General features: G+C 41.5%; 1 protein-coding gene and 2 long non-coding RNA genes across 4 annotated transcripts; 2 read left to right on the top strand and 1 right to left on the bottom strand.

The window, feature by feature from the left end:
• The first annotated feature begins 35,639 nt into the window (after nt 1–35,639).
• Nucleotides 35,640–39,994, top strand: LOC109203856 (uncharacterized). Its single transcript, XR_002063514.2, has 5 exons — nt 35,640–35,682; nt 36,903–37,026; nt 37,116–37,232; nt 37,613–37,855; nt 38,997–39,994. It is a non-coding gene; the product is annotated as an uncharacterized LOC109203856 (long non-coding RNA).
• An 11,140-nt stretch (nt 39,995–51,134) lies between these two features.
• LOC109203769 (uncharacterized) lies at nt 51,135–53,562 on the bottom strand. Its single transcript, XM_019363471.2, has 3 exons — nt 53,341–53,562; nt 52,807–53,089; nt 51,135–52,571 (listed from the first exon to the last, which is right to left on the bottom strand). Exons 1-3 carry the CDS (start codon nt 53,532–53,534, stop codon nt 51,858–51,860), a joined length of 1,191 nt encoding a protein of 396 aa, XP_019219016.1. The 5' UTR covers nt 53,535–53,562; the 3' UTR covers nt 51,135–51,857.
• Nucleotides 53,563–54,301: 739 nt separating this feature from the next.
• On the top strand, nt 54,302–71,811 carry LOC109203770 (uncharacterized). 2 transcript variants are annotated; one of them, XR_003221813.1, is made up of 4 exons: nt 54,302–54,344; nt 66,894–67,118; nt 69,222–69,362; nt 71,255–71,811. It is a non-coding gene; the product is annotated as an uncharacterized LOC109203770 (long non-coding RNA). The 2 variants fall into 2 exon arrangements; XR_002063475.2 differs by lacking the exon at nt 71,255–71,811 and having other exon boundaries at nt 69,222–69,996.
• The last annotated feature ends 278 nt before the right edge of the window (nt 71,812–72,089 follow it).

The following is a 72,089-nucleotide window of genomic DNA, read 5'->3' as shown; positions in this document are numbered from 1 at the left end:
TGGTTTGATGATTGTGGATTCCTGCATAAGGAATGAAGGATGATAGGTTGTGTTGTGCGGCTCTTCCCACTTCTCAGTAAATGCTGTTGCTTTAAAGCCTTTCTTCGTATGTTCTTGTCAGACTCCACAATAAGACTTTTGCAGCTGATCAAACACACAAACCCACACATGTGCAATAAGACTGCTATATGTGCAATTCTTCTTCTGACAAAGTTGTATTTTTGTATTTTCCTACTCAGTTGTATATAGTATTTGTATTTGTATTTTATTCTATTGCATATAGCATTTTATTTTATTTCATTGTATTTTATTGCATTCCAGTGTTTTCTAATTTCTGCTACATAACTTTGCACTTTTGCTGTAACAAAACAAATTTCCCACCTGTGGGACTAATAAAGGTCATCTTATCTTATCTTATCTTATCTTATCTTATCTTATCTTTAAATCAGATCACAGAATTTAAACAAATAAAGTTGAATTTTTCTTTGATGAATCCACAATAGATAAATAAATAAAATAAAATAAAAGCCAGAGTATCAACACTCACTAAGAGAAACCAGAATGAAAGTTAGTCCAGCATTCCTGCGTGTAGCAGACAACATTGACCTAAGAAATGCTTTGCAGTGGAGGTTGGTAGCCGAATGCTATCCTTTTGGATTTCTTTTTCTATAAAGCTGGGCCATATGGAATTTCTCTCTGACAGAAAGCATACAAAAGGCATCTTCATTTGGTCTTTACTGCATTTTAATGAGAAGATTCGGGGGGACATTAAGGTGAAGTGAGATGATGAGGATCAAACAAAAGCAACCAAATATGGTTCATATACAGCGACCGTTCAAAATCCCAACTCTCTGCCACACAAAGAGGACACACGACCTCCCCGTACCCTTAATAACGGCTTTTAACAGTCAGTCTCAGTCACTACTGTCTGATCCACACACAGTCATTTTGTTCTGTAAGTAGGACTTAAATATGACAGAAACCCCTCAGGCGTTTCTCCAAGCAGGCGCTGAAGGGGAAAGACGTGTCAAATATAGACAACAAGGTCAAATATCTGCAAGCTCCTTGAGTCCGACGAAAATTAAGAAGCACAAATCATACACACTGAAGATCTGAGGGCAGGCTAATAGAGTGCAGAAAAGAGCCAAGGTATGGAATTTAAAATAAAATAAACTTAAACTTCTAAATATATTTGACAGCTTCTACCTTTTTGGACCCCCGCTGATAAACAACCATACAGACCTCTTAAAACAACAGAGCAAAAACACAGTGAATCCAGTGAAGTGAAGACAAGAAACCTTTTGGAAGTCCAAGCGTGCACGGAGATTTCAGTCAAACTCCAACTTAACTCGATCTTAACTCTTTAACTACAAAAAGACCTTTTTAGTGAGACTAGAGGCTTTGCTAATATGTTGCTGCAGCTACAAACTATTAAATGTTTTGGGGGAAAAAAACATCTCGTCTCCTCTATTTCACTGTGTGTGTGTGTGTGTGTGTGTGTGTGTGTGTGTGTGTGTGTGTCAAGATGTTGCAATGATGCTGGGCTGCCAGGACAACAATGCTAATCTTAATGAGCTTCTTGTAAGTGTGCGGCGGGCGAGGCTGAAATTACAGACTGGTTGCTTCAGGCTCTGATCATATCACAGCACGCTCTGCAATCTGTGAAATGTTTATGAATGGCTCAGAGAGTTTGTGCTTTCAAAGTTTAAAAAGCTGCAAACTCAAATAAGAAAACATACTAAGTAGCCAAAACTCGACACACATGTGACAAACATACGTCAGATATCATAAATATTCTGTATAAATGGACAGCAGAAGTTTCAGAGTTTTAACAGGATGGCCCAAAGTCATTACCAACCATTTGAGATATGAATGTCTTATTAGGAGCAACTGAGAGACATTTTGTGCAATTAAGATAACTGTTCAAATAATGTGTTAACATCTGAATAGCCCTGTGCCAATTTGCTGCAAACCTCAAATAACCTCGAGTCAAAATAATATTTGCCATCTGGGAGAGCTTGGCTGTTGTTCTCGACCTTGTCAGTGGGTGAGTGCATCATTATGGCGAGAAGAGTGAAAAAACCTTACAAGTGTGTCGATGAGAATAAAATAGTAGCCATGAGCACTCGTGGGCAATCGCGTTAGATGAAGGTCTTTCTTTCTGCACGATTTTTCAAACCGGTGCAGCTCTGAAAGCGTCACCTGTAACAGTCAGGTTGCATTTTTGCAGTGTTCAATATCAAGTCTAACAATAACTAATAATACTTCAGGATGAGTCAGACATCAGCGCTGTTCATTCAGTGCACGCTCAGAGAGAAAAGCAGTGAGTCAAAGAAGCCAAAGGGCAGCTGAGGAACAAATACGTGTCACAGAAAAGCTTCTCCTTGAGTGAAATATCACTTAGAGATTATTGACCTGGAGACTAAAAGATGTAAAGCGCTTGCTACATGCAGCCAAAACTAATGTGACAGCAAAGACCTTAAGCACCATCCCCATTAATACTTAACAGCATCTGCGGGTTAAGCACATGTCCTCTAACTCTCCCAGCTGAGCTCAATAATGTATACAGAGCTGCAGAGGCATTTACATAAAACCCATGTAGGATCAGGTAAAATAGCTGGTAGGCAGTCGAGGCTCTTTCCCTCGCTCATGAATATTAATCACCGCGTGATTGCCAGAGCTCTGCTTTTCTAATAGGGATAGACATTTTTGTTGTTTTTTGTTAGAGGACTGAGAGATCAAAATAGCACATGCTGCAGACTTTCTGGTGACCTTGCTGAGTTGAGATGCGGAGAGCAGGGGGCACTGCGCCATGCACATGAAAAACCTTCTTGTGTTTTCAGCCGATGCAAGACTGAGCAGCCCGGCTGGAAGGAGAGGGTGAGCGACTATATTATATTCATAAAATATTCCTGAGAGATGAAGGCAAACTCTATCTGATGAATATTCAGTGTGCAGTTATGGGAAGATCTTTGGTCAGAATCTGCCAGACAAGCCATGCATTCTGTATATCCGAGTGATGAATTGTTATGAAACAGGAGTCAATTAAGTTGACTCTGAAAGGCGAGAAGCCAAAGTCAGGAGGGAATTTCATGCCTCGCACTTTAATAAAAATGGCAGAAAACTCTCCGACCACAGTTCCTCACTTGAGTCACCTCTGCCAACATGCTCCACGTCACTGAACACACATCCAACTCTGCAGGACTAACGAAAGCTTTTCTGCAGGATTTGTGAATTCAATTGACAACATATACATGTCGATATTTTTGAATATTTAGTGTCATTTGCAATTCCTGTATTTTATATATTATTACAAACAATGTGCAGCGGAGCTGGGGACACACAGAGCTAAGGATCAGATATCTATGCAGACCCTGGATACGTATCAGTGAAAACACGGCGATCCATCAGCTGATCTTTTCACTTCGCCGCTGTGTTGTTCTGTTTCCTTTCTTACATGACAGCAGCAGACAGATAATGTAGCATGGAGGAGTCTGAACATGTTTCACTTGGTACATCAACAGCTTTGTTTTACATGCTTGCAAAGTCTTCTACTTAACTGCTAACTGGTGTCGAGGAGTGAAGAGCTCAGAGGAGACACTGCTGTGGTTTCTCCCTCTCTCCCTGTTTTACCATCAACTTGATTAATATTTCACTTCAGCTGCGTCTCGTCAGCTGCAGACTCATCTGTCTGAGGAAGAGGAGGAAAGAGTAAAAGACAGTAGTGACCTAATGTCTGCCACTTTGAGCTGACCATTGCAAATAAATTCATTTTCTAACTATTCTAAAACATTTAACTATTTGTAAATGCTTTAGAAATCAAATTAAAAGGAATTTACAAAACCAACTAATGTATGTATTTAGATTCATTTTAAATAGAGAAACTGGATTCATGAACTAAATCAAAATAATGGATTTTAAATGTTATATATGTCATTTGATCTCCTTTTTCATTTAACCTTTCTTGTCAGCCTCATCCGTCTGATCTTTTACTGGTGACAAAAAGTAAAATAAAAATCAGCCATGGGATCGAGAAAGCTTTCTGATTGGTGCTGAAAACGCCTCGTGTACAAACCCGCTTTCTTTCCCAGCAACGTTGTTTGTGCCCAAGAGACAAATTAAGGAAATACTGAAGTTTATGTGTTTGTGTCTTTCACTCTATGAAACTGTAAGTTAGTTTGATTTTTCATATCATTTTTCATATCATGTACATTATTTTAACCATGCTTATCTTAATGAAATGATGTATATTTACAAGTTAACATGAGTTATGAGTTATTCACTGTCGCTCTCTTGTTTAATTTCACATTTCTTAGGAAGCTTTTATTACAGTCATGGTGGCGTCACGAGCCGTCACCGACTCCACTGATGTGTTTCATTTACAGTATTTTCTTTGCGTCTTTTTCTGTTGCCTTCAAAAATCTTAAGCTCATCCATATATATGACAGTGTCATAGTTTCCAAAAGTTGAATCTGTTCATCTGGACGTAGCGTTTTGTGGGAGAAACGTTTCATCACTCATCCAAGTGACTTCTTCAGTCTCAGCTGACTGCAGGTTTCCCCAAACCTTATAAACAGTACATTTGCATAATGACTGAAACCAGCCCACTGAAGGAACAATGGGCTGTGAGGTCAGTTCCTTAATCATAATTATGCAAATTCCCATGACCATTGATCAACAATCACTGACCAAAACCCACTGATCAAAGAACACTGATCAATGGCCATGAGTACCATTCACAGAGAGTTGGGGAATGGCTGCAATCACAGCATTGTAAGATGGTGACAGATGTACCCTTAGGCCCCCTCCTCGATTCAGAGATGGTCTTTCCCTTTTCACGTAAATGGCCTCCTTGACTCCGCGCTCAAACCAGCGTTCCTCCCTGTCCAGGATGTGTACATCCTCATCGTAGAAAGAGTGTCCACTGGCCTGTAGGTGTAAATAGACTGCAGAGTCCTGGCCTGATGAGGTTGCTCTTCTGTGTTGTGCCATCCGCTTCGCTAGAGGTTGTTTGGTTTCCCCGATGTATAAATCCTGGCAATCCTCCTGGCACTTAACAGCGTACACTATGTTACTCTGTTTGTGTCGGGGGACCCGATCCTTGGGGTGGACCAGTTTTTGGCGCAGCGTGTTTTGGGGTTTAAAAGCCACAGAGACCCGGTGTTTAGAAAAAATGCGTCTCAACTGTTCCGATACTCCTGACACATATGGGATCACTACAGGTTTTCGCCTGGGCAGCGGTTGTCCTTCTCTCCTGGATCGGCTGGAGCTTTCTTTAGGTGCCTAAGGGTACATCTTTCGCCATCTTACAATGCTGTGATTGCAGCCATTCCCCAACTCTCTGTGAATGGTACTCATGGCCATTGATCAGTGTTCTTTGATCAGTGGGTTTTGGTCAGTGATTGTTGATCAATGGTCATGGGAATTTGCATAATTATGATTAAGGAACTGACCTCACAGCCCATTGTTCCTTCAGTGGGCTGATTTCAGTCATTATGCAAATGTACTGTTTATAAGGTTTGGGGAAACCTGCAGTCAGCTGAGACTGAAGAAGTCACTTGGATGAGTGACGAAACGTTTCTCCCACAAAACGCTACGTCCAGATGAACAGATTCAACTTTTGGAGATTTACTTTCCTGGATGATTGAGAATGCATCAAGAAGTGTCATAGTTGTCACCCTGCATACAATTAATTGACATCACAAAAAGCAAAAATGTTAAGCTAGTTTTTGAGAGCGACATGTATTGTTGGTCACTGTTTGGACGGCACACTGATGTTTCAGGCCAGATGTTCTTCAGCATGCTGAATTTAATGTGATTTAATCTAAAAAGTAACACCTACTCTCTGCTGAGGTTCTTTGCACCCAAGACGCCCAATGAAACTTTTCATTCTCTCTTTTTAGTGCAGTGGTGTTTCCTAACCAGTGAAAGATCCATGGTTTGGGTCAATGCGGACACACGGATCTCTCTGGGGAGCTACTTCCTGTGGCAACCCCTCGTGAATAAGGGAGAACTTGAAAGTAGCTTTCTTTTATGAAAAGAATTCACGTTTTCTTTAACAGATATTTTTCAGTTCACATTCAAAATACAAAGATACTTTTGTATGTACTTTGTGAACAAACTCATATCACAGTAAAACAGCGTGTAATAGATGTGAATCATAGAACCGAGTTCCTTTATTTTCCTCAGTTTCGAGGTCTCTGTGATGCCTCATCTTTGATTACTAGACAATGTAGTAGCGTGATAATGTTATTTGGAGCACTATTATTCACCAGCTCATGTTCCTGTTCAGCATTTCATTGGATTTAAGTCTAAGAGGACCAAATGTTGGGTCCTGAAATGTAAATGGTTAATTCTATTAAATGTTAGCATATAATGTAAGTATTAGTTACACATACATAATAACTTACAACATACAGATCTGTGATACAGTGAATGAAGTATTATAGGCAGTAATTAAAAACAGCTAAAGAAGATGAACAAACAAACAGCTGTGATGGGATCATAAATATTTTTAGCATACTAATTTCCATCGGGATCATCTTTCAATTTTATCGCTCCATTTCATTTCCTACCTTTGCCCCCCCACCCCCACCCCACCCCCGGCAGGATGTAGTGTCATTTGTATTGGAGTGTTTCTTTACCTGTGGCAATCTGTTTCACGGTGCTGAGATTACAGGCAAGCCTAATTAAAGCTGTTGTTGTATTTTTAGAATTAGCAGGGTATTAATTGGTGCAGAACAAGCCGAAAGAATGCGAGGCAGGCAGACACGTACGTGAGAGAGTAAACATCTTTTATCACACTACACTTTTATCTGTGGACTCAGGAGTGCCAGCTACATTCACAGGGCATGTTAATCCATCACACTTCAAAGTCCCTCACGGGATGGGTAAACAAACACAGTGAAATGGGAACGGCGATGCCTACTTGTACAAGTGCATTTCAGTGTTGAATAATTCATAATGGGTTAAAAGCTGGCTTAAACCAAGCGCTTCTCCAAATGTGGCCAAAAACAAAAAAACAGGTTTTTCCTTTTTAAAAATGTATTGTTGCTATTCAGTCGTCACCAGGCCAACAAGGACGAGGGCTAAGCTTCACGCTGTCATTCTACACTGTGTGCACAATTATTGGGCAAGTTGTATTTTTGAGGAGTAATTTCATTATTGAACAACTACAGCACTCTCAGTCAACCCAAAATGTTTATAAACCTGAATGTTTAAGAAAGTAAACATAAATAAACATTTCTGACATGTCAAAAAAATAATCAGTGAGCAACATAGCCACGCTTCTTTTCAATAACTGCCACCATTCATGGAGTCTGTCAGTTTCTTCTGTTGATGATCAACTTTCCTGCAGCAGCAGCCTCCCAGACACTGTTCAGACAGGTTTCCCTACACTGTGAATCTGTCGTTTAAGCAGGGCCCAAAGGTTCTCAGTAGGGTTTAGGTCAGGAAGGAGGCCATGTCATTATTTTTTCATCCTTAAGGCCTTTACTGGTTAGCCATGCAGTGGAGTACTTCGCTGCATGCGATGGAGCATTGCCCTGCATAAAAATCATGGTCTTCTTGAAAGATGCAGACTTTTTCCTGAACCAGTGCTTGAAGAAAGGGTCTTCTAAAAACTGGCAGTAGGTTTCAGAGTTGATTTTTTTAGGCCATCTTTGACCCGAAAAGGTCCAACCAGCTCATCTTTCGTAACACCAGCTCATACCAGTACCCCTCATCCACCTTGCTGGCATCTGAGTCAAAGTGGGGCCCTGTGTCCATTACTGATCCAGCCACAGGCCCATCAGGAGTCACTCTCTTCTCATCAGTCCAAAAAATCTGTCTTCAGATATTTCTTGGCCCAGTCTTAACGTTTCAACTTGTGTGTTTTGTTAACTGGTGGTCGGGTTTCAGCCTTCCTGACCTTGGCCTTGTCTCTGAGGACTGAACACTTTGTACTTCTGGACACTCTGGGTAGGTTGCAGTTCAGGAATATGGCAGCACTGGAGGAGAACGGGTTCCTGGTAGCTCCACGTTTGATTCTTCTCAAATCTTTGGCAGTTAATTTGTGTCTTTTTTCTCAATACCTGCAACAAAACGTTTGATGGTTCTGTGGTCACGCCCCAACATCTTAGCAATTTCAATAGTGCTGCATCCCTCTGAAAGACCTTTTTTGACTTTTCAGAGTCCTTTAAATCTCTTTTTTGGCCCATTCTGCCTGAGGAAGAGAAGCTGCACACCTTTATATAGAGTGTTGATCTCCTCAGGTCACACCCTCACTCATTATGCAAATACACATCACCTGATATGCTTAAATCCAATAAGCACTCAAGTTGATGCAGCATAAAAATTATGATATGGCCAAAATACTCACTTGCCTAATAATTGTGCACACAGTGTAGATGGCAGCTGATAGGTTTGTAGCTTGAACCTATTCGCTGGAACGTTGAAGGCACTGTGATTACACAGCAAGCAAGACACGAGTAGGCAACATTCTTTATGTTTCACGTGCACGGGAGAGAACTGGACAGGCGCCATTCCTTCGCTTGACCCCAGCTGCTCTCGTCCGCTCTCCCGTAACACTGCTCTTTTATTGTGGTTACATGAATATGCATAGGTTCATTAACATATGACATCTTATATAGGTATGCATGTGAACAAAGAATACCCTGTGTGTGTGTGTGTGTGTGTATCTGTGTGTGTATGGGGTCAAGATGTAACCCCAGGAAGACTCCCCAAAGCTGGTGCCAGGAGTCTAGCGGTACATCTGAACAAAAGGCTCTTAGACTCAAACAGATATACGTATGTTTGCTATACCATATATCAGCAAGAGAAGATACGACCTCTCCTAGGAGGTGTGTGATCTATGCCAGAACACTCTGAAGAGGAGTGAACGCACTCCCCTCTTCATGCTACACAGAGTTGTTACAGACCTCCTAGGATGAGACATTCTTTCAATCTACAAATGATTATATACTTCTAAGCATATATGAGTAAATATTTCTAAGCATAAATGACAATCACAATACAAATCTAACAGCAGCCTTTAAATAAATACATTAAATTAATAATTTAACACATTTAGCATTACAGGTTGCATTCTATTAACAATCAGTGGAGATCAGCTGAGAAGTATTTTAGTTGATGAACAGCAAAGTGCTGAGGTCACTGTGCCTTGCTATCAGCCGAAACATGCCACAGGATCTAAGGACAATGGACCAATATTGAGCCTGATTTTTACTGACAGCGGGCTCGATTGAATCTCTTATCAATATCTGTATCAGGCTAAATCATTGCTCTGACTCAGTCAACCCATTCTGTATTAATATGTGCTTTGGCTCAGCAGCCCCATCAATAGAAAGGATGTGCGCACTTATTACATGCGTTATCTGCTCTGTGTCCTCTGAATGAGATACCACTGGGGAAGAGTGAAGAGAAATAGAGTTTATTGGCTTTAGCAAGGTCAGAGTGGGAGAGCGGGGGGAGAAAGTGCTGGCCCAGCACAATGGGCTTTTATTTTGTTGTGTCAGTCAGTACAGGCGATTAAGCTGTCAGCCAACCGGGGCGCTATTGATTTGGTTATGTACCGGGGGAGGTAACACCCCCTGTTGTTTTAATTTATTACCTACCAGCAATTTGATTTGATAGTGAAGAGGTGTAGCAGTTTAAGGACTACGCAGAGCAGCGATCACTATAGTCTATACAAATAAGATTATTGTGGGATCGTTAGGGTCCTCCGAGGTCTATTGTCCTCCTACCAGCTTTCCTTCTGACTCACTGCCGTGCAGCCTTTGGGCACACTCTGTGTTTTATTGCAACTGTTTCCTTGGAGGTAATTTGATATGACACTAGTTGAAGATAATATATCATTTTGACTGCCACGATGGGGCCATGTGCACAAGATCTCAATTCATATTGACAGATGGGGGAAATTGAGAACAATTGAAGCAAGCAACAGGAGTCTGGAGCAGTCTGTAAAAGTGTAATTGGGTGGGCCTCTCCACGAGCGAGAGGGGGAATTACAGGGTCATGGACTTTAACAACCCTCGACGCAGACACTTGGAGGAAATGACTATGAATTTTACACAGCGGTTTCATACAGCATCAGTGAGCAGAGCTGTCCCTGTGCATTCAAGGGAACTGAAGCTTTCAGATAGAGAGCCATGCAAGCTACAGCTTAAATTCACTTAGGACACCAAAAAAGCGTGACAGGACAAAAGTGCTTACAATACATTTGTGCACACTTTTAACACAATTTTACAGCTGTCATAAGTCAGGCAGTAGTGTTATGCAGTATGCACCTGCTGCTTTTGTCTCCAAACCCTTGTCTACGTCAGTACATCTACACGTCTGAGACAGGCATTGCCCCTTAAAATGTAAAGTTTTCAAGATTCAAGATTCAAGAGCTTTATTGTCAATACAACCGTATACAGTATACCAAAATGTTGTTTCACCCCAAGCCCCCCATGGTGCATTTATAAGTATATAAAAGATATATCTCCAAGAGATATGAAACTAGGATTTACAAATAAATAATGTGCTAAATTTCACTAAAATTAAGGGATAAAAAGGTACTAATTACTAACTACACAATACTAACTGTACAGAGACAGAGACAATACAAAATGGATTGTGCAGCAGTTATTGAATACCAGGTTCAACTTATTGTCAGGATATTGTAGATGAGACATGACGAAGACATGTGCAAGATGCAAAATGTGCAAATATTGCATAATTTAGATGTGAGTTCAGTAACTATGTGACTGAGTGTGCAGATAGGCAGATTGTTCCCAGGTCAGTTTGTAGTGGATTTGTGTAAGTTTTTGTTGGTTTTGATACTTTTGGTGAGTACTGTAACGTGTTTGTGTTTATCAGTCCTTTGGTGGTAGTGAGCTGAGGGCTCTGACTGATTGGGGGAAGTTTTATTACGTTTTCACCACTTGCATCATTTACAGAAGTCATTTGGCCATAAAATTAAAGCACCTCCATAATACTAATCAACAAACTAGTTTTCAGGTTACCTGGACAGCGTTCTGCTATGCTTGTTGAATTTTAACTGACTTACACTCCAAGATTCTCCAAAAGTCATCAGCATCACAAAGCACAACAAACAGAAGCTCTCATTAGCATTAGTTAGCATCAAAGGAAGTTAGAGGATCACTGAAATCAACCATAATGGTGTAAAATTCCTGCTTTCATCATCACCGTCCTTGACTTGCTTACTTGGATATGATGAAGCTTTTAAGAGATGACATGCGAGCCCTGACAGTCTATAGACAGTGTTATGCCACTGTGGTTATTAAGGCAGTAAATCGTCTCGTGCTCCTTGTCCTTTCATTTCGGAGAGGGCCAATTGATCGACATAATTTTACGAGGAGGATCACATATGAATATGCCATTAAATGTCCGTTTATTGCCTTTTTATGATGCCATTGGAATTACATTTTTAGAGTTTTGAGGGTGAAATATTAAAAAGGACAGAGCCAAGTCAAGTCCTCAGACAGGAGGCTTTAGCAGGTTAACCATCTGGAATGAAGTGTCGCTCTTTGTCTGCCCTGGCTATAACTCTTTAAACTTCACATATTCTCTGCTACCATAAAGGAGATGTTTAAATTGCATGCCTTACTTAAAATAGAACTGTCAGTGTAAATTGTTCTCCACCGCTGAGCGGCTCCTTTGCTTATCCATTCATTAAAAGAGATGGTGGATGTGACCAATTTGCTCAAAGTTGGCTCTCAGTTGTTCATTTAGTGCGCTCAGTATTTTTCACCAAAAGATGCCCTGTTGGCTTTGTCCTGACGGAGTGGGAGGAGAGGAGCCACCAAAAGGCCACAGTTCCAATTACACACTGCTTAAATGTCAAGCTACTTTGCATTACCCAAAGTGCAATGGCATTCAGTGGGTATCAGCCCCACTCCATCCACATCTGTCACATTATTTCGCTCCACGAGTGAAAAGAAAATGATCATGGAGTCCTTTCCTTCGATCTATAACCTATCATCTCTGAGTGCTCTACTTCACATCTCAATGAGGTTTGGGCACCAACCAAAGCAGCCTACCACAGAGCCAAATTAAATAACAATTAGGTGGCTTGTGTTGCTTTTACGAGGATGAATGGTTTGCGAGTGTCCTTTCAGCAGCTTTGAGTTAAGATTCACGATCCCTCGTTCAATGCTGTCGGTTCACTGGCTGCATTGCTACCCGGGGCCCCTCGGCTTTTCCCATTAGAGGCTCTGCAGGCTTGACAATTTAGCTGCTTTGTCGATCATTAAGAGGGGAGACACAGAGCTTCCCCCCTCTAATTAAACCTTGATTAGAAAAGTGCTCTACTGCAGAGATGACAGGGCAGGCTCGAAACAGGGGACAGAAAGGTTGATGCAGTCATGTAGTATGCAGGTGGTGTTTCCATTATGGGCGCAGACCATAAAAACACAGCGGCTCAGTTTAAATGAAGTACCCCACAGTAATAGCAAGAGTCATAAAATCAGAATAAAGGGAGAATGCATCTTGCCAGGCCCCAAGCTACACTGGACCACACACACTTTAGATTACTTAGCATGTTGTAAAGATCTACTAGCCAATGCAGTCATTGCTAAAGGCATTGTTTAGGTGAGTTAATAGCATGATGGTAGCATGTGCAATAACAAAGATGGCAAAAGTTGTCCAGCAAACTACACAGCTTGCTCCAAAGTGAGTTGGCTGCTAGATTCCAAAGCTACTTCTTCTTCTTCTTCCTCACTCTCCTGCTTAGATTTCATTTACCTGATTGGTTGAAGTTAGCTTGTTGTAGGCAGATGGTTCATCCAATTTAATCACCTGCCATTTTTTAAAAGGCTGCCCTTTTTTCTAAACACTTTCAAAGGACAACTCCCCAGATGGCTCTGTGTACCAAACCATCTGGTGCATCAGGTAGTATGAGTATTACTAGTACAGGTACTGGTGTCAGTCTCATTAAGGAAAAAAAAAGTCTGCCTTCTTAATTAAGGCAATAACATTTGCATGTACTGTGAAACAATGTCATCACAGTGTTGTTTTCCAAATGCAGATTCACATGGTTCTCTGATTGCTAAGATTGTTTGCAAAAACATAAAAACATCTTGTGGGGATACATACATACCCAATTCAGATAAAGAAAAATAACATGTGTTAAGCATGTCATTGACTCTTTGGTTTTATTGATTTTGAAGTTTGACACAATGCCTTCCATTCACGTTATCTGGCTCAAGACAACAAATAAAGAAGGACGGTACCTGGGCACAGAGTTAACATTTGACAGTAAACTGTGTACTTACCTCCCTGCCACAGATCTTGATTCACTTCAGGTCTTTGGCCTTCGAGCACGATGAGGATTCACTCTATTCAGTGTCTTGCAAAAGTATTCGGCCCCCTTGAACTTTTCCACATTTTGTCACATTACAGCCACAAACATGAATCAATTTTATTGGAATTCCAGGTGAAAGACCAACACAAAGTGGTGTACACGTGAGAAGAGGAACGAAAATCATACATGATTCCAAACATTTTTTACAAATAAATAACTGAAAGTGGGGTGTGCGTAATTATTCAGCCCCCTGAGTCAATACTTTGTAGAACCACCTTTTGCTGCAGTTACAGCTGCCAGTCTTTTAGGGTATGTCTCTACCAGCTTTGCACATCTACAGACTGAAATCTTTGCCCATTCTTCTTTGCAAAACAGCTCCAGCTCAGTCAGATTAGATGGACAGCGTTTGTGAACAGCAGTTTTCAGATCTTGCCACAGATTCTGGATTGGATTTAGATCTGGACTTTGACTGGGCCATTCTAACACATGGATATGTTTTGTTTTAAACCATTCCATTGTTGCCCTGGTTTTATGTTTAGGGTCGTTGTCCTGCTGGAAGGTGAACCTCCGCCCCAGTCTCAAGTCTTTTGCAGACTCCAAGAGGTTTTCTTCCAAGATTGCCCTGTATTTGGCTCCATCCATCTTCCCATCAACTCTGACCAGCTTCCCTGTCCCTGCTGAAGAGAAGCACCCCCAGAGCATGATGCTGGCACCACCATATTTGACAGTGGGGATGGTGTGTTCAGAGTGATGTGCAGTGTTAGTTTTCCGCCACACATAGCATTTTGTATTTTGGCCAAAAAGTTCCATTTTGGTCTCATCTGACCAGAGCACCTTCTTCCACATGTTTGCTGTGTCCCCCACATGGCTTGTGGCAAACTGCAAACGGGACTTCTTATGGTTTCCTGTTAACAATGGCTTTCTTCTTGCCACTCTTCCATAAAGGCCAACTTTGTGCAGTGCACGACTAATAGTTGTCCTATGGACAGATTCCCCCACCTGAGCTGTAGATCTCTGCAGCTCGTCCAGAGTCACCATGGGCCTCTTGGCTGCATTTCTGATCAGCGCTCTCCTTGTTCGGCCTGTGAGTTTAGGTGGACGGCCTTGTCTTGGTAGGTTTACAGTTGTGCCATACTCCTTCCATTTCTGAATGATGGCTTGAACAGTGCTCCGTGGGATGTTCAAGGCTTGGGAAATCTTTTTGTAGCCTAAGCCTGCTTTAAATTTCTCAATAACTTTATCCCTGACCTGTCTGGTGTGTTCTTTGGACTTCATGGTGTTGTTGCTCCCAATATTGGGAGCAACATATGCAGACTAAATAGAGTGCATTCATATGCACTCTATTTAGTCATTAGCACTCATCAGGCACTCATTAGCACTCATCAGGCAATGTCTATGGGCAACTGACTGCACTCAGACCAAAGGGGGCTGAATAATTACGCACACCCCACTTTGCAGTTATTTATTTGTAAAAAATGTTTGGAATCATGTATGATTTTCGTTCCACTTCTCATGTGTACACCACTTTGTATTGGTCTTTCACCTGGAATTCCAATAAAATTGATTCATGTTTGTGGCTGTAATGTGACAAAATGTGGAAAATTTCAAGGGGGCCGAATACTTTTGCAAGCCACTGTATAACTGTGCAGTAAAAGTGTTTCCAGAGTAGCAAGAGAACTCTGGATTAGTGGGGTCAAGGGGAGAAATGATCTATTGTATCTATTATAGCTGTAAGCTACAGCTCTGCTTACAAGAGTTACATCCACAGGAGAGCCTTTACATTCAGGACTGAAAAAGAAAAATACTTTCAAAAATCCAAAGACAGAAGTTTTCTTGTGGTGGATAGCTGCAGTAATGTGGAAAGCACAACATATGCATGTATTTTAGGTAGCACAGCATGGTGGTGCAGTGGTTAGCACTGTTGCCTCAAAGCAAGACGATCCTTGGTTTATACTGTACACTCTCCAGCTTTGTCACTGACTAAAGACATGCAGTTAGTGAAGTTAAGTTAATTGGTGATTCTAAATTGGCTGTAAGGGCTGTTGTTCCTTTCCCTGTGTTATCCCTAGGATCAGCTAATGACCTGTCCAGGGTATACCAACTTTTTGCCCAGTGACAACTGAGGTAGCGCCCACCTCTAACAACCAACCCACTGGAACCATGAATTAAATTGGCTGTTAAGAAAGTAGATGGATGTAAAAAAAAAAAAAAAAAAAAGAAAGAAAGAAAGAAAGAAAGAAAGAAAAGAAATTAAAGTACCATATTTTTCAGACCATAAGGTGCACCGGATTAAAAGCTGCATTAAGCAAAACAAGACAGTCAGATAAGTCAAACTTTCCTCAACTCATTCTTCTTGCTTCCTCCACTTCTGTACCATTGATTCATTAATGCTGAATTCTCTGGCAGCTGCTCTATTCCCATGTTGTTGCAGTATATTAATGACTAACCTGGTATTGTGGATGGATTATCTCAGTTGTTCTCCTGACTGAAGTTTGGTCCGTTTACAGCATCCTGCCATGCGATTGCATTTGTCTCTAACCATCGGGAACCCTCACGTTAACTTTTATCGAGTGGAAAAAAGTTAGCGTTCATCCTCCAGCTTCACTGTGTTTATGCTATGCTAACATAGCTGTGTCGCTAGTGATCACGTAGCACATTGTCGCTACCCGATCCGTACCGGAAACCCGATCCGTACCCCGCATGCGCAAATCTTACGTCACTTCCTCTCTTTGCCAACATTGCGACATTCAATATATTTGAATGACACGGTTAGCGCCCAGTTAGCTCCTAGCATTTCTCAATAGCTCTGCCAACTTTTCGACTACCGGGACATTTAAACAATGGATAATCCATATACAAACAAATTCATGCTTTTCTCCTCAACAGAGAGCGTTCCCTGATTGAACAACAGCGCCGTAAAATAAGAAGAATGGCGCCTAATTACAGAGTTAATAATACAGACTTTGTAATGTGTCACGTGAAGATTCATCAGCCAGATGAAGTGTTTACTGACAATTGACAGTGATAGCGGACATCATCATCACTATTCCAATCAATCCTCTCCACACAGACAAGCATAAACACTCTCGACTATCACTAAATCAAATGTAACACACGTTTGTAATGACGCTAATTCAGTTTACAATAGGGTTCATTCGCTCGGTCAGCAGGTGGCAGTATCCTCGTACACAGGGGAGTAAACTGCCATTAAACGAACAGAAGAAGAAGAAAACCCCTGCACATGCGCAGACCCGATTTGTACGGTCCGACTTTGCACATGCGCAGTAAGGATCGGGGAGTTCTGATCCGTAACTATCTTTTTATTTTTCGTTTTTGTCTACATTATATTGAAATGTTTCATTATTGGAAACATTTTAAGAGATACTTATTATTCTTAACATCTTAACAGATACTCTGACCCGTAACTATCGTAAAACGCTTCGACCAGAAGTAGACACCTTTCGCGCATGTGGGGTACCGATCGGGTTTCCGGTACGGATCGGGTAGTGACACACATCATTATATAGCAGCTAGCCCAACTTCAGTAACCCTACAAACGTCACTGCTGTTTAGTTTTCTGTCTTCATTTATGTTGGAAGTGATAGCAGAGCTGTACGTTTGAATGTTTCAGAAATCTCTCAGTCAGAACATGCTATATCATGTTTAGGTGGAAGCTAGCGAGCTAACTTCCTGCTAACTTCTAACTCTGTTAAATGTAATAAATCCTGTTTTCATGGATGCCTGGATGTTAAACTTAATTGTTACACCTGGTAAAGCATCAACGCTGATCATTTTATTAAAGATGAAAGAATTTAGACAGTTTTTAACGCTCAGTGATGCTGCAGTGTTCGTTTGACTTTGGGACCTGAAGTTGACGGAGTTTAGGACCCAGATTACTCCGCGAGGCTCCTGACTACGGTAGCTGTAATGCTCCAACAATCCATCAAGCGGTGCGGCTTCGTAGCTTACCAAAGTCGTACTAAAACATTAAGACAGATTTTTGAGCGCCGTGTGCCACATAAAATCGGTTCAAGGTCAGTAAGCACAACCAGAATTCATACATAAGGCGCGCTGTCGATTTTTGAGAAAATTAAAGGATTTTAAGTGCGGAAAATACGGTATGCATTGTGAAACGGTCGACCCTTCACTCTCAGCACCCAGCAAGACACTGAATGAAAAAGACACTTGAGCTCTGAATAGATCCTCTGAATCTGTACTCTGCTGTGAGGAAAGGGAACTTTTCTCATTGTCATTCCTACAACACTTTACACTCCGTTTCAATCATCTCCAAACACAAAGCCTTTCCAAAATGTGCAGCAGGGCGGAGACATCATGCTTAGAGAGGAGGTTCCCTCCTCTGTGACAGCAAGCTCCCCCCTGCTGGAGGATCCTTGAGAGGGCATTTGTAAGAGCAAAAAACAGTCCTGCATTTGTTCTGTTCTTCTACCTGTACTACAGCTGATCTGAATTCACCGTGGATTCCCGCAGGAGTCTCATCATCTACATTACTGGCAGCAGCTGACCTCTTCAAAACCTTTTTTCATCATAGACAGACAACCTGATGTGATGTCTGATTTTGTCTTTAATCTAAACATCTGTTAGTACAGATGCTCTGCCTTCCTTCTTTGTGAAGTGCTCCATGTGAAATAATATAAATATGATAAATACAAAGCTACTGGATTTATTCATTAGTTCTTTTATCTCATAGCGTGTCTTTTGTCCTGTCTCTCCCCTGCTCTCTTCTCCTTCCCCTGACCCTCCACTGATGGCGGCCCCTCCCTGAGCCTGGTTCTGAGGTCTTGAGGTTTCTTCCTGTTTAAAGAGCGTTTTTCCTTCACATTATCTTTAAATGTGTATTCATATGAGGTCATGTCATTGTTGGAGTTCGAGGGTTATTACTGTACAATATAACACATCTTGAGGTCGCTGTTGTTGTGAATTGCAATAAAAAAATCATTTAGAATATAAATAAAGTTAAATTGAAAAATATAATGAAAAATATAATTATATAAAAATATAATGACAAAAAATGTGAAAATTTAACACATTCCAGCCAGCAATTATTAAAACGCTTAATTGGCAAAACAATTAAGTAGTATAAGTTATTAAGTAGTATGTGACATCACATATTTGTCAATATCTTTCTAAACAAAGGTTTAGGTACAACGTCGCTCTGGGGAAATAAAAGAGCAAAGCACTATCAAGTCACCCTGAAATGCACACGTTAGCATTGGCTTTCACATAGGCCAGGGTTAACTGACAGTCAGTGGACCATGTGGCTGCAGCATTACCATAGTTTTGCATTCTCTAATGTCATTTTCTACAAGGTTAGCTTCATGTAATCATTGCCCCGGGACGGCAGCAAGCTATGAGAGATAGAGAGAGAGAGCTGAGTAGAGGAGCACTGGGCCGCTTGTTCGACTTAATGAGACTAATCTGAACAGATGGAGGAGAGACTCCCTGGTTGCTCTGACACCATGTCCCCGAGACTGCTTTAGCTGGCAACTCATCATTTTGACTCTGAAACTTGGAGCCCCCCCACCCCCACCCCCATCCACAAAAATGTATTTACTTTTTAAAAAATTTTAAACTCATACAGGTGGTCTCAGTTTTGTTTGTAGTTTCTTCCTTGCTTATAAAGACTCTTTGGTCATCAATTTGTATTTTTCTTTGACAACAAATACTTTATTTATTTGGATTGGTATGTTGTGCAATTACAAGAAAAAGGGCCCAAATATAGAGCACAAAGACAGAGTTAATTTAAATAAAAACAAGAGGCAAACGCAAAAGTCCAAACATACAAAAAGTCCATGAGGATGACATCACTAGGCCGGGAGCACACAGGGTACAGGCAGCTGACACAGTACGACTCAACAATAACCAAAGGCAACTAAAGGCTTAAGTAGACAGAAGATAATCAGAGAAAGTGGAAACACATAGGTAGCAAGGCCCAGCTGAAACTAATCCAGACAATACCTAAGAAAGTCAAACCTACACCAAGAAACACTTGACTAACAAAATGAAACAGAAACGAACTGACTAAACACAGAAGACATTCATGTTTATCCTAATAAGGAAACGGACAATCAATTAAAATGCAAAGAATCAAATAAGAAACTCCAAAACTGCTAAATCTATCATTCTAAAACTGATCTTGGATTGCTAGCATAAAAACAATCATGAAAATCAGCCAGTTTAAAAGCTAATTCAGTGTTGGGGCTGGGCAGGGCAGTGTCTGGGGAAACCTGGGCTAAGCTGGCCGTGAGGTAGAGCACCTTGGGCACAGGAGCAGGTTGAGCCCTAGAAACCTTCTTCCGAGGAGGGGGGGGGGGTTGGCATTGGCTGACCCGAGCAAAGAGGCAGCCCTTGTACTCAGCATGAGAATAACTCAGACCTGGGCAGCAGAATCTCTGATACGTGTGGAGGTGGTGACGAGGCAGCATGGCTGGAAGATTTTACTCAGTGTTCTGAGACGAGTGCAGTACTTCTTGGAGCACGTGGAGTGAAGACAACAACATGAAAAGAAGCTGTTGCTGGTTGTATCATGTCTTCCTTTGTACTTGCACTGATTATTTTCCAGTTTGAGTGTACAATCACACTTTTCCTTGATTTTCCTCAATAACCACCTAGCATTATCTAGCACAGTGTTGCGGTGGTTAGCACTGTTGCCTCACAGCAAGAAGGTCTTGGCTTTAAATCCACCATCTGGCCCAGGCCTTCCTGTTCCCTGTTGTCCCCATGTTTGCATGGATTCTCTCTGGATACTCCAGCTTTCTCCAGAGTCTAATGACCCACAATTAGTGGGGTTAGGTTAACTGTTGATTCTAAATTGCCCATAAGTGCGAATGGTTTTCTGTCTCTGTGTTAGCCTGAGTGTCTGTACCCTGCTTCTTGCCCTATGGGAGCTGGGATAGCATCCAGCTACCCTGTATTCGATAAGCAAAGGAAAATGATTGGATGCAACCATTTAGCTTTATAAATTGTTCATTTGTATCTTTCTTAGTAAAATTCCTGTTATAAGCACAACCTTTTGTACATATGCATTAGTTGAACAATAATGATGAAGCATCTTTTTATCAGGTTTAGGATGGGAGCTTTCTTTCATGCTTGGGAGAGGACCAGAAGCTTCTTTCGTTCACGATCTGCAAGCTTCCCAGTCTATATTCATCCCATTTGTTATCATGACCATGCTGTTGTCTGCTTCAGTGTGTTCTTGCTGTGAGTCATCTTTCACCACTGCTGTTGCAAACTCGGGGCTATTCTTTCTCCGTGTGTATTTGTATCAGTGAGGGTGCAGCAAATCTGCTTCATATTCAGTGCCACGAGTTGTCAGCCTGTTACATCCCAGTGGGGTCAATTTCCCCCGTTTGCTCTTTTTTCGAGCTATCAGATGGTCTCTCTGCCTTAGTTGTCAGCTGAACTTTAAAATGCATCACCAGACAAATAAGGATGAGACATTCACCAGTAGAGCTGATAATCTGATGCAACTCTCTGCTGAGCAGTTGCATAAGGTACCGAAAACATAAAACAAATGGAAAAAATGGAACATGGCATTCTTGCACGGTGCTGCTGTGTGATCAGCGGGGCTGTCGGTGTACCGAATGCTGGAAGTAGTACAGCATAGAAGCTCGCAGAGGAGCGTAGCTCTGTAATGTCTGCTGTAAAACACACCAGTGCTCCAACACATGCTCAACAAATCCCACAGGCTTTCAGCGCTAATGGAAACTACTCCAGCAGTGAAGTTATTTTTCATTACATTACCATCAATGAACCTTGATCGCTGGACACTGAGTGTTGTGATCATTTCAAAAGTATATAGCAAAGGAGTATATATACAGTCCCCACAGTCTCAAATGTTAACAACTGCTGTTTATACTACTGCGATTTCCTTCCATCATGGCCCCCCGGGAGGATCGAATTCTCCCTCAGCCAAGTGGAGTGAGACTTAGAGAGGGAAGGAGAGAGCAAATATGAAAGTGAAAGAAGGAGACAAAGCAGGTAGAAAGTGCACAAAGAAATGGAAATCCCTTCCCTCTGGGGCAGACTCTCTGGTGCCTTTACCCAGTTTTTATCTGATGAGTCTTTGGAGAATTATTCTCTTTGCATGAAACACAGAAGAGGGAGACATCCTCTCTAACAATCGACCCTGTATGACAGACGCGCCGGGTGCTGACAGGCATTACTGTCAAAATGAGGTAAGAACAAGGTGGGATGGCTCTCTTCACGGGCGCTGATGGCAGGGCTTAAACCGTGCTCCCAAACCCTTGTGGGCTATAGCTGCACACTGCCCATAATTGAGTTGAAAGCTTTATTGAATATTTCATTTGTGCTGTGGGAATTGGATTCTTCAGAGCACAGCAGAAGTTAAGTGGGAATGGGATATTTTTATTATAGCTAATGATACTTGCTTCATGCTTACCCTTCATCTGGTCCTATTTCACAAATATATTTGTACTAAAAACAAGAAAACCCTCATTAGGCTTAATTTGTGCAATTCTGTAAACAAACTTCAAGTAAAGTCAATTTTAAAAAGGCTAATTTGTGAATCAAATTCTATTTTGCATGCAAGCACTCTGAAGTGAGCTAATTACCATCGATTTTATTCCTAGGTCAGAGCATTACTGGGGGCAACAGGACCGCTCATTAACTACCACGGTTAAAGGGAGTTCCTGGACCTGGCAGTGAGCTCAGGGCCAGCCATCTGTAAGCATGAGCTCAGTGGGCTGACAGTATTGCCTGCAACCCAGAGAGACTGAGCTCTATTCGCTGCTAATCAGAAACATTTCTCCAAACCCCAAGATGAGAGGAGGTCTGGTCTACAGTGACTCTCAAAGCTCCACTCTTTATTCTTCATTCCCTTGCTCACATTGGCTCTCCCTCCCATTCTCTCTCACTGGAGCAAACCCAGTGGGACTGGAGGATCCAGCCGGGGACGACGGCTAACTGGCTTTGCTATTACAGCTCCTGTCACAGGGGAGCTGGTGCGCTGCTTAGCCCAGCTGGAGCTCTCTGATCCCCTGCCTTTCAGTGGATGGATTCCTACCAATGGTCCCTGGGGGTTTCACTCAAAGGAGGAATAAAACTCAATGATACCATCTCCTGGTCTCCTAGTCTAGGGCTTTATTTGCCATTAATAATTTTTTTTAAAAAGCATCATTTTCTAAGTGATACTCATTAGGAAGAATGAATGAATCTGGAGAAATATGTGGATTAATTACTTCATTTTGAAATGATGATTGAGACGATGTGTCCCCAGCAACAGGAGAGAAGCTACAGGGATGAATGCAGCGTGGTTTATGTGAGTTCTGAATGTTTGATTGCATACTGGCACAGAAACAGCTGCACACTTCTCAAACGAGACAGTCTAATAAGTCTGCCTGGTCCAACCAATTTATGACTTCTGGTGTATAATAATGAATACATTAATGAAATCTCCGTGTGTATGTGGACCGCTATTGCATCAGTCCACTGTGTCGTGTTGTGATACTGGTAATGTCATTTTAAAATACTTTGCATCGTGTTTATTGCTTTTGGTGGCTGCAGCTCACGAGGTAGAGCACGTCACGTACTAATCAGTCTCTGGCTGCTCCACTCTGCATGCCAGTGTATCTGTGGGCCTGATACTGGGCCCCCAGGTGTTGTCTGATGCATCTGTTGGAGTGTGATCATTAGAAAGTACATAGGTGTGGAAAGAAGAGCTTGGATGAACAAGGCTCCATAGAAACCAGTCTAATCTTTCCCACTTCACATCTGCTACATGTTGAAATGAAATGTCAAAATGCAGCTATGAATATGACTGAATCATAGCTTAAGTCCATCCATCCAGTTTCTTATCTGCTGATCCAGCTCAGGGCCACAGAGCAGCGATGCCTGCATTTTGACAGCTGGGACTTCAGAAGATCTGAAGTATGTAAGGATATATTATAATGGTGTTCGAGGCTTAGAATATGCTGTTCATGGGTTTTGTAGAAAATGTCTGTTGCCCACAGGTTGCTATGAGTCAGAACTTTTTCCTTTTAACATTAAAAACACCTGCAGGTCCAGGAGGAGGATTGTGTGTCGCACAGTAACCTGACACATGGATTGGTCAGGACACCTCAGTGTCCCCATCAGTGTCTGAAAAGACTTCACCAGAAATATTCAGAAATGTGTGACTTGTTATTATGTCACAATGACATCATTACAGCGTTACAAAGACGAGCAGGTAGCAACACTAGAAGCTGAGGATGGATGGAGACATCACGGTGTGTTTACGATACATTCTAACATTAAACAGCAACATGTGGGTTTTTGGCAGGTTGCATATTACCAATATAAAAAATGTTTTCATTTTATTTGACTTGTCTGATTAATAGAAAAAGTTGCAGTGCAGGGTGCTAACAAGAGCGACAAACCTGCAACTTATTCCGTAACAACCATCCATAATGTGGACTTGAAAGGAAACATTACCTCCCAGCAGCTGATAGAACACAACTGGATGATTTTGACTTTTTTATGTAATTTTTGCTGAAGTGATTTAGGACAAAACCCACACAGTGCTTTTTAAAGATTTCTGATTTGAGTTTGATCAAACAGATGAAACATCCAGGGCACCAATGCTGGTTTAAGTTTCTTTATAACACAGACATTAAACTGATGGAGTTTTGCTATTGAAACTATGGCATATCCCATGACGTTTGGAATCAAACTTGTAAAAAGATTCACAGATTTGCATCAGATTATGACCCTGAGGCTGCTTTTGTTGCCCTTCCTAACAGAGCTTGGCGATGAATGAGTCATGTGATTATCCCCTGCACTCGAGCAGTCCAAAGGAACCCCTGACAGAGAGCTGCATTTGGTAACAAGTGGCCTTGTAGAAATCACCTGGCGTGAAATTCAATGTTTTAACTTTGAAAAACGTCAAAGTATTTTTTCTTTTTCTTGTTATTTTTCAACATGTTCTCGGAAACTCGGTTTATTTGGCTCCTCTACTGAGCTGATATACAACACACAGAGCCTTAATTAGTCACTCTAATTTGGTGATTAATATAATAATATCTTTTCATGGAGAGCTTTCATTATTTTGGATTCATGTTGTTCTTTCATCAGTCTAATTATGTAGGATCAGAGCACTCCTGTGAGTTAAAAAAAGAAAAAACTCAACAGCAATAGGTTACGACTAATTACCCAGCGAGGTCTTAATCTACAGCGTATTTGAAACAATTATCCAATGTTGTCAGTGGATTGCAAATATTGCACGACTGCTGATGATAATGAATGATGTACAACTGACAAGCAAAATCTGCTAAGCCGTACCTAATTTTTAGTCTCCATGTAGGCTGACTGCTGACAGCTTATGGTTGGGTGTGAATATCCTACCTTGGTGGAAGCTGTAATCGCTGGAACTATAGAAAGGAAAACCTGCAGATTAAGGGATCTGTTGTACTCGGCTAACAACAGTCGTCTGTCGACTGCCTTGTTTTTAACCTTCGATATAAATCCAGTTTTTGAAAAAATGTTTCTTAGAAAATGTCTTGGACTCAAGGAATGAGTCGAGTTTGAAAGCTTTCATTCAGATTGAAGTGTGCTTAAAACTCCACAGCATAGTTAGTGACTGATGCGTCACAGGAGGAGCAGACAAACTAATGCATGAGATCACAGGTAAGAATTAAAAGCTTTCTTCCCAGATTGCTGTGCACTAGTACTTCACAGAAGAATACAATCTGGCTTTTCGATGATCTCTGTCTCTTCTGACAGTGGCGGCCTTCTGCAAGCTCAGGTTAGAATATATTCTCTCCTTGCGTCAGGTACAGGCGACTTGGCCCTCCAGCCCTCAGTGGCTCTACAGAGCACTGAGGAGCTGTAGTCCAAGATGGTAGAGCTGGAATCTATCTGACACCAAACACAGCACGGAGACTACGTGGAGATCCAATAGCAGTGATCTGCTTCATGTTAGCATCGTCTGAACTTTAGTTTCTGTCAACTAGGGGATGTGACAATCCAACACCTTCAGATATCTGCTGATACTTGGAGATAAATTATCTGAATTGCAGGAGCAGGACCATGGCTCCAAACGCTCTGCTTCCAGTTCTTATCTATTTATGACCCCCCAGTTCTTGTTTTTGTGCCCCACCCTCTCCCCCCTTTTTCAATTCTTTCACTTCTCATTACTACTTGGGGATCTGCCAGGCCCGGCAGCCGCTTAAAAATGCTGTCAAACCTAAAATGAGCTCGTGGGCCCAGCTAGTGAGTGAGTACTTAACCAATACCAGTGATAACAAGCTAAAACTGTTACTGTCAGAAAGAGACAGAGACATTCTTTCATGCAAAGAACCACCAGACACAAAAGGTATTTAGTGGTGAAATAATAAACTACAACATCTTTTTATTTGAACCAGTTCACTTCAGCTCAGCGTGTGTGAGAGTCATTAGGCTATTGCACACACGCTGACAGACACAGCTGAAATGAAATATTCAACAACACTTTCTGTGACCTTGGGTGCAATAAAAGCTTCTCAGAAATTGCTAAATCAAACCAGCGTCCTTCTAATGTCTGCCTCAGATAATGTCTCTCTGACATAACAAGTCAAAGCAATCAAGTGTGCGAAGGAAAGAGAGAGAAGCCAACGCATCATCTCATCCGAGCGTTTCAGTCCTGTCAGCGTGACCACGGTTTACACCCAGGTACAGTCAGGACGGCTACAGCTAAAGACGCCGGCCTCGAGGCAGACCGAAGAAACGGTGGATGGACAAAATCAAGGAAGACATTAAGACCGTCAACGCATCACCTGAGGACGCCTTGGACAGACTCAAATGGAGAACCCTTTGCCGAAGAACGGACCCTGCACCAGCGGGAACAACGCCAGGATGAAGACAGTCAGGACACGGAGAGAGTGAAGGATTCATCTCACTTGAAGTTTGACTATAAACTGCTGTTGCTTCGTCGATGGTTCCCCCCATATAATTATAACTATATATAACTGTAACGTATAACTAGGCTTATATCTGATCCCTGCTGATGGTGTATGGTGTTGTTCTCAAACACTAAACGAGTCACCACACTGTTACATCTGGAAGCCCGAGTAAACAGTCATTGAGGGAAAGCCTGATTATACAATATAAACTGATTACATTACAATATTAATATCACACTATTTATGGTTCTCTGCTTAAAACAAAGCAGTTTAATTGCCTGGAGGCTTCAGCACAAGACAAACGCTTACATTTTTGTATTTAATCTTTGAGCAACAGCTCAGTCCTGATAGGACGAGATGGTCACATCTTACAAGTATCTGGGGATCATTATAGATCAGAATTTGTCATTTAAGCCTCACATTCAAAGTCTTGTGTCGAAGTTAGAACTAAAATTAAGTTACTTTTTTAGAAATCGATCCTGTTTCTTCCTCCAAATGAGAAAACACTTGATTCATGCAACTTTTTTACCTTTATTGGATTACGGTCACCTGCTTTCTATGAACGCACCTGCCCACTACCTAAAGAGGTTGGATACTGTCCACCATTGTGCTTTACGTTTTATTACTGGCTATGGAAATCGTGTACATCATTGTTCTTTGTATGCTGCTGCTAAATGTCCATCTCTGTATATTCGCAGACTTTCCCATTGGTTGGTCTTTATCCATAAATCTCTGATGGCTATTGTGAGGCTTCGCTCTCACAACATCATACAATTGATTGTCCCAAAAATCAGAACAGAGTTGGGGAAAAAGGCTTTTTCACTCGCTGGGCCCACGTCCTCATTTTAGGTTTGACAGCGTTTTAGTAGGTAAAGGTGAATGCTTGGACATGAAATGAGCTGCGGTTTGGGGAAGGCCTCGAAGGGGACTGGCGACGGCTCCCGGGCCTGGCAGATCCTCATGTACTGAATAGAAATGAAGAAGTTAAAAAACTGAAAACAAGGAGGGAGGGAGGGGCACGTAAACGAGAATGAACAGCTTGCAGAACTGGGGGGAAGCTATGTAGATGACAGCCGGAAGGAGCGTGTTTGGAGGCGTGGCCCTGCTCCTGAAATTACGATACATAATCTCCAATAAGTACACTGCCCCTGCTTCCTGGAATAATCTGCAGAAGGAACTGAAATGATCAGAACTGGTTACCTCGGGCGAGTTTAAGTCCATCTTAAAGGAACGAGAGAATAACTCTTTTACTCAGTGTGATTGTTTTTAATGTCACTCTTAATTGATCAGTTATTGTATATTCTTCACATGTTCGTACTGGATATTGTATTTGTTTTAAATGTTATGTACTTGTGTGTATTTTGACTTTTGTTGCCATGATGCCAGGTCTCTCTTGGAAATGAGATTTTTTACCTGGATAAATAAAGGACTCATAATAAAATGAGCCCTCACATTACATAACATGTAAAGAGGAACATACAAAGCATTTTTCACTGCCTTCAGCCAAGCGTAACACAGTCACACGTCTGGTTTATGATGACTACGACATGGAACATGAAACGTATTATTGAAAGGGAATAATAATACTGCGGGTTACATGAATGTGCTGGTGATATAGAGGACTCAGTGATGCCATATGGTGCCTGTGACTGCTGCCAGTGGGCTCAGATGAAGTACGGGAGGCAGAGTAATTGTTTCCATAATGCCGTAAGACAGGAAAGGAATGTTCAACATGCTGTTGAGGAGAAAACGTAGACGGACCACAGCCTCTGAGCTTAGCTGGTGCACAGTAAGAATCAGGGTTGATTTTCTGGTTGGGTGCCAGTGTAACCAGAAGCAAACTACATGTGCACCTGTGCTCCCTCGGCATATAAAGATATTCCACTTTGTGACAATACTAGCTACAACAGAGGTATTTACTATTTCTATAACAGGATATGATATTATAGCACATTACATGCTCTACAGTCATTCGGATCATTTTCCTAACCACACTTCTGTATGTCATTATCTTTATATGGTACAGCTTCTTTATATTTCAGCTTGGTTTGATGTAAAGAAGTTAAATGGTTTCCTATGAAGTACCAATCAAGGCACATCCTTTAGTTTATGGCAAGCGAGATCCACCTAGCCAGACACACAGAGTGATGTCAGCAGCCAGACTATCAGCATCTATTCGTTCCACAATAAGTCAGCCCAGATAACCAGATGACCATCGCACCGAGGCCCCAGACCATCTCTGACCTGGCTTCCATTAACCCAGGCTTACTGAGACTGAGAGAAAGTGAGATCACAATCATTACCCTCCATCAGTGCTATCTTCATTTCCTATCACTCATGTCTGCCCAGGCTGGGAAATATCACTTGCTCTCTCTCGCTCTCTCTCTGGCTGTCTCTCTCACCTCCATACGCCTCTGCAAAATAAGACCAGGTGGTTGGGTGAAGGCCACTACACCAGGGAGCGCCCCACTGCCACCACCAGCCGCCTCCACCTTCCCCATCTTCCACAGACACTGCCTTTCTCTGTGTCAGCAGTGAGTTGTTCTCCACCAAATCTTCATTTAAGCAGGTTTCAATTTTTCAGTGTGTGTTAGTATTGACGGTAAGTGTGTGTGTGCACTTAAACATCTTTGTGAGCACCAAAAATCTGACTGTTACTACACTTGTGGGGCCTAAATTCACAAGTTTGAAGGCATCTTTGAGACTCAAAATGTGGTTTTAGTGTCAGGGTTACAGTTAGGTGATGGTTAGGCATTCATTTATGATGGTGACGGTAAGAGGTTAGGAAAAGCTTTATGCCAATTGGATGTCCTCACTAAGACATAAAAGGTGTGTAGTCTAACATGTTTGTATTGGCTGGACTATTATTACAAAAGAAGCTTGTTTATCTTTGTACACACAAGTAATTATGCAAGACTGAATATGTTCGTCCCACACTGTCACGCAGTAAAGGCCAGACATCTGAAACAGGAAGGTATAAAAGTCCTCTGCACATGTGAGCTCTCAGATCTTTAGACAGCATGAATGCAAAACATGCAAATCGTTATTATTTTTACACCTAGCTTTGGAAAGAAATGTTTGCTTTTGCCTGACTTGGTCTTCGTTTTGCCGTCACTGGAAGCACAGACCACCAGATTAATTACAAAGTTGTTTATTTCCACACATTTTAAGTGCCATGAGCTGGAGAGTTAAACAGAGTGACAGAATGCTAACATATTAGCTCTTTTATAAGCTCAGCCAACCCACACAACTGAGGGCAAGCTATTACGTGTTTATGTACTTTGAACGGATGCTGCTCTTATTCTGCTCCTCAGTGACCCCACTTAACTAGTGAAAGGTCAACGCTTAATGAACAGGCAGATGGCAGCACTTGTTGACTTAGCATATAAGTTGTCTGGCATTTGACCCCACGCTGCAAGTGAGAGGAGTGCAAATGAAGGTCACTTATCATCAGTGGCGTCCTCTCTTCTTGAAACACTTAAGCTTGACCGAATGGAAGCGCACGTTTCAGAAGAGAGCCGCATAGTCGGATAAACTCAGCATATGCACAACCTCAATAAATTCTATATCAGCAAAGTTGTGCAGACATAAGAAACCCACACAGTTCCACTCAGGTTAATTAATAATGATCCCTGTGCTGTGTGATGCAGAAGCAGAAAAATGTGGTGGTCCTAATGTGCAAAACTGCACTCAGAACACAAATCAATGAAATAAAGAGTGATAAACTCTGCAGTAATGTATTCTACAAAAAACTAATGTTTTAGAGAGTTTATTATTGACTCACAGCTTTTATACATACTAGCATAGAAAATACAGTGGCTGCAAAAGTATTCGGCCCCCTTGAACTTTTCCACATTTTGTCACATTACAGCCACAAACATGAATCAATGTTATTGGAATTCCAGGTGAAAGACCGATACAAAGTGGTGTACACGTGAGAAGAGGAACGAAAATCATACATGATTCCAAACATTTTTTACAAATAAATAACTGCAAAGTGGGGTGTGCATAATTATTCAGCCCCCTGAGTCAATACTTTGTAGAACCACCTTTTGCTGCAGTTACAGCTGCCAGTCTTTTAGGGTATGTCTCTACCAGCTTTGCACATCTACAGACTGAAATCTTTGCCCATTCTTCTTTGTAAAACAGCTCCAGCTCAGTCAGATTAGATGGACAGCGTTTGTGAACAGCAGTTTTCAGATCTTGCCACAGATTCTGGATTGGATTTAGATCTGGACTTTGACTGGGCCATTCTAACACATGGATATGTTTTGTTTTAAACCATTCCATTGTTGCCCTGGCTTTATGTTTAGGGTCGTTGTCCTGCTGGAAGGTGAACCTCCGCCCCAGTCTCAAGTCTTTTGCAGACTCCAAGAGGTTTTCTTCCAAGATTGCCCTGTATTTGGCTCCATCCATCTTCCCATCAACTCTGACCAGCTTCCCTGTCCCTGCTGAAGAGAAGCACCCCCAGAGCATGATGCTGCCACCACCATATGTGACAGTGGGGATGGTGTGTTCAGAGTGATGTGCAGTGTTAGTTTTCCGCCACACATAGCGTTTTGCATTTAGACCAAAAAGTTCCATTTTGGTCTCATCTGACCAGAGCACCTTCTTCCACATGTTTGCTGTGTCCCCCACATGGCTTGTGGCAAACTGCAAACGGGACTTCTTATGGTTTTCTGTTAACAATGGCTTTCTTCTTGCCACTCTTCCATAAAGGCCAACTTTGTGCAGTGCACGACTAATAGTTGTCCTATGGACAGATTCCCCCACCTGAGCTGTAGATCTCTGCAGCTCGTCCAGAGTCACCATGGGCCTCTTGGCTGCATTTCTGATCAGCCTTGTTCGGCCTGTGAGTTTAGGTGGACAGCCTTGTCTTGGTAGGTTTACAGTTGTGCCATACTCCTTCCGTTTCTGAATGATGGCTTGAACAGTGCTCCGTGGGATGTCCAAGGCTTGGGAAATCTTTTTGTAGCCTAAGCCTGCTTTACATTTCTCAATAACTTTATCTCTGACTTGTCTGGTGTGTTCTTTGGACTTCATGGTGTTGTTGCTCCTAATATTCTCTTAGACAACCTCTGAGGCCATCACAGAGCAGCTGTATTTGTACTGACATTAGATTACACACAGGTGCACTCTATTTAGTCATTAGCACTCATCAGGCAACGTCTATGGGCAACTGACTGCACTCAGACCAAAGGGGGCTGAATAATTACGCACACCCCACTTTGCAGTTATTTATTTGTAAAAAATGTTTGGAATCATGTATGATTTTCGTTCCACTTCTCACGTGTACACCACTTTGTATTGGTCTTTCACCTGGAATTCCAATAACATTGATTCATGTTTGTGGCTGTAATGTGACAAAATGTGGAAAAGTTCAAGGGGGCCGAATACTTTTGCAAGCCACTGTAAGTATCAGGAAAACAAAACATGCTCAGAGGTAATCCTCCTGGGAATATCCGAGGTACTCAGGAGCCGGTTCATTTCAATAATGAGCTGAGCTTATCAGATACGATAGATGTGTGTATTTTATTTGTTACAATTTTAATGAGCTACCCAACAAACAGGGAACGAAGGGAACTTCCCGAGCTCCCCTCTGTCTGACATTATTTTCAATAATAAGGGAAAAATTGGCAAATCATCACATTTTAGAGAGTTTTTTTAATAGTTGTTGACGAGCTTTGTGTTAGTAAAAGGATCAGCTAAACAGCTGTAAGCATGCAGCTGGATGTTTTGGGACACTCGGCATTGATGTCTGTTTACTTCTACTTCATAAATGCTCTCAGCCAGGTTCACACTAATTGCTATGATGGACAGCACATTGTTCACTCAGTGGTGCTGGTTTCAGTCACTGTGCAAATGTCCTGTTTATATGGTTGGAAACCTGCAGTCAGCTGAGACTGAAGAAGTCACCTGGATGAGCGACGAAACGTTTCTCACACTGAAAACATCCAGATGAACACAATCAGCTTTTGGGGATTAAAAAAACTATATAACATCTCTGAGCAGTGTCATCAAATATTAAACAGACTAAACTAACTCAGATTTAATATGTAAAGAAAAGAAGCATCTATCTTTGTGCTTGGAGACGGCGCACGCTGTTTGTCCGATAAGGCAGTCGGCAACTTTCTGTTTTTCAGGATGTAAAAACAGATGAACTAGAGCACCACAAGGCATCGCTTTATCCTTAATCGTGAAAACAATATATTCCAAATGTAAACAAAAATCATATAGTATGACTTCCAATCAGTTAAAGTCTATATTTTTTAATGTTTCATAAGTATCACGTTTAAACTGACTAATAGTTTTTCTTTTTCTTTTTTAAAAACCATCCAAAGCCGGGGAGGTTAAAAAAAAGAAAACCTTTTTAAAAGTTGAGACGGGGCATTTATTTTGCTTCACCCCTTCTTTAAATGTTCATTAAGATAGTTTCTCTCGCCCCCTTATTTGTCCATGATTTCCAAAAAAGAATTTCAACTTTTGACTGGTTGGACCAACCACAGGTTAGTGTTAACTAACTGTAACTGAGTCAGGCCATTTGTAGATGTTGTTTCTACATCGTTGTCTTTGCACAGTCGTTAACACTTAATTTGTCATCTTCTAAATGCAGCCCCGGGGTCCACTGTCCCACTGCTGGTCCTTTCCTGGGGAGAGCTGTGTCAGCTAAGGGTGCCAAATAAAACATGTGACTCATCAGTAATACTGTCACCTGGATCTGGTTGGCCTTTTCGTGTTTATGTCCAATGACATGCTTGTTAGCATAACTAGTGGTTCTAAACTGGCTTATGTGTGGTTGTCTCTGCATTAGCTCTGTGATGGACTGACGACCTATTCTAACAGCTAGAATAGACTCCAGGTTGGACAGGCACATAGGAAAGCGACAGGTCTGAGGTCCCAAGTTAAAAAAAAGAAAGAAACCGCAGATAAGTTAATGTGATTTAGCTATGCCAGCTACTGTGTAGGTGGATGCAGCGAGTCATGACTCATTGGTGTAGCTGCTGTAACCTGTGTCCATATGCTAGAAGTAGGAGAGCTGCTACCTGTATCTATGGACTCAATGTATTTGTGCCCCACAATTAGCTTCATAGCAAGAAGAAATAGCTCTCCATTAATCAAACACAACACGAGGTCCCTCCTGTCACTCAGTTACTGACCATCGTGTGTTTGCTTATCACATAAAACATGATAAGTGTGGATCAGCCTGTAAATACTGAAAAAACAAACCCAAAGACTGTAACACACTCACAAACCACCATGTAATGAAATACAGGGTATAATTTATGACATTTATCTGAGCAGAGTGAATAATTAGAGACGACATTCGTCAAACAGGATTGCTGAGTGCTGTTTGTTCTGCTACATGTCAGTGAAGCAGAAATGGAAAACCAAAGTGTAGCTACGAGAGCCAAATGTGTGCAGAGAGAGGGAGTGATGAAGAGTGCAAGATCGTTATTATAACAGCAAAAGGTCTGCGACGTTGAAGCAAGTCCTCCAGAACAGAGAGCCTAATTTGTCTGCAGTCTACACCTGATGTTGTTGGTATACAGCGCACACGCAGTCCCCTGTGTGCGCGCACACACACCAGAATGCACTGATTGCAGTACCACATCATTACAGCCGCAGCAATGACAAGACAGCAGTTATTGGCTGATGGAGACATTTTTCATCCACTAATTTATAGTTGGTTTGATTTGGAATCAGACAAATTAAAGAATGAAACATTTCCCCGTCCAACTGGCTAATTGGACCGACTGTTAATGGCTGCTGAAAGAAACGTCAAGTTTAATTTCTCACTTATTGACATGCAGTTGATGTAGATGACATTAATCTAATGATTATTCATGAGACTTTCCTATTATCGTCTCTCTCTCTCACACACACACTTCTATCACCAGCCATATCATTAAGCTGAAGCACAACCATTAACCAGCATGGTTGCCATGGAAAATTCTCCTGATGATTTACTACCTACTGTTCAAATGGAAGGGCACTTGTGTAACGCTGGCTGCCGACTACATTTTGCAAAGAAATGCGTGTTGTGTTTAGAGGATAGCAGCATTAAAATACACTTATTGTGTGCACCAATTTTTGTATGTTCCCAGCAACCAGCGCTCTCTGTGATGGGAAAAAAGCTTTATTGTTCTCAAATTAACTACAAATTACATTCCAGAAAAAGCTCTTAAATAAAGTCATGGCACGCTGTTAACATGCAGTGTGATTTTACTGCATGTCATTATTGCAAGAATTCCCCAGGAAGTGGGTAGCAGACATTAACTTCAGATATCTCTAAACTTGTACCTTAAGTGCTGCCAAACTATGTTTGCTGAATTACGTTTAGAGCTAATGTGGCTGTGAAAACGAGAAAATGTTCAAATAAAAACAAATTTAATTTATTCTTATAGGCTTTTACTATCTTTGACAAAAAAAGCCTTGAATCTGTGCAGGAGTCTTATAGCATATGTAAAAATCAACATAGTGCTGTCCTGTAAGAGTCTGAGAGGTTTCTGTAGTCAAAGCTGCATTCTGACGTCGAGCTTTCAGGCTCCGTGAGAAAAGTTCACACACTGATCGTTAACAACACTCACGGCTATACCAGTGCTTTGCTATCACTTTACTCCTCAAGCATTTTAACTTTGTAAATGAACAGCTCTGCCTCTACATGTGACGATTTCTGTGTTCGCATATCACCAGCATCCATCCATGCTACAGCCTGCAAAGGACTGTGTTGTGTTGACTTTCAGAGATGTGACGAGAGCCTGCTGGCTGCTTATCAGGCTAAGGTATTTCAGCATGGAAACTATGGGTCTCTGAAGGTGTGATGGATTAGATCTGGTGAAAAAAATGACTTGCTGGACAAAACACTGAAGTGAGAGTTACAAAGTAACACTTGAAGAGCAAAGGAAACATCCAGACATGGAGACAGTCTGTTATGTTTGTGCTTACATTGTAGAAAACAAGACATTTTCAAATAAGTCAATATTTTTTTTCCAAAAAGTTCTTGGGTTAAATGAGAGTTTGCCAGATTTGGCTTTAACTCATTTTGAAAAAAGAGATTAGGAGATATAGTAAATGAAGCGGGCGGGAATATTTTGTCTCATGATACTTCGCTTACGATGTTTTGCTAGTGAAGAAGAGCCGATGGTTCTGACAACACTGGAGACAAAAGCAGTGAAGCAAAGCTGACCCTTTAGGTTTTTCCTCCGCAGCCTCCAGCGTTTTTAAGAGCAGACAGACGTTCAGCACATGCACGCTCACAGCAGCTGAGCATAGTATGATTTTATTTGTCTAATTATGAAACCCAGATCCAAACAGGAGCTTTTATAACATCTCTTTTATATTACAAGGGGCAAGTGAACAGATAATAATAATAATAATGGGTTTTTGTGCTGCATCGCTGCAGATGCAGTAAAGGCTTGTTGTTTTTTTGCACAGGGTGACTTGGAACAGATGGACCGACGACGCGACCTGAAGGAGTGATAGGTCTGTTAGTTTTCATTCCACCTTTTAATACTTTAATTAGAGAGGATTTAGTGGGCAGTAAGTGACCTGAGCAGGTAATCAAACACTGAACAGGGTAATAATAGTCGCACACATCAGACAGAAGCACTAAATGCTCGGCTTTTATTGGAATTACAGATACTTGTTTAGCTTGCTACAGCATTATACAGTATATGTGTGCTTATATAGTCTTATTAGATCACCATGGAGTGTAAGGTTTTCTGCTACAGCTGTATGTGCAGGCTCTTTAATCAAAAGTATATTTGTAATGCCAAAATATAATTATTGTTCTTATTAATGAATTTTCAAAATTAGTTTTACAAAACAACAAAAAAATATATCACAGCATGTATATTTATATATATATATATATATATTTGGTTAAGATGACAAATTTCAGTTATTTACTTGAATTTCTGAACAGAAAAATCAGTTTTAGCGGTTGAATCTTGCTCTTGATGAATTTCTGACTTCTCAGTGAACTCCAGTGTGCCAGCTCTAATCTGTGTATAAAAACATGAATTCAGACTATTAATTACCTCATAAATAAATTGGGATATGGACGATACTTTGATTTTTATTGCACAAAAGGATGAGAGCGCACAGCAAAGTGCATCTAGGACAGAAAGAGTTGCATTATGCTGTTAATACAACTTTGGCTATTTGCAAGCACCTGCACAGACAGCATGCTAATGCTAAGCTAACCAGCCAGCATGCTAATGCTAAGCTAACCAAAAAGCCATGCCGACCACAGCCCAGCAGCCAGACCCTGAACACCTCCTCGATGAAGGTGTTCGTTCCTTCTACACAGACATGATGTGTTGGATGCCTCCAGGATGAGCTGGAGGTCATGGCTGGGGAGCTCTGGGCATGTCTGCTTAGGCTGCTGGTCCTGCAACTCAAACCTGGACAAGTGTTAAAAAAAGAAAAGAAAAGTAAATAAATCTTTATTTAAAGATCATTTCAAATGAAATGAACAAGACAATAATATATGTGTTTTCACAGGTCATAATGTGAGTAATATACTCATCTTCTCATTTATTCAGATTATTTACAGCTTAAATGTTTTGGATCAGCTGCAGTTTTTAGAACAAAGTATGACTGAAACAGGAAGATTTGAGGTCCTTGAGGAAACTGAAAGGATCAGAGTGACTTTTAAACAGTAATAATCTCCATGTGTCTTTATTTCTATGTGTTCTCAGCACAGAGTGGTATGAAATCAGAACCGGCAGTGACTTTTTACTGCAGGAATGTAGAGGTTCCCAGAAAGAAGAATTAAAAACTGATGGCTGGTGGGCAGAGATGCAAGAGGGAAGAAATGAGCAAGTGAGTATCAGTATTGTCAGTATCGTACTTTTTGTCAGCAGGAGTATACTGTCTGCCAACCACGCTCTCACTTTCCCCCTGGTTTACAGATTGTGTCCTTTTGTATCAGTCTATCTGTAAATCCCTCCATCCATCCTTGAGATCCAGCGGGCTGAGCCAGCCTATTGAGGCAGAGAGAAAGGCAGGGGAAGACTTTCAATCAGCAGGTGGAAAATACACAGCTCAGCAAAAGTCTGTCCAAATGTGAATATATAGGATTCTGGTAATATGAGAGAGCCTGCTCCAATATTCTCTTTGGCTGTTTTGTTCTTCCTTACTATAATGTGACCCCTGAAAGAGGTCAGAGGTCACACTTTTCATTATCGCATAGACCAGAAACACTATAGCTCAGTCTTCCTTTTTGGAAACAGTTCATGGGTTAAATATAATTTGTCTATGTGATATAGAGGAAATTCATCACAGGGAATATTTAATAGGAAGTCTTTCCTGCTGAGCTCATTTAGCAAACATCACATTTCTTATTAGGATCCAGATGCTCAGCTGTTAAAGCTTTTTCAGAATCACTCTCAACACTCTTTCCCTCCAGCACTATCAAAATAAATGCATGCACTGTCCGTGTGAAGCGCCTCGTCTACTGTGCGCTCGGGTGATGTTTAATGAAACAAACAACAACACGCCCACCCGCAATGGATACCATCTTCCTGCGCAGCAGTTGTCCTGAGATGACTGGTGCCAGACTGGGGCGAGGAAAGAAAGAACAAAAGAAAGAAAGGAGAGATGCCACCGAGTGCCAAGGGAACAGTCCAGCATCGGCTCGCCAGATCAATAGGTACTGTGAACCCTGAAGTAAAATATCCTGCTGTGAGCCAATAAACCAGACACTCACTCGTATTAGGGGACACATCCACTTATTACTGGTACACTTGATACTTTCTGAAAGGTCCCTCTTCTTAATTAATTCAGGCTGGCATGCTGCTGTCAACAATCCTCTTTATTTTCAGCCTTTTAAAAGAATACAAGCATTTAAATCCTTACAATAAAAATATTATATTTTCTATTATCATAAACAGAGGGCTTCCCTCTGTGCTTACCAGAGGTATGTGACTTTTTAGTGCCTGTTCAGAGTCGTCTTAGCTGACGCTGATGCCAAAGAGAGTCAGGTCTTTGCCTGTCAGGTTGTTATGCTAACAGCATGAAATGAAACGGTTAGGCTCCTTCATGTGGTTTCCTTCATTGGTGCAGACTGCCTCCATTAAGTCCACACTTTCATCACTGTTAAACAATTTGATTTCCAGATTACCTGGTTTGGCTACGAGTCCTGATTAGTCAGAGTTTAGCAGCTGTAAGTGAATAAACTAGTTTGCATTTGTAACCCCGCGTGTGTCATATTTAAGGCGCTGTTAGGGCGTTTTTGAGAGCTCTGCATCATCAGTGTGATCGATAATAATTTTCACAAAAATTCCAGATGTTGCAAAAATGATAAAAAGAGAAAACTCATATATTTTAAAGTGTATATTTATTTCTTACTCTTCTTATATTTATTGTTTGTCTTTTGCACTGAATGGAGCCTCGTCTTTAATTGACAGAAGAGTCCATAAACCCTCCAGTTTGTTTGTTTTTGGTAATTATTTAATGGCTCAGGCTTTATAGGGTAAGGTATATGGAATAAGGAAAGGTAAAGGCATTATTGTACAACCATATGTTATATGGTTATATGTGCATATATGAATTTTGAAAAGCAAACTGTGAGAATGACATCAACAAGAAATGATTATTTAAATCTTTATTTGTATCCAAAATCATCAGTTTAGTTTATGGGGAGGGGAGTCAAGGATTCGTTTTTCCTACAGTTCAGAGGAATTGTCAGACCCCCCCCTCCCAAAATAAAAGTCTAGATAATTTAGTTACTCTGTATGAAGTTGGTAATTGTGGGATTTGGCCGTCTCTGTTGTGGTTGTCTTTTATCACAGGCAACATCAGAGGAGGAAATAGGAGGCCCAGAGCAGATGACGCCTGCTGCATGCCTCCAGATGATTAAGAACACACCAAGAGGACGAGGTGGGGGAGGTGCACAACTGATGGTGCAACACTGCCCCCATGTGAGAGAATCCAGAGGCAGTACAGCAGCTCATCCCAAGCAATGCTGAGTTTGTCAGAGCACCGTTACATGCATCTTTCAAACCTACTGCAGAGAGTCATTCAATTTTATGAGCAAGGGTTTACGTGGCTTTCAGCCTGGATCCTCTTCGAGCTTAAATCCCCATGTCTCCAACCTTTGACACTTCCCCTCCTTGTTTACGGCCAGAAAAACTGTGCCAGTGATTTTCTTGTCAGTCAGCAAAATAAAAGCAGTAGAAATACCAGCAGTGTGTGAGGGCAAGAGTCGGAGAGGACAGACAACACTCACAGGTTATTATACAAGGTCTGCAAACATCTTTTCCACCTTAAGAGTTACCTGTGGAGGAAAGGATGAGGTGGATGTTTTTTTTGGATGGCAGAGACGGGCAGAAAAGTGGCTGTGAAGACTGTTAATGTTATTCAGATCCTCCTGACCTTTCCGGTGGCATGTTTGCTGGCTTCTTTGAAAAGGGCAACCATAAAAAATAAGAGCAAGACTTTTCACACAGGCTGAATGCAGAAGGCAAAACACCTCTGAAATGCTGACAGTGTTTGCAACGCATGTAGACTGATTTAAACACTGATACTCACTACTCCAGTTGGAGAGTCAAAGTAAGAGCAAACCACAAAGGGATGCAATATTTTAGCGATCAGTACCAAGGATATGTGACCCAAATATCTACAGAAAGGATGACAATTACCACAAGATCTCCATAACTGAGGCTCTAGAACCTCCCAAATAAAGGCTCACAGCTCGGTCTACTACGAGAAGCATGGCCACTTCTAAGACCTGAGTGTGCTCACAGATGGAGGGGAAGCTCTCCATCCCTTCATGCTTTTGGATGCAAAAATCGAGAGGTGCACCACCGAACGTGGGGACGACAACAGAGAGCATAAATGGGCCATAACAAATGTAAACAGGGCCATGCATGTATTTTAAAAGAAAGAAGGAGTGCTCATAGTCAGAGCAGTTTCTGTAAGCATCCACTGTGCTGTCCTGTGGTTTGTTAAATCAGCGGTCCCCAACCCCCGGGCCAGGAACCAGTACCGGTCCGTGAGTTGTTTGGTACCGGGCCGCAAGAATTTATGGTTTTCAGGGTTTTTATCATCAACTCTGTTTCCCTGGGTCTTTTCCTGTGAGTTATGAACAAATCTTCTTTTTATTGTCAGACATAAACCGGTGCAAAAAAGGTTGGGGGCCGCTCACACCTCAGTCATCTCTACATGTGTTTCTGTAATTATTAACAAACACAAACACATAGTTGAGTGTAAGGATCGCATCACACGCACCCATGAAGCTCATTTTTAGCACAGCTACGCTGCGGATTCAAATGACACACACTAATAAGCACAGCTTCCCGTACTACCGAGCAAATTTCATTCTGACAGGGTAGTGGGAGAAATAAAAGCGAGCTCCTCTTTTCCCTTGTTCAGCACAACGGCAGCTTTGTTCTTAAAATAGTCGGCCTTGTGATTTAAATTCAGTCTGGAGTATTGAGAGCAATGAGACAAGATCAAAGAGGTCTCTTTAGACTCACTTACTGCAAAAAAGAGACGAGGCAAGAGAAAATACAAGTCTCGCTGGATCACACGGGGAAATTGTTCTCTGCACATTTCCAGCAAATCATATTAGATAGAGTCACTGTGGCAACTAGAGAAGATAATCTTTAATGTGCTCTTTAATGAGAGGGAAAATGTTTGTCTCTTGTGATTGAAGCCCTCGCTGTGCAAATTATATCCAAATCAGTTCACCAGCATGGGCCCTTCAATGATGAAAAGTAGCTGAGGGATAGCATTCAATTAGTGCATTAGATTGAGACAATCAGAACATGTAATGGGCTTTAAGGCTTTGGCTATGAGCTCGTCAGCCAGTGAATGTGACTCTTTCCAAAAAAGATCATCACAAGCGAGCTAAAACACGATATTCCTTTGGACTCCCTTTGCTGGACGTTCGGCTGCTTTTATGTGCACAGTGTTGCGTTCCACCTGCAAGCAGCAGGTACGCTGTGGGGTGTAGACAGATTTGTCAGGTTTACTCTGGAGGACGGGCCTACTGGTGCATTGGCTGGTCAGGAAACGTAGAGGAATTGTTTTCTCCCATTTGAAAAGACAACAAAACTGACATTAAACTTATCCTGGCAAAAAGACAACATTAATTAGCTAATAATTAGGTGTTTTGTAGACGTTATCGTGTAAGATTGACATGTTTGCACATAATCCCTGACTTTTTACTACTGTGTTTTTAGTGTATGTCACATTATTTGTTAAAGTCACATGCCTTCTGTCTTCAAATTTAATACTAATCTATAACAGATAGATAGAAACTCTAATAACTCTAATAATAACTCCTGGAGCACAGGTCTTTGATGAGCTGTACTGCCCAATAAACCATATTATTATTAGTCCTCCCCCGGCTGGGTACCGCAGATAGCCGCCCCTCCCTGAGCCTGGTTCTGCTGGAGGTTTCTTCCTGTGAAAAGGGAGTTTTTTCTACTGCTGCTCATAAGGTGGTCGTTTGATTGCTAGTCAGATAATTCTATTAAAAAGTCACAATATTACAAACTGTAACTGAAAAGTCCAGTTAAGTGCATCGATTTAGCCAAAGAGAGGCCTAGCAGACAGCTGCTGGATACAACTCACTCATTTAGCACACCTGTCAATCAAAGTGAGCCTTTTAACCTTAAAAAAATCTGAACAGGTTAGTTTGAAAAACCATAAAGTTTGTATTTATGGCAATGTTAGCTTTATCTGTGTAGGTTCCTCTATCTGTTACGTAACAATGTTTCTTGTGACGTTCAGTGACTGTTGTGTGTAAAGTGGAGCTAACTGAGGCTTCTGTTTGTAGAACTACAAGGTTATTAAGGTTTTTAAGTAAACCTTAGCAGCAGTTTCTGACTTTGCAGATGTCCATGTGGAAGATATATTGAATACAGTAAACTGACATTTAATTTAGGAATGTTAATGACTAGCTGCTAGCTGCCTTGCTAACCAGCAACTAGCATACTAGCATAGCATGCTCAAAGACAGATGACACCGTGGCACTTTGATGCAGAATATAAGTGGTTATATGTTTGCTTTATTAGAGTATACAAACTAGTACATTGGCTGTGCTTCGATGTGAGTGGTCTACCATTTGGCAGGTTGGTGGTTCGATTCCCCAGCTGCACCAGTCTGAATGTTAAAGTATCTTTAGGAATTATGCTGAACCCCAGCTTTGGTCAGTGCTGGGCTTAGGCATAGAAAACAGTGAATGTGTGTGTCATTGGGACAGGAGTCAGTCTGATTTTTTTGAATAATGTTTAAACTACAAGTAAATTACCTGCCAAAAGTATTCCCTGATTTCATAAACTTGATACTCATAACCTGACATTCACATTAAATAAGAGGACAGCAGATAGACACTGGACTCTGGGTGTTGAATATAGCTCGATCAACAATAAGACCTAATCCATGCTTATAACATGTCTTCAACTATTTCAGGATCTGGCAGAAAATGTCAACAGCTGCATGCACACAGACACACACTCATGTTTACAGTACGACCAAAGCTGCAGCAGTTATGGAGAATATTCACACACCCAATTAAGGCTCTTCTGTGTGCTCTTTCTGTTTTCTTCTCTAGCATGCAAATGATACTAATGTAGCAAATTATACATTGAAACAAACACGCACACATAAAAGACTTTATCTGACTATTAGAGTTCAAATCGATTGTGTCATGAAGAAACATTTTTCATTCTGTGGTTCAGTCGTTGTGCTTTATTACATCCACTTTAAATGATGGTGAAGAAATATTGTTAAAAAGCTTAACAAAAGAGAAATGAAACCTCAGACAAATTCAGCATTTGTGTTGTTAGTCATCTTTCTGTGTCACATAATGCGACTGCAGCTCCCACCCAGAGACTTCATATCGTGCGACCCTAGGACTGCAGAGCTTCCCCTGTGAGAAATCAGCCTGGTCTCCAGCACGGCAGCTTGAGCCGACCCATCGGCTCGAGTTGGTTCATTATTCAGGTCCCCCTGGCCACGAGAGTCAAAGCCAACAGTCTGATCACATTATCAATCAGAAGGATGTCGCTGAATTTGATTTTCTCGATGACAGGTGAGAGCAATGCAAATGCCTCGTGATATCAGTACCTCCCCTGCGACAGCTGAGATCATTAACTGCAAACTGTCATCTAAGTGTGGAAAATGGATAGCCTGCACCTCACCCCCTTTTCCTCTTTGCCCATCTGTGTAAATAGTAAAGCATTCATAGCCTGAAGGCAGGGACTAGGACAAATGGGTAAAATGTAGATTAAATCTTTTTTATAATAAGTGCATACAGTGTTATATGTGCTGTTGTAATGTCAGGAAAACGATCCTCTCTCTGCTGGAGAGTCGAAATGAGAAATGTAACAAAAACTAAAAATCAAAAACTGTCTGTGATTCAGATTTGGCCTGCCTTCTTTAAAGGTCATAGTTGTGTTCTGATCACATTTGTGCCTCTGCAATGTGCGCTGGATGTCCTCCAGCATGTCAAAATAAAGACACTTATACTAATTTTAATTTTGGGGAAATGCAAAAGGAGACCTAAATTATCGCTGCACTTTGTGCCAACATACCATGGCCATGGCATGCAACACAGCTCAGGTCATCCTGCTGAACGTGCTCTCTCTAAATGTCTCAGCATAATCCCATTAACATGGGAAAAAACAAACGTGTGTGACCTGACGCGCAGCCTTTGGGCTGTATGTGCTCCATCTGAAAACTGCTGTCTGATCTGTGTGCACTCAAAATAAACTTGGGCCAGTTTGAAAGACATGTTTGCACCCTGTGCAAGTTTGAGGTCTGTGATGAAATCACACTGGGAGAGAGCCGGACGTCCACAAAGGAAAGTGACAGCAATCTGTGGATTCACAGGGTGATGGCTTTAAGGGTAACTCAGTTCAGTTTAAATCACACGTGGTTTTTACTTCCTGCACTTTTCAATGGTACCTCGTATCCACACACTACCTGCTTCTTTTCCGCACGTTTAATTTAAAGTTCGGCACTATCGTAACACCAACTCCTGCAATTTGGGCTGAATTTAATTTTCATTCTTTAATGACACTGAATGAGACTTTAACACACTTCAGTTTTGTAAAAGTTACAAGTTTTGAAGTGCTAACTCTGGGCAAGTTTTCAGATAATCAGCTCAGTTTATCCATGTCTTTTATATGTATTTATATTACTTGCCACGAGAGTGCTTGCACTGTGTGATATTATGTAGAAACCCAGAATAATACATTAAAAATTCATAGTGTCCTTTTAACCCCTGCTGTGACAATGGAGCCCAGAGCAGCCTCGAAAAGCTCGTTTGTAGCTTGAATTCAGTGCTCCACAAGCAAAAGGAAAAAAACATCACAATTTGTCTCATAAAGGCTGAGCATATCAGTGCTTAAATGAATCTCATCATGCCAGCAGCTTTAGCCATCACTATTAATAATATCCACTTTTCATAATGCTGCTGATTTCTTTTATTTACGCTCAGTCGTCTCTGCTGGCTGCCAGTGGAAAGCGGGCCTACATAATCACTGCTAATAAATTAAGCCCAATAGAACTGTCACATCTCATTTGGACTCATTTGCACATGATTGTGTTTGTTTATGTTCAGTCTGGTTGAGAAAAAGCAGAAGCTTTGACTGGCAAATGGGTGGAATTAATGAATTTCACTGCCGTTCCTCTCCACTCTCCCTTCCTCACCGCGCTGCCGGGGAAATCAAAACTGAAGCACTTTCTTTCTGTTTCCTCTGGCAGCAACTCAACGTGGCGGAGTGATCCTGAGTTGAACGCAGCTGTCAGACATCAGCACACTCTTCTTTGATAGTAGCGTATGCGTGTGTGCTATTGGGTCTATCTTCCTGGATTATTAGTGTGCTAAAAGCAATCAGCTGCCAAGGGAAGATGATTAGGCTAAAGATGATGAGACGCACTGAGTTGAGCTGTGAATGACAGATCAGCAGTCTCCAACCGTGACAAAAACATAAAGCGAGCATCAGAAGAGTTTGACCTGTACCTGCCACACACACTGTTCAATAGTTGTATCTTCTACCAGAAAAGTAGGTTAACTGTATGTGCGCTCCCATGATTGTCTGTTTTTCAGAAACTTGCTGGTCTGGCTCTATTTTATCGGCCGGCGTCCATCTGTCTGCTTTCTGATGCTGTCTGAAAAAGAAACAGACTCACACGAAGAGCTTCCAGGTTGGACTCGTCGTTAATCATCGGTACGCCATAAGGACAACTAAATCTGCAAAATGATTTATCTCTGTACTCGTTACAGTAAAATGTAACATTTTTTTTTCAATTATGTAAAAAGATTCATTAAGAATGAAGAAAACAGCTACATGCTGAATCTCTAACAGCAAATGACTCTATTGTTCCATTAATTACTCACAACTTGTGTTAATTTCATTGTGTAATTTCATGCTGATTTGTGGTAGCTGGAGTAAAAACAACCTTTAACACAGTGAAGCAGAAGCTTGCTACGGCTGGGTATGAGGTATAAAGACATACTTTTAAACAAGCTGTAGAATGAGCTGCACCATGCTGACACGTATTGAACCAAATAATAAACCGACCACCATCAGTCTCGTGTTAACCAAGAGACGACCTCCACGGCTCCAAAATTAAGCCGCCCTGGACGGGCCGCACGCTGCAGCTCCTCGAGTGCAGAGGTCGCTAACTTCAATGAGCTGCGGGCCACTGTCGTCTCATGTGAGTAGCACGAAAACAAACAAACGAGAAAACACAAATATTTCTGAAAATGTTGTGTTTTGGTTGTTTTTTAAAATTGAGATATTGTATAACAAGACAAAACTGCAGATTCTTTTTTCTCACTCTTAACTAACTGAAGCCTTTCATTGAACTGCTATAAACACATTGGTCCTGTCTGTCTGTGCACACATGGCAGCACTTCTGCCGTCATTGTGTTCGTATCTAACAAACTAAAACTGCAGACATAAGTGTCCACATGAGTTTGTACTCTCTGCTCATATCGTCTTCATGTTAAATCATTTTTTGCTTTTTAAAGAACTTCTTTTAACATTGCACTCAACAACAAACAAATCCTCCCTCACAAAAAAAAATAACTCCAAGAGCCAAATTGCGTTATATATTTCTTCATGTCAATATAAGTAGGGGTCACGTGGGCCGCAGCTGTTTGAGACCCAGGTCACATGTTAAAATATCCAACTTTACAATGTTAAAAAACATGTTTAGAAAGCTTTTGGCCTCTGTGTACAGTTTTTCTGTTGTAAGGACTCAGAGTGGGGTGATTTCTACCTGATACTGGTGTCGGGGGTGTGGCCACTTTGACTGACAGGCATCCAAACAGAGGACTCCAGAAAGGCTTGTCTGTTAGGCTTCATCCACTACTTTGAGTTAAATTGCAGCTCTTCAGTGTGTGTGTGCTTTAGGAGGCTTTGTGGAATATTGTAATGGATTATCTGATGAATAGGCTTGCTGCGGGGTTCAGATCATCACTGAGGTTTTTTGTGTTTTGATGTTTTAATGAATGAGTTTTTCAGTATTTTGTTAGTCTGTTACATGACAACAGTTAGCTAATATGTCTGTCTTTGTGTTTTACCCATGATGTTTATGAATGCAGCTTGCTAACCAAGTAAGCTAGCATTAACCGAGTAAATCTCATTCATTTTCCAAAAGTCCATCCTCAGAGTTGTATTATTACTGTGACTGTATACTAAATGTATACTAAACTGCAAACTAAGTAAAAAGCTAATTACACTACTCTATTGCAAATGTATTTCACTTCAGTACAACTACAAAGAGTAATACTGAATGATTGTCATCACTGATGAATTGTTTACTCCAAACTTTCACATCATTGAAACGTATTGAAATATAATTTCATCCTTTGGGCTTAAAAAGTGTGTAAAGCATAGAAAATACTGAATGCTTTGAACAAAGCCTGTGCAGCCCTGCCTGACACAAAAACCTGACATGACATATGACCGCGCTGCCTACAGAGCGGCTTCACCTGTACAAACAATAATCTAATGCAATACAAGGTGAGGTGTGATTCCTGCCTATTCAACATGACTTCCTTTGATAGCCGATGCCAACATCCTTCCCCTTTGCTATATGTCTCGCTCTGTTGCTACACTGTATGATACAGCTCAGCAGACACAGAGAGGATGAGATTAGAGTGTCCACAAGAGAGAGGAAGCAGAATTTTCCCTTAAAGGAAGGGAGGTGGCGTTAATGAAGAGAGGGCCTACAGCAGATTTTAATTAGGATGTTGAAACCTCTTTAACCAGTAAAGCTCTCCAAACATTGTTGTATCCATTACCGACTTGTTTCGCTCCTCTGCCTTGCTTCCTGCCAGTCTGCTATGCTAAAGTCCAACATTTAAGTTTATAAATCAATCACTTACCTAATTTTTTGAATACAATGTAGCATTGGGTCTGAAACTAGAAAGAAAAGAACTAGAACGTGGCTGGATACTTTCTCTTTCTGGAGTTGCCCCTGAAGAGAACGTTGAACAGCTACAAGGATACTCAAAAACTCCTGGATGGAAATGGTCACTCCTAATATAACCCACAGTCAGAGACGCCCCAGGGATGGGAGCCTTAACCCTGCTGTGCAAATCACTGGAGTTATGGTTCCCATTTTTAAAAAAGCAATTGAAACATGTGCTTGAAAACTATTATTTGGCAAGTTGCTAGAAAGGATGCTCATCATCCATCCCCTTATTCATGTCAAGCAATGTCCAGATTACACAACAATCCAAGCGCTGTAAAAACTGGAGCATCAGTCAGTGAGGACATTTCTACAAGCTCTCTGAGACATACAAGAGTGTAAAGGCTTCAAAAGATGTTCCCTTGTTTCTGATTCCGTTTGATGGATGGATGAATGGATTGATGGATGAATGGATGTATGGATGAATGAACGAAAGGATGGATGAATGAATGGATGGATGAGTGAAAGGATGGATGGATGGATGGATGAATGGATGGATGAAAGGATGGATGGATGGATGGATGAATGGATGAAAGGATGGATGGATGAATGGATGTATGGATGAATGAACGAAAGGATGGATGGATGAATGGATGGATGGATGGATGAATGAATGAAAGGATGGATGATGAATGAATGAATGGAGGGATGGATGGATAAATGGATGAATGAACGAAAGGATGGATGGATGGATGAATGAATGGATGGATGAATGGATGAATGAACGAAAGGATGGATGGATAAATGGATGAATGAACAAAAGGATGGATGGATGAATGAATGGATGTATGGATGAATGAACGAAAGGATGGATGGATGAATGAATGGATGGATGAATGAACGAAAGGATGGATGGATGGATGGATGAATGAATGGATGAATGAACGAAAGGATGGATGGATGAATGAAAGGATGGATGGATGGATGGATTTCCCAGCTCAGTTCTCAGATTTGCCCGATGATGTGATGCATGAGGCAGGAAGGAAACCATTTTCAGTAGGCAGAGGTAGGTCATCCTCTTCTAATTAAGAGCGTAAATTCTTCAGTTTACCAGTCAGTCCACATTTCAGCTGTTATATTCAATCATTAATTGTAGGAAGAATGACACATAAGTGGTACAGGCTGATCTGTACAGTGTCAGTAATGAATTTTGGCATCTAGCAGGAGAAATAATTTGAAATATATTGGTGCCCCTTGTTGAAAGAAGCCAAAATTGAAGGTTAAGGCATATGAGCAGGCCCAACTGATGGAAGACCCCAAACCCTTCACACTCTGAACACTTTGGTGAGATAACATATCTCGCCTGGATTGGGAAGGACTTGGGATTTCCCTTGATCCGCTATCCATGACCAAACCTGAGTAAAGCAGCAGAAAATGACTTGACAGATGGGTGCAGGAGATAACAGGATCAAATATGGTGATGCAGGAGGAGGCAGGGATAAGCTACACACTCAAATGCACTAATGCTGTCTTTTCTTTCTAAAGCATCCAGGAGTCCATTAAAACATTAGCCAGGATTAAGTTGCGACTGCAGATACCAACACTGTCCACGCTCATACCGCTCCACTCTGAGGTAGATTAAATGAAAAATATGTGTGGATAGCGCCAACATTGATTTTTCTCAAAACCAGAGTATTTGTCTGTTGGTGTGATTTTACACTACAGCTCAGAGTAACTGAAAGACTTGAAAGATTTAGCAGAAAAAGTGAAAATAAGAACCTGACAAATGTTGTGATCTAATATTTTATCTGTTCAGGTAATATTTTTCTACTTAAGTTCATTAAATATTTGATCACTGAAGGAGGATCTCATGCTGCTAACTCTTCATGAACTGTGTACTTCTGTTTTTCCTCTCACCAGCAGCAGCGTTTGTCATGGGTGGACTCCACCATATGAGACCCCAGTCATCCTGTAATGATAGGATGACTGAACTAAACATCAGCCAACCCAACCAGACACTACAATAATAAATGGGGTGAAAGTAAACTTAAATACACGGACAGAGTGACTGTTAAAAACCTTCTTTATGGAGCTTTTGTGAAATAAATACGCCAAACAGGCTGCCAAAGCACCACTGACGCATGGGCTTCACTACACCTCTGAAGCTGTGCTGTGGTGCCCGGTCTCAAGATATTAGCAACAGGCCCCTTAAGTCCTGTAATCTGTGAGGCCTCCGTGAATTGGTCTTGTTTGTCCAGCACATCCCACAGACACTTGGATTAAGATCTGAGGAAACTGGAGGCCAAGTTAACACCCAAAGTCATTGTTGTTCTCCTCAAACCATTCCTGAACCTTTTTATGGCAGAGGCCATTATCCTGCTCAAAGAGGCCACACCCAACGGGAAAAACTTTTCTGTTAAAATAAGTAAAGTTAAGTTAAATTTTTATTTATATAACTCTTTTACAGACAAGGATCACAAAGTGCTTCACAAAACAACAGAGCATAAAAAAGAGTCAACTAAGTGTAGAAAGATGAATTTATTTTATTTTTTTAAAGAGTCCACAGATCTCAAACTGAGATGGACAGAGTTCGATCCTCTGGAAGCCTCACTGCAGCGTTCTGAACAGCCTGTAGATGTTCCAGGGAGTTTTTGCTTACACAATAAGAGATAAAACCAATAGTGAACCAGAGATTTGACATGAATAATAATTCCTGACAGTTTATTTAACAAATGATGCAAGGGGGCCAAGAGCTGTCATTACACTGGCACACAAGGACTTCAGTTTTATCTTCATTAGGTTGGAGAAAGTTTTCATCCATCTAATTTTTAATGGAGTCTAAACATCTATTCAAGGATCTGCAACTTGGACGCATCTTGGGGCTTACAGGAGATATTTAATTGAATATCATCTGCATAGCAGTGGTAGCAAATGCCTTTAAGGGGAAGGGTGTACATGGTCTGCAACAATGATTAAGTGGGTGGTATGTGTCAAAGTAGCATCCACATGGATGGATGTCCCAGCAGAACATTGCCCAAAGCATCACACTGCCTCTGCTGGCTTACCTTCTTCTCATAGTGCATCCGGGTGTTAGATGTTTCCCAGGTAAGCGACTGGGCATCCACATGATACAGAAGAAAATGTGTTTCATCCGATCAGTTCACCTTCTTCCATCTGTGGTGCTCACATGAGGGGACAGGGGTTCAGCATAGGAAGCCTGATTGGTCTGCAGCTATGTATCTCACATGCACCAAACTGTGATGGACTATTTATACCAGAACCAGCCTTCAGTCCCCATGTGCATCAGTGAGCCTTGGCTGCCCATGACCATGTCACTGGATCATCACTGTCACTTCTTTGGATCACTTTTTATAGACGCTGACCACTGCAGACTGAGAACACCCCAAAACAGCTGTGATTTTGGAGATGCTCTGACCCAGTCGTGCAGCTCCTTGTTAAACTTGCTCAAATCCTTACGCTTGCACATTTTTCCTGCTTCTAACACCTCAACTTTGACGACACAATGCTCCCTAATAGTTCCCACATATTACAGTTTTTCTCGATTGGTTTGGCTCATTTCTTGAAACCGAGATGACATTCTCAAAACCATAAGGTCATTTGGCCAAACAGTCTTACAGTGCTGCCCAACATTATAGCTCACTAGCAAAATCAAATATCTTTCCCCAAACTCTTCGTCCATGCTTCAAAAGCAGATTCCTTTCCCATATAAAAGGTCAGTACAGTCAAAATAGCACAGATCCTTCTCAATTGCCTTGGCACATGTGCATTCATTTAGTGCTTTTGTCAGAATAACCTGGATGGTTTAGCACAACACCATGGATCCCCTGCAAAAGCTCATATCTCTCCCAAAAGAGTTTATCCATGTGTCAAAACTAAATATCCTTCCCATATAAATAGTCAATGCCCCCAAAATGCATTATACCTTTGGCATTGTTTAAGCACTGCAAGTCAAAATGCTTAGACGTTTTGTCACTGAGGCACAGGTCTAGCAACAGAATACCACTATGAATAAAACCAAAAGATTTTACAGTAAAATCAGCCTCCAATAAACCACTCATACTCAAGGAAACTGTAAACATTTTTATTCGTACAAAGAAATGTTAACATTAGAGAACATACTGTGAAAAGAAAACATATACAGGATTCTGTAAATGTGAACAGTTATAAACACAAACAAAAAACAAAAAAAACAAAAAAAACTCTAGCCTACCATACTGTAAATAAAGTTTCAGAACTATAGTACAGTAATATTGTCAGTGGTCGCCATTGTCACCCTCTCTTTCCTGGCCACCATCCTCATCCTCCTGGCCATCGACGCGCTGCTCTCTGTCAGGCCATAAATTCTCATCCACATCGCAACGGATATTTTCTCGTGCGATGCAGCGAGGGAAGAAACGGCGTGAATGTCTCAACCATCCCCTAGATTGATCCCCTGTGATGTCCTCACATGCAGCATCCATTGCATGCAGCAGGGCCCTCTGGTCTTGAGCCTGATGCTCATACACCCTCCACCTCCAAGCTGAAAAAAACTCCTCAATTGGATTTAGGAAAGGAGAGTAAGGTGGAAGAAACTCCATTAGCATCCGGGGATGGGTGGTGAACCAGGTTCTGATGCGTGGGCCGCGGTGGAAGTTCACATTATCCCACACAATGACATAATGTGGTAGCTGAGGTCCTTCTACACCTCTCTCATTTTCTGGGATCAGATCAGTATAAAGGTGGTCCAAAAAATTGAGGAGCTTTTGTGTATTGTAGGGCCCTAAACTGGGAATGTGTGTGGCCACACCTCTTTCTGATATAGCGGCACACATTGTTATATTTGCTCCTCGCTGGCCTGGGACATCCACAGTGGCTCGGTGGCCAATGATGTTACGGCCACGCCTTCGACCTTTGGCCAGGTTGAAGCCAGCTTCATCAACGAACACTAGGATGTGAGGGGTTTCGTTGCCTTCTAATGCCATTATTCTCTACAATAGAATAGAAATAAATCTAATCAGTCAAGTAGAGACAGATACTGCAGGGAGGATCTAAAGTACTGTACAAACAGGGAGTGGAAAACTGAAGACAATTTCTAGGCAAAATGCTCTAGTCACACAAAGCTGGATTCTGAAGGTGAAAAGGATAACGCAAAACAAAAAAACAGTAGTAACCATGTCTTACTGTAATAGTGTTACAATGATAGACAACCAGTAGTTGACTTACATGCACATACTGGTACCGCAGCCCTTTCACTCTGTCAGAGTTTCTCTCAAATGGTACCCTGTAAATCTGTTTCATGGTCATCTGATGTTTCTTCAATACCCGGTCTATTGTGGAGATGCTGATAGAGTTTATATTTTGGAACATTACATTGTCTAGCAGGATTGCATTACGAATCTGTCTCAGTGTGATGGCATTATTTGCAATGACCATGTTGCATATTTCTCGTTCTTGTTGTTCATTTAGAAGTTTTCTTCTGCCACCCACTTGAGGCTGTCGTCCAATCCTAGACATACAAGTCAAAGGTCAACACTGTAAATTTGTTACAAAATGAGTTACCAGTGTAATTGTACTGCTGTCTTATGGTACTAGAAGTGTGATGCACTGCACAGTGACTGGAATACTATTCACAGTATTTTCTCCATTTTTTTGTCTTTGTCATTTTTATAGTATCATATAACATCACATGACGATATTACAGTACTCTAGGCCTACACACACACCAACACTGAATAGTTCACTAGCATAGTTCTGTACCTGTTTTCCCTGCGAAAGGTTTGGATGATGGAGGAGACTGTAGACCGAGGCACATTAGGCTGCACTCGGCGACCTGCCTCTGCCATTGTGAGGCGATGGTTTATAACGTGGTCAATAAGGGTGGCCCGGATTTCATCTGGGACATCATGGTGCCTCCGTGCTCCTCGGCCTCTTCCCCCTATTCCTCCACGCATTCTCACTCCTCTTCCTCTTCTTCTTCCTCCTCTTCCTTGAGCAGGAAGTTGCTGTTGTACTTGGCAAGGTGCTTCCGTGTTCACACTGCAAATGAAACTGGCCCCGGGCCAAGCTCTGTCTATATACTTTTGGCAGCAGTCATAATCATAGACAACACCTGTCAGGTATCTGAACAACCTGTTTGATTGGTCATCTGAGATGTGGGAAACTGCTCCTTCGTTAGTTCTAATTTCACCTGATTGATCGTCAAGTACTGTCATAACTTTATCAAATGTTCCAAGATATTCTTTCATGGTATTATACAGAGGTGTGGACTCGAGTCACATGACTTGGACTCGAGTCAGACTCGAGTCATTAATTTTATGACTTTAGACTTGACTTGAAAAAAGGTTGTAAGACTTGTGACTTGACTTGGACTTTTACACCAGTGACTCGGGACTTGAATTGGACTTGAACCTGTTTACTTGAAAAGACTTGATATTTGACCCAAATCTAAAATTTAACATACATATTATATAAAAAGTGCGGACCATTAATTCACTTTATTCATTCATTCATTCTTACCACACTCCGTATGTACGTGAGCGTGGGCTGTAGCACAGCCAATCAAATTAACCAGATTTGAAAAAAACAAGAACAAAAACGCTGGAGCCAAAAATGCTCCCAAGAGTAATTTCTTTCGGGTACATAAACTACGAAGTAGTCAACAAAAAACGAAATGCAATATGCAAAACATGCAAGAAGAGAATCACAGACGGAGATGGAACAACTTCCAACTTTGTCCGACATTTGAAGTTGCATAAAGAACGGTAGGTGGTGCTTTTTTTTTTTGTTTTTTTGCTACGATGAGACAGCTGACTTAGCTAACTTCATCTTATTAGCAAATGTTCTTCGGGCTACGTTGATGATACTGTTTGGCTTTAACAGGTATGATATGTTTGTCATGCTATTTTAAATCCGGTCCTGCAAGCGCATCCAAGAATAACATGCAACTTGTTAGCTCAGAATTGTCGGTGAATGGTGAGCAGGGTCCGTTTCAGAAAGTGGGTTCTGTAGCTGTACTCAGTCTCTCTCCGTCTCCTCCCCATCATTAACCCCGTAGATTTAACCCAGTTTAGACTGACAAATATTTATTTTACCATCACATCACAATTCAAAATCACTGTGTTTAATTTGCAATTAGTGTATGGTCGTGTTTAACTTTTGCATGTCTGAGCCAGGGAAATTTTTTTTTTTTTGGTTAGAAAATCTGGCCCACCTTAGTGTGTAATTGAGTAGTCCTGCTATACATGGCCTTTTTCTTCTGTCATTTATGTCAATACATCAAATAAAATACTTTGATCTTATATTATTAGCTGTTGTTTATTTGCAAAGGTTATTCTCAACAGGGATGCTAGACAAAAACGGCGTTTTCTACAGACAGCCTAGCATACGCTCTCCACTTGCGAGTGAAAAAAGAAAAAGAAAAAACACCCCTTCCCTATTGGTGTTAGAGTTTACCATGTCAGCCAATCAAAAAAATTATAAGGCAACATGTGACATTTGGTTGTTTAGGGAGAAGGGGAAGTTTTTAGGAGTGACACAAATAATTTGTGTGCCTTCTTATTTGATGCAGCACACCTGATTGTTCTGTAAATAGATTTAAATGGTTATATAAAAAACGCCTGAGGCCTTGGCTGCATTTTTAGGTAAATAGTACCATATAACTTTGTTGTTTGCAAAACTTGTGCATAATTTTGAGAAATGTACAATTTCTATTTGCATTTCAAGTTATGAAAATGATTCGTTAAACATGTAAAAAAATATAACTTTTTTCTACTCGGATTCTGAATTTTTTGTCTGAATTTAGATCAACTGTGCTAATATAGTATACCAAAATGAAAAAAATAACTCAAATTTCAGATATTTGAGGTTGTGCTGTAAATAATGATACCAAACAAGGCAAGAAAAACATATTTTAAAAGTGAAATATAGAAGTAAAATCAAAAGTAGTCAAGAACGGCCAATTATACCCGGGACCCCAGAGAGTTAAAAAAAAGACTTGAAAGGACTTGAAATTCAAAGTTTCGGACTTGGGACTTGACTTGAAAGTTGTCTGTCTTGACTTGCGACTTGACTCTGACTTGCTTGACTTTACTTGAGACTTGACTTGTGACTTGAGGATAAAGACTTGGGACTTACTTGAGACTTGCAAAACAATGACTTGGTCCCACCTCTGGTATTATATCTTTGACTAATTTTGACAGTTGAACAGACAATTGTGCATATGATGACTTACACAATGAAACCATGCTGATATGTTTTGGAGTGAGTGACCATTTCACTGAAAAATCAACTAATCAGTTTAGATCGGCAAGATCTATTTATTTGGAAAATGTGCTAAATGTGGGCTCATTGTGCTAACTGTAGCTACTTGTACATAATCATTTGAAAAGAAGCACAGAGTCACTTGAGACATGTACTAAAGCATTTGCAATTTGATTAAACCAATGAAAAATGACATTCTGTTGTGAACAATTGCAAGGTGGTTTGGAGATTTGTCCATGTTATTTTGAGAATGTCATCTCGGTTTCAGGAAATGGGCCAAACCAATCGAGAAAAACTGTAACAGGTGTCATGATGAAGAGATCATCAGTGTTAGGCCCCTCCCCTGTCAGCGGTCAGAATGTTATATCTGATTGGTGTACATAGACAGAAACAAGGCGGACATTACTAATGCTTCACTACATGAATAGTGTACAAGAATGAGGCTCACACAGGGAGCTGTTACAGCACCATCTGTTTCATGATGTACATGTAAAGAACCTAAGATCTACACATGCTTAAGTTAAGTATGTGTAGTTTCTAAACATCTTGCACTCCACTCACTACCCGCAGTGACAATGAAGCACTTATTCCAGATTTACAACAAATCCCTACAGCTCCAGGATGCATGCAGACTGTAAAACTGTAAGTTGCATCATAGAGCACACGAGCAAAACCAAAAGAAGAGAAAATACTGATCATTTATGACGCTGCGTAAATTAAATCATTTCACCATGTAACCACTATGCTGAAAAAGTCAGTGTGGTGACTTGTCATCTTAACACAGCTTAACTAGTGCCCGGGTAAGGATACTTAAAGCTTGTGAGCAGAGGGTGACTCGTTGCTCCCAAATAAAAGAGCCAATTAAGGCGTATACTGTGTTTGAGAGAGATGAGACTGGAAGCACCAGGATGCAGGGTCAGTATGTTTGGCTCAGTGCTCTGTCGAGAGAAACAGTGACTGAATGGGGAGAAGTGGGTGATATGAATGGTACCTACAGTGTTGGGAAGGTTACTTTTAAAATGTATTCCACTACAGATTACAGATTACATGCCCCAAAATGTATTTTGTAACAGATTCCGTTACTTTACTCAATGAGAGTAACTTATTCTGAATACATTGGATTACTTGATATATTATGAAGCTTTTTACAACTACATGAATGTACTGTTGCTGTGTGGTTTATTACTATTACTGAAGGATACTCGCCAAACCAATACCAACTAGATGTTTAAACCTTAATATAAATGAGTAACAGTAGGTGGACATTAGGTAAGGCTGTGCTTTTTGCAGCGATCTCCTATAGAAAACTATTCCGCGCGTATATAAAACAGGTCTGCGGCTCCGAACCGTACTAAAGGGACCTCTGGCTAATACGTCGGGTTCGTGTCGGGCTCGTAGCTGAAAACTAGCTTTACTTTGCTGTCTGGGTCAACTTTGCTAGCGAGAGACAGAGAGAGACGTTGAAAGGCTGCTCCAACAGAAAAACATGAGCACAGCGTACAGTCGAGTCTTAATAGCTTACTTACAGCTGGGCTCGTCAGGCACTGTTTTTGGCTGCAGTGGTTATTATTATATTTACATGCTTCCAGCTCCCGTTTCTGCTCGGGGACAACTCGTACTTTCCCTTTTTCTCCCTCCCTCGCTCACAGACACATCACGGGGATGGCAGTCCATTCTCCCTGCAGCACGGACTACACTGCCCATGATGCTACAGTCTTTAGGCCTATGCCTGTAACACTCTGCCTATTGCCTTCATCATGTAGAGGTGACATGGCCGCGAGATTGAGACGCAGGCATTAGAGCCTCTTAACACGTGTTTTGCTTGGGTTTCCCCCGGCGTGGAATTACCAGAAATAGAGAGGGGACAGCCGAACATATGAAGCAGCAAAAGACCGCCGTGTAATCCATTTATTCCAACAAAGTAACTGTATTCTGATTACCACCTTTTTAAACGGTAACTGTAACAGAATACAGTTACTCATATTTTGTCTTTTAAATGCATAACACCGGTACATGTATCTCGTTACTCCCCAACACTGGGTACCTAGACCCTGGTGAAGCCCTATGGACATCACCCTTTGGTCTCCTTGCGACAACGTGTTGTAGGGTTGCACAACTCCAGGCCTCGAGGGCCGTTGTCCTGCAGGTTTTAGATGTGTCTTTGGTGCAACACAGCTGATTTAAATGGCTAAATGACCTCCTCAACATGTTTTGAAGTTCTCCAGAGGCCTGGTAATGAACTAATCATGTGATTCAGGTGTGTTGACCCAGGGTGAGATCTAAAACCTGCAGGACTGGAGTTGGACACCAACACCGAACCACTTCATGAGATAGTTGCCATGACTGTAGAGCAGAGGCTCAGCCCTGCAATAAAGTGCCATACACTGAATTGCACCTTCCAGAAAATGTGTTTAACAATTTGAAATGTCACAAAAATGCCATGAAATGGATGTCCAGCATAAAAGCACCCATTTGTTTAAACCTTATTAACTGAGTAGCCCAGAGACAAAGGCGATGGTGTTTTAAGGCTGCTGGTGGCAAACAATGCTGACTGTATAACGCAGCAAGAATGCCTGTCAAGTTACCTACATAACATGATTACAGCTACAGCCGAGCGTGCAGTGATCCGGTGTAATTGCAGGATTATTTAAAGTCAAACATCCCCACCCTGTGGCCAAGGACAGATTCCACTCAGTGAAAGGCAGAGAAGTGTTCCTGGAAAGACCGACTCCTCTGCAGTATAATGTGCCCCCTGTGATTTACAGTCATAAGAATTTCAGTCAGTATACGTACTTCTGAGGTATTCTCGTCTGAAGCCAGTGGTCAGCACAACTTTAAATCGATGAGATGCTTTTGGTGCTCTCCTATCAGCTGAGAGCCTCTGACACCAGCGTTTGACGAGAAATGAGACAGAGCTTAATGACGGTCTGGCAGCATTTAATAGCTAGTGGAGACACACCACTAAAAGACAGTTTAAACGATGACTCATTTTATGAGTCTGAAAAGCTCTCATCTGCTGCCTTAAGTGGAATGTGTTTAACAACGCTAATACATTCCTGTGATCTGGGAGATGAATTCAGCTATTGATTTTCCCCCTGCCTCTCTCAGTTTAATCACAGGCTGAGCGTCCTGACACCGTGAGCGGCAGTTCTCATTCATCCAGACACCGGTTTATATATCGATTTGCTGCGTGCTTCAGATTAGCCAACTCATTAGTCAACAGTATTAGAGACTTTCAGCCTTTTTTAATATTACATGGATGAGTGGGGACTTAATGGAGAGCCCATAGTCTCCCCATAACCACAGTGAAAAACTGAGTCAATCTGATCGATCATTAGATTACCTTCTGTTTCTCTTTTAAGCCCTCCAGTCTTCGAACATCGGTAAAACAATCTGTCGCAGAATTGTGCGTCTGACCTTGAGTTTTTATAAAACGCTTGTTACTTTAGACACAAACACCTTCCTCAAAGACAGTTTAGAGCTTTTAAAGAATCTTTCACAATCGCTCCTGAAATTACTGCCATAAATGGCGAAAGCTATCTTGGGATTAGTTTAATTATATCTCATTCTCTTTGTGAACCATCGGGGGGGTGAACTAAATCTCTCTCATCTCATTATAATTCCATCTGAAGCTTTTAGATACAAGTCAAACGCACTGATCTGTTGCAAGGATCCCTGCAGGAGAAGATTTGAAAAAGATAAAATAAAATAAAAGCAAATTTCCCTGAACTGACGACATACTGTAAACGTTCTCATGTCATCATTAAATAACTCTTTACACACGTGTAGCATATTTGTATGTGAAGCCCAGTTCTGTCCACGTGTCCTGAACGCTCCTCCACCACCACATTCATCAAAAGGACAAAGTGATCTTTGATTAAAACGGCTGTGAGTGAAGCAACACAGCTGACAAATGGCCTCTCACTTACCCCTCAGCACAAGCGCCATAATAAACCCGGCCTCACACTATGTCTAAAAGGAGCTACTGTCACCTTATGGTTGCAAAGGTAGTGTGTAAATTGAAAGATGATGGCTTTTGAATAGGCCGACAGAGCGATCTGCGTCTGTTTGGTTGTGAATTGACAAACTGCAAGTCGGCACAGATGAGGATCCATGTGTCGCTCTTACAAAAACAAAAAGAAGACCAGTTATTGTTTTGTATACTCTCTCTGCTGACTGACCCTCTCAGCATTTGCAGCATTGCCAGCATAAGTGGAAGAAGCTGACAGCTGGAGGCCGATTGTTGACGAGTGCTTGATCGCTCCACTTCTCCATCGCCACGAGTTTGAGGTGTTTAAACACATACACCTCCGTGCAGCCACAGGACTCATCGCTCTGTCACAGCTCTGCATGAAGCGCTCTTAGACACTCACTGGTTCATTACCAATCAAATCCTCTAAACACAACAAAGTCTCTGCTCTCATTTGAAGCACCATCACACACAGCAGGAACTACAAACAACATGCTGGTTCAGAACTTCAACCTTTCTCTCTTCGAAATGCACAAACCTGCGAGGAGAGCGGTGAAAAGCAGTTCACCTTTGGCTCCACATAAGAGCAAGTCAACTGCTACTCTGGGACCAGTGTGCTTAAAACCTTGACCTGACTTTAGTTGATCTAATTCTGTGAGGCACTGAGGAGGTGACTGTAAATTAGACTGAAGCACTTTTGCTGCTTCTGGGGGATGGACAGGTTTAAAAAGAAAGCAAATAAAAACCATTGTGAAAAACTGAAAACAGTACTGGGCCACCTACACATCACACCTACAGCAGCTGCTCAGCCATCACATGAAGCTCACAGCGCACAGTTTTTGTTGAGAGTTCTGCTGTTATCGAGTCACCGTGCTCCTCGGCACTCAGCATCTTTCTTAATGTGTAATTTTGTATCCAAGTTACAATCAACGTTATTCAACCACGCTAAATATGCAAAGGCCTGCACACTGACTGCTTTCTGTTGTTCTAGAAGTTAAACTGTGAAGTAGTCAAATTAGTGCGTAACATTATCCTGCTTAACAATGTATTTGTAACACAGCTCATTAAGCCCATATATGCTGTTCCTGTGTTTTAATCACTTAACCTGATGCATAAATGTAGTGGAGCTTTCAGGGACTCTTAAGACACTGAATTTACTGTCATACTGACATAAATATCATCTATATAGTGTTTGACCCGAGTAGTAAGTCTTTCAGAGATAAAGGAGGTTTCATGGTTTCATTTCCACACATCAGGAGCCGGGCTCACAAATCAGGACTTTCCCTGAAACGCTGTGTGTTTGTGAGGATAGTGGCTTTTCAAGCATTTTAATGGGATTATCTGACTAAATAATACGTGTGCATAAAAATATACTGTTTTATTTGCCTTCTAATTAGATACTTAGCCCTAATTAGCAAACATGTCTGATTGTTAACCGGCCTCGGTAGCATCAGCTGATAAACGGGAATGCTACTCCGGCTCCAAAACTACAGAACGACTCTGAGCAGCCACTTCGTAACATCTTTGTAGAACAGAGCAAACATCAGTAGTAGAAGACTCCTCGCTCTTCATCGTAAATCAGAGACATGCAGAAAATCATTCATCAGTTCTCATCCAAACATTAGCTATGTCAGACGTGTGAGTTTCCCCCTGAGGTGTATAAAGTTATTATTATTCTTATTAAAAACCGTTGGGTCATAGCTACAATTATCTTTTGTCGATAGCGTGACCTTAGGTGCTATTACTGAATTACTTATCCGTGGCATTATTAAACTATGAAACTAAACTATGAGTAACTGTGAATATGTGAACAGATAATACAGAAAATGGTAATGATCTTTAAAATAAAAAAAGCATTGCATTTGGATTTGAATGATTTTGTATCGTCCAAAAAAACCTATTTCCTCTGGAATCAAGTGTGACTGAAATCTTCCCAGATCCATGCTGGACCACGTTTCCCAACAGTGTGGTCTGGTGTTTATTCCATCAGTAGACCTTGGCAGGCTTGTTTTTTTCAGTAAGCTTTTCAAATAAATACTGCTGGCAGACACTGTTAGACATCATATACATATCAAATAAATATATACACCAACAAGATTTGTGCCAAAAGCTCATTTAAAAAAACAGATAATATAAATACTGCAGCAAAATGCAGCGCTGTGTATCAGGCGAGTAAATGCTATAAAGCCTCACACAAACGCAAAAGCACATTTGTTTCAGTTTATGAGAAAAAAGTGCAAATCCTGGACTCTCTACAGGATATCGCCAGCGTAATCGAGGCGCCATCAATGGAAAGACTGAGAGTCAATCTCTCTCTCTGTGATCTCAGTGGAAGGGGCCTCAGGTGAAGACAGCTGTCACCCTGATCTACAGCCCCTGGCAGCCTCAGTAATGTAGGCCAAATTGCCTGAGTCGCTGGAAATGATGCAGTCATTGTGGAGGAAATTGGAAATCAATTCTTGTCATCACTGAACATAACTCCTTTTTTTAGCAGAGCCAGGGCTCAAATATAGTTGTGTAGGCTTTGGCAGCTCTTACAAAGATACCGCTGCGTAGGCAAATGGAACCGGACAGGAGCAAGATAAAGGGATGAGGAGAGGATACGGCTGACGGGAAAAGCCCCTGTAACAGTTTAATCCTAATTCTGGTGTCAGGTTTTAACATGGATCCTGAGTGAGTGTAGATATCAGCGTAAAGAAACAATAAAAAGGTACATTAAAGATATATTTTAGTATCTGTGAGCCTGTACATCCCGAATACCCCCAGGCAGCGTGTGACCCCCCAGAATATTAATTGATAAATATAGAAGCACTAAATAAAGATTCCCTTGTCGTCCTGCCGTTCTGTCCTCGGGGTAACGAGTGCTCATTAAAGAGGTTTCTCACCAGTAATTCTCAGTAGTTCTCGGTAATGAGGTTTCCGAACACTCTCGGCGAGAAAAGCTTTGGTTTCCTGGAGCTCATCTCGACATTGTTTACAACTTGGTTTATTTCTTCAAGGAGACTTTCGCCGTCCCACGCAGCGTGTGAAAGTGAAGACAATAACGGTGCATTAATGAATTATAAACCAGCTTTCTCGCGGACTCAATGGCTGCTCGTATACTCTGTGCAACTCGTGTAGGTCATAGCACGAGGCATGACACAGTACAGTGCTCCTGCATGCCGAGTACCTCATAACGACGCTCCCAAGGGCGCTCGGGCTCAATAAGAAGCAATCAGCAATGGCGGCGTACCCTCTCTGGCTCAACTCCATCTTCCCACAAGGCACTGCTCTGAGTCAGACCCCATCCATTATGCATCAAAACCTGCACTACAAATCTCCTCAAATAGAACAGAGTGACAGGCTTGATAAAGAACAATCGACCGAGGGGAGGGAATCAAAGCGCAAAAATTCCCAGGATGAAAAATATCCTGTTTTTCTCTCTGATGCCGCTCTTTGTTTTTCTCTGTTTGTCTTGTTATTTGAGCTGTATGTTCATGTCTCTCGTGGGACGTTTGCCAAGGCACAAGTCATTCGTCATCCTAATTGGTTGTGTTTAGAGAGCAACTGTTGTTGTTTGATAGAGAAGCTTTTCCACTCCTTCTGGTCAAAACAAAGCCATAGTTCTGCTATCAAAGACGGATAGCTATGGAAATAGAAGTAGCCACAGATGTGATTATCCCAGGCTTGTCTGTTCATCTCAAAGTTGTTGGCTTTTTTGCCTCAGTGTGTTCAGCTGTTGCAATCTAGCATCCAATATCTTTACACGCCGGGAGCGCGCTCAGACTCGGCTGCATGGGTGCTCTTAACACGTTAGTTAAGAAGAAACGATATAAAGAAAACTTGCCAGGAAAAAAATGTTCCAGACCACTTTTTAAAATCAAGATAAGTGGAAATTAATAATGACCTTATTTAAGGACAAAAAACCCATAAAGAAACAAAACCACTTATCTGAGAAAGAGAAATCTCAACAGAGGAAATTACATTTCAAGTAAATACCGAGAAACCGAGAAAGCCAACGGATCGGTAATAAACAGATTCAAAGCACACAGTTTATCCAGCCATTTACTTGTGCCTGTGAGCCACTTAATCAAATATTTTGTTCACAGAAAAATTGTTTTTCCTGGAACTGATCTGTCTAAATATGAGGTTTGGAAAGTAAATGTCAAACAGACTTTCCTTCCCATGATTCAGCTGGAATTGTGGGAATCAAACAAAATGTTTTGGTTGTTGTTTTTAAATTCAAACCAGAATTGGCCAAACAATAAATTGAGGCAAGCATTTCCACTTTTAAAGCTCACTTTGTGAGCACATTTGGGCCACATTTTAACTTGTTTTCTAGCAACTCACCAGGGTTAGTGGCGAAGGACAAAGTCAGCCCCTGGGTGATATATTGGGCAGGAGGGAACTGTGGGAAATCCATCTATGTCAATCTGCTACTTTACATGGTAACAGTATTTCTCATAACGGCCCATTTTTCACTCCATCTAATCTCCTCGCATCTTTCATTTCCTCCCACCCTCTCCTGTCAGATGGACATCTAATGGCACTGACCAACCATCATTCATATTAATGCACATTATCTGTGAAATCACATCACGTTTTATAACCTGACCGACTCTCGTTAGGTCATAAAGATTTTTAATTCACGCAGGTTTTGTAAAAGTTTCACAAGAACTCTTTCTTTAACCTACAGTACAGCAAGGACAAGGTGGGCGTGTTCAGCGGGCCTCACTGCGGTGAGGTCGGTCCTCACAATGTAAAGCGTCCTCCATCATGTTTGGGACAAAGACACCACTCTTTACACCACCACAGTAGATCGGACATCAAACAATCAATATGTGCTTTAAATTACCGTTTTAATTTAAGGCGTTTTACAAAACGTTTGCATGAAGTGTTTGCAGCCACTTTTATACACTCTAAGCCATTTTTAGATGTTCATAAATAATGGGACAAAAACAGATTTTAATATAAAATGTTTCATACTGGGATGAAAAACGTCTGCAGTCTGAAATGTAGAAATCATGTTCGTCACAAATGTTGTGTTTTGTCGCTTGGACCTTTACTGCAGTTGCTGCTTGTTTGTGGATCTTTCTGCATTCAGTTTTGTATTTATTGGATTTAATGGAAACGCTCTTTTGGTGTGAGATCAGGTAACTGACTCGGCCATTTGGGAATATCCTGTTGCTTTTACATTGAAAAACCTTAGGCTTGCCTTTTCAGTATGCTTTGGTCATTATCCAGTTTGTAATGTGAAGTGCAGCAATTACATCACCAGTAAACACTACTGACCTGGTTCCACTGGCAGCCGTACATGACAGTGTTAAACAGATGATGTGGTGTGTTTTGAATCATCTTGGTTTCATCTGTGCAAAGATTTTGTTTTTGTTGTTTTTACAGACTCTAATCTCACCAGACTGGTCTTGAGTGTAATCAGAGGTTTGCAGCCTGCTGTAAACTTTTCATTTCCATTCATGAAACCATATCTTGATTGTAGACTTTGACAGTCTACAATCAGAGCTGACAGACTTTTAAATATTAGCATTGGTTGAAATGCCTACAACATATTTACGTAGATATTACTCATGGCTCATGACTCATGCTCATTTGTAATGACGTTGAAAGGCACAGTAATAAATCCACACAGTGAAATGTACCAGAAGCTGACCTAAAATCAGATTCTTTCCTGTCCTGACGTGTGCTAGACGTGGGGTTGCATAACACTACCCCCAGTAACGCTGCAACCAAAGGTGCCAGAGGCAGAGACAGAGGACAAGACCATGTTGGAGTGAGGTCCCAGTGCCCCTCCACTTTAAGGCATTGTCCCAAGTTTTACAGGCCTTCTTCCCACACGAACATGGTTTCTTTTTCCTGCTGGTCAGACGAGTAGCCAGAGTCAAAGTGGGCTGTTGTGTGCTATACTATACTGCTGCTGCTTGTTTCCACACTTTTCATTTCAGTGCCACTGAAACCACAGCGTGCACATGAGCATTAGGTAGTGTTTTTTCAGGCTGAAAACACTATGCTTTGCAACTTTAAAGCAAGCAGTTCAATTCCCAGCTTAGGCCTTTCAAACTGCCATGTTTTTCTCCCATTTTAAAATGAATCCACTCTAAAGCAAACTATGCTGACCCCTGTCATTAACCAAACAGTTTTATTTATGTATCCCAAAATCACAACAAAAGCTGCCTCGAGGCACTTTAAGGGCAAGACCCTATATTAATAGAGAGAAAACCCAACAATCAGTCAAACCCCTGTGAGTTATGACACCCAACACTAGCCAGGATAAGACAGATGACACTGATGCAGAATGCAAGTGCATATGTTGACTTTGTCAGATATAGCAGTTGTCATATAGTTGTCAGCATATAGTTGTCATATACAGCAGACTGATGTATAACCACTCATCTGAAGCAATGCACCAGTGTGGAGAAAATAAGTCTGCTGATGCTCGTGCAGCCGGCGTAAACCACAATCTGACATCGGTGTGTCTGTGGCCTGCCCCCACAATAATACAGACCATACAATAGTACAGGGAAAACCTCAACAATCCTGTGACCCCCTATGAGCAAGTGCTTGGCGTCAGTGGGAAGGAAAAACTCCCTTTTAACAGGAAGAAACCTCCAGCAGACCCAGGCTCAGGGAGGGGCGGGGCCATCTGCTGTGATCAGTGGGGAGTGAGGGGACAGAGGCAAAAACACACACTGTGGACAGCTTTAATAAATATTTATAAGAACGTTTGCATTTAGTTTAGTTGTGCTTCTGAATTGCTTTACTCAAGAACAATACTAGTTCTTTCACTAGTAAATGTAAAAATACCACATTTCTGGTACTTTTTCTTCCCGTGCATTTCATTTGTTGCTTACTTACAGTCACATTTTTCATTTATATATGAAGGTAGAGGTAAGAAACCGTGCCACTTTTGGAGATGTAGACTTACAGAGGAAACTGTAACATTCTCGTTACAATGTTACACACACTGAGAGCACAACATCTGGAAAGCTACAGCAGCTCAGTGTGGCAGCTGTGCATGAAAATGCACATATAAAACAGAAGCGAGGTGTGAGCCACACACTCATGGCTGTTGATCCTATCTTTCCAGGTCTTCCTCCATCTGCTCAGCCTTCAGCACAGCTTCATGCAGAACACGCAGCAGCATATGTCTGTGTTTGGACTGGAGAGCTGAGCTGAGATCATTAGGTCCACCTTTCATCTGGTCCTTTGATGAGCCTGCTATCTTTGAGCTGTGGATTAAAAGGTGGATAGCACACAAACTTTCTATGCAAAAAAAATTGATTAGGATATACCAACAAGTGCCCTCCATAAGGTGAGTTATACTCTTCATCACACCAACTTCTTTTGTAAGAATTCTTAGAGAAAGACAGAGGTTATGAGTCCCTGAGCTGTATTATGTCTACAAATAACAGACAAGTTGTTTTAAATTGTATCTTTACTACTAGTAGCCTCTGGCAGTGACAAAACCAGCTCACCAACAAGGTGAATTTGGCAGGTTCTTGCCATAATGTGCAGTGTGTCCTTTGAAACTTGACAAGTGGAGCAGATGAAGAGTATCTGAACATCATGTCCTTAAGAAACAGGAAAAAAACCTCCAACAAAGACCCGAGTCTATAGCTCCACTTCCATGTTTGCCTAGTTTAATAAACTGCTGCATGCATTTCCAATTTTCCTGACAAAATATAAAGAAAGGGGGTGGCTCAAGACGTTTTGCACAGTACTGTACATTAGGGAAATAATAAGTACTAACACAAAAGTAGCATAATGCTTTTCACTATACTGAAAGCATAATCGATGCCTATGGTATGAGAGCAGTATGGAAGTGCGACTATATGATGTCTATGTGTGTCTTGTTTTTTTATTCTGTCCCCATTTTTTAAACGATAAGAACATTACTGCTGGCAGCTGCTTAGTGACTGTACATCATCTACTGTAGAGTGTAAATGTTTACTTATCCAGGATAAGTACCAGCACATCCAACTATGAGCCTATATTACTGTGTAATATCTGCTCATACCATGAAAATGTGCACGTTTATTTTGTTTTGGAAAATAATAATAAGCTTGGATTTTATTCTGACGGTGTCACACAACATAGCAGCAGCAGGGCTGTGCCGTTTTCTTCATATCTTGACCATCGACCATCAGATTGGAGAATATACAGTATGTAATATGGGCTCATCTGCAGGTCACTGAGATATAGAAGTGGCTTGAAGTGCTAAAGTCTGCTTCTAATCTCTGTATAATCCCCCACTCAAGGCTGACTGTGATCCAGCCTTCCCTGGGGGAGGCATGAAGACGATCCTACTGGGCCTATCAGCTCGACGCTATGATGAAAAGCACCATCTGATTTACAACTGCAGCTAATTGGAGCTCCACTGTGCTAATTAAATCAAGGAGCCACCTGGCGTGTGAAGAGCAGTGCGCTTGTGTGTGTGTGTCCTGTTTATGTAGACATCCAGATGATACTTGAGTATATTTTCTCCACACTCTGTAGCAGCATCAGCCTGGCCCTTTTCCTCATTTGCAAGCAGCCACATAGGAGCCTGAACCGCTTGGATGTCCTACGGTTTCCACAGTTTGAACCATAAAAAATGTTGAAATTTCTTGTTAGCACTTCAAACGGGCAAAGAGGCAAAGAGGCAATTACGGCGTTTTGTTGTTTCCACCAAGGCCCCTGTGACACAATTCTGACACGGAGCCCTGCGTTAATACCGCTGACAGAAACATTACATTCCTCAGCTGCTATGAAAAACTAACCGAGCCATATTAATGCCTCCGTTCCCACCACCTCAATCTCCTATCTCCCTCAATCACCCTTATCTTTCTCTCCCCAGCCCTCACCTCCTCTTTCATTTCCGAGACAGTCTATCATTTGGCCAACACGGCGGCATGATTGTGGCTTCCGCCAGAGGGGGAGAGGCAAATGCTATCATCACTCCCAGGGCCATAATCAATAGTGTCAGTGATGGCGATGGCAGAAGGCGAACGGTGGATTGCTGCGGGGTCCTCGGAGATCATATTGGAGGGCTTTGTCTTTTCTCTGGCTCTCCCCACAGTCCTGTTAAATTATTCTGCAGGCGTTCCCACTGTCAGCCTCACTCCGCTGAGGACTGCAGGCAGGGAAACACTATTCTGTTAGAGAGGATATGGAGCTCATGTTCCCTGTTGAAAGGCTTCCAAATGTGTAGCTGCCAAGATTGTGCTGGTATATTCGAAAAGGAGAATTCACACAATGCTTATTTTCAGCCATGCTATGGGCTTAGTGAGAGGCATTCCAAGGCTGCTGACATTTTATCTTTCTGTGGTCATTTTCACTCACTGATGTAATACTGTTTTAGTCATTGTGCTTACTGCAGTGTTGATGGAGGCTGTAATAGCCTTTTTAAAAGCCATAATATTTTTTATGCTTCCAGCGCAGAGCCTAAAAATGTTTTCAGTGGAAAAGGATTTATTTCAGACGATATGCTTTACAACGTTTTGCGGTGCAGCAGGAGGAAATCACAGCAGGTCTACACACCAGCGGGACAAGCTCAGAGTTTGGAAATCCCTCCCAGGTAGTTCATCACACGAGCAATAGTAGCAGTAATGACAACCCCTATTAATTCATAATTCACTTTTATTGAATTCAGCGTCAAATATAGATGACATCGAAAAGTTTCCATCTTTGTCAAATGTATCAGAACAAGCAGCATCAGGAGGCTTTGGCACTTTTAGTGCAATAGAAAAAAGCCGCATTCACAGCTCTGCGTAGTGCTAAGCTGACCTCATGAACACTGCAAACACAGTGCTCAAAATACTTAAAAGAACACTGAAAATACATCAGATCTCAGTGGCTGAATTCAAAGACGCCCTCTGTAGGTCGATTTCATTAAACCAGCTCGTAACACAGTAGTGTGTATGCCCCCCACGTGCTTCTCTGCATGTCTGACAACACTGGTCCATGCTCCTAAAGAAGAGCAGATAGTCCTGCATGACATTCTCCACGGCTTCTCCGGACTGTGAGTAACACAGGCCAGGTCGGGTGGCTGCCATTGGGCTCCACTGGCACCACCAGGCAGTGAGCAGTGGGCACACTAGAGGACGTCCGGCCTTTACATCAGTGAGCTGCTGATCTTCCTTCTTGCACAAAGGAGCAGATACCGGTCCTCCTGGTGGGTTAAGGACCTTCCACAGCTCTGTCCATCTCTGCTGGAGTAACTGCCTCATCTGTGCATCTGTTGTTAATTTCATTAACACCAAAGCAGCTGAAACCAATTAACGCCCCCCTCTGCTACTTAACTGACCAGATCAATATCCCAAAAGTTAAACTCACCTGATGCTATATTCTGATTAAAGTGTTTCATTTATTTTGAGTATGTATGCTGGGAAATTGCACACTTAAAGCTTAGATATCCAAATCATGTCACGGTGCCACTACAGCCTTCAGACAGACTGTAGTGTTACAGACTCAGTTCTTTATTAACATAACTTGAGTGTGTTTGTGTGTACTGTATACAGATACAAGAGACTCTTAGAGAAGCTTTGACCTAGCATTGTGACAGATTCTGTAAATCCAGATGCCATCACCTCAAATGTAAACACTGTACTCCGAATGACTAAAAGCAACTGAAGTCTGTGCGTGATGAGGATCCCTCTGAGTTATGCATTCCAGTTCTTTGACACTATAAGCTTCAGGTCAATCCTATGAGCCATAAAGCTCCAGGCGCACTGCTGCTCTCATTTCTCCGTTAAAAGGCTTCAGAGAAATGTGTCCTCACAGGGGAAGGCATAAAGAAAATAGGCCATTGCTGGAAAGACATGGAGAAACAGCCTGTATAGGCTGTACTGGGCCTACTAAGCTGCCTGGCAGCCACGGCTCACTATAACAGAATGCTTTTAAAGATATGCTCAAACTAACCTGTTACTTTAACAGTTGGGACCTTTTGTCAAGGTTTCATTACATTTCAATAAAATGTCCCCGGATGGAGCTTTTCAGCACTGCAGGAAACTCTTACAAGCAGACAGCAGCCCAGTCTCAGCGATGGGAGAAGTCAGCTGTCTGGACTCTATTAAACCTGATCCTTTTTTCCCCATGACAAAACACAGAAAACCGACTCATAGTGTGTTAAAACAGTTATATTTCTTTTTATTCAATCATCTTCCAGAGAGAGACCTGCACAGCTCAAACGCCAGTTGCAAGAGCTCTAACATTAGAATCATCAGCTGTGTCTTATTTCGGTACTTCACACGTCACACAGGCTTGAACATTGCTTATATGGAAAGTTCCTCTTTTTTGTGTCTATATCTATTAATATACCTGCGCACTAAAACTTCCTGTTTTTCAGTCTGGCTGAGCTCTTATTTGTGAGTCAAAGGTGGCCTTGCTCTACAAACCTTCATTATTAAAGTACATAAAACAATATAATGAGCAGATACACATTAAAAATATTTCTTTTATTCCTAACAGTCACTCATTATTAAAAGGCGGCTGATTATTCAGCTGAGGTGCAGGACGGCTTCAGCTTACAAAACGCAGCACATATTTTGAAGGTAAGGAAAAGGCTTTTTTTTGAAGGACGGGGAAAGGAGCTACAGCGAGGGCAGAGAAAGCAGAAAAGATACAATTTCACAGCTGAGCACGCCCGCTTGGTTTTCCGGCGTGAGCGGGAAAGGATTTCACACCTGAGGTAATAACAGAGCGGCAGCAGAAGATAGGATCACATTTTTACACTGCTACCCATCTTTTTCTCTTCATCAGGGAAGATGGTGTTACCCTTTACAAGGTCTTAAACTATCACATGCTTTAAAAGAGCAGCATAGTGTCTTACATTCACTTGAGTTCACTCGTGCTCATTTTTCTCACTTATGCCCCCATTCATCTGATTCATCTGATTCATCACTTGGTACCAGATTTACCAGCATTTCTGTGTCACTCACTGTAATGGTTAAAGTGAATTAAAGGTTTCTGTCAAGCTTTCAGAGCTTCTAAACACATATGAAGCTTTTACATTATATGATGATGAAGATTAGGCACACATGATCCTGGCTAAAATCTGGATGATAAAATGTGCTAACATTGTTCAAGTGCAAGCTAACGCAGCTTCCACATCTATCCCTGTGGAGAGAGTAGCTCATGCTCACTGAATCAAACAGAGTTTTTCAACAGCTTTTAAAGAATCAAGACAAGTGACAGTCTGGCTGTGAGCTCAGCACAGGGCTGTGTTCATAGTTAGCTAAGACTAAAGGGAGCTACAATGTTTTAAAAAAGAAACCTTTAGAGAAAAATACAGTAACTTGCCTAG

Source organism: Oreochromis niloticus, linkage group LG10 (genome assembly GCF_001858045.2).
Source record: "Oreochromis niloticus isolate F11D_XX linkage group LG10, O_niloticus_UMD_NMBU, whole genome shotgun sequence".
Lineage (NCBI taxonomy): Eukaryota > Metazoa > Chordata > Actinopteri > Cichliformes > Cichlidae > Oreochromis > Oreochromis niloticus.
This window is presented reverse-complemented; position numbering and strand designations above follow the sequence as displayed.

What these genes read in the sequence shown, in the direction of transcription:
- LOC109203769 (XM_019363471.2), bottom strand. Translation starts at nt 53,534, where the DNA reads ATGCGTGGAGGAATAGGGGGAAGAGGCCGAGGAGCACGGAGGCACCAT. An exon ending in ACCTTTCGCAGGGAAAACAG is followed by an intron (nt 53,090 to 53,340) that starts GTACAGAACTAT and finishes TTGTATGTCTAG; the next exon opens with GATTGGACGACAGCCTCAAG. An exon ending in TGCGGTACCAGTATGTGCAT is followed by an intron (nt 52,572 to 52,806) that starts GTAAGTCAACTA and finishes ATTCTATTGTAG; the next exon opens with AGAATAATGGCATTAGAAGG.